Here is a 60,948-nt window from a genome sequence, read left to right as displayed (position 1 = left end):
TTGTTTTCTAAGTGAGAGTGTTCCCCTCCCCAGCACTCTGCTTCTGATAGAGAAGTTAACTGAAGATCGACCCCTGCTGGCTGTTAACTGTAAATTTGGCAGCGCTCATTTGAGACTATTTAAACAGATACCTTCAGCCCCTTGAAATACTTTTTAATCCCAAATTTGATTCCAACTAAAGGTTGAGTCCGTACAAAAAAAAATAGATCTGAGGGAGCCAAAGCCAGGCAACGGGCACAATGTAAATCTCAGAACCAATTTCTGCCAGGATTACAGGTGTGTGCCATTGCACCCGGCCTCCCTGTTTTTCAAAATGAGCAACTAGCTAGCTTCACCACCCCTAGCTTATATTTCTCTGAGTGTATCCTGAACCATTACAACTGCCTTGAACCTTAGAATCTGGAGAAAAAATGTCTCATAGCCTTCTGCACACATATTTGACCAAATTGTGGCTTACAACAAAGACTGATTTGGCCTTAGGAATGAACCATTCATTTTGATATTATTCAGCAATAATGTAAACATTAGAACAAGTCGTCTGAGGCCCCACGTGTGCAGGGTTTCTATACTTTTCAGGACAATCCCAACTTTTGCCAATGGCAGGATTGATCCAGCCCTCCTGTATGTCATCTCAGGAGAGGCTACCAGGGAACTGAAGAAACAAACCACACATGTTTCCCCAGCACAGAAGCCAGCTCCCTCTAGCCCTGCTCACCCAGGTCCACCCTGAACTCCCTATCCAGCTTCAGCCTCTCATTTGCCCCTTCCTAGAAATTCTCACCCTAGAGAAGCCCCAGTCTCACTCTTGCTCCTCCAACTGATGCCTGGTAAATCTGGCCCCAGTGAGGTCCAGATCCCCTTCTCTCTACCATACTAAAGCATATTAAGGGGATCCTTGCAACTTTTCAGAAGACCGTGAAAGACCTATGAAGGCTTTCCAGAATTTCATCCAAATTTTTGAACTCTTCTGGAGAGACGTTATGTTACTTTTGAATTAGAACCTCCCTGTTGGACACAGAAGCAAGTCCCTCTGCAGGCAGTAGAGAGATTTGGAGATGAGCTTTGTGTTACCCATAGCATGAGAAAAGGGGGCAAATGTTATTCAACTGGAAGAGGAGCAGTACCAGTATATGACCCTGGATGGGATTCCAACCATGAAATGGGTGACTGAAAGAGGAGACAGTTTCAGGTGTTCATAATAGAGGGCTTACGTAGGCCCAGGATCAAACATCTCAATTATACTAAGTTATCCATGATTGACCAGGGATTTGATGAAAATCTCACTGTCTTCTTGGAAAGGCTAAGAGAGGCCTTGGTAAAGCATACCTCTCTATCTCCTGATTCAACCAAGAGGCAACTAATCCTAAAGAATTATAACTTGAGACTTCAGAGGGCACACACACAAGTGGCTGAATGTCAAGTGGAGCAGAGGAATGGAGTGGTGGAGAGTGGTAGAGAGTGACAGAGTGCAGCAGGGCGGCACGGCAGAGAAGGCACTAAATTCTTTTTTGTGTCTTAACATCCAGAGGAGTTCAGACAAGAATGGCCTTGCTTGGGCCTGGGAGGCAGAGGTTGCAGTGAGCCAAGATTGCACCATTGCACTCCAGCCTGAGTGACAGAGTTAGAGTCTATCTCAAAAAAAAGAAAGAAAGAAAAGACAAAGAAAAAGACTAACCTGAAAGAGAAGAAGCTTGCCAGTCGCCACCTTAAGCATATGATCAAAGTAAGTATCATCGGAAATAGAATAAATCAAAATCTGCCCCATGTAATGGAACGCAATGAGTAGAAAATGACATCGCTTCTGTTATTCCTGCCAATGATGCATATCTGAATCTAATGGAAATGGACAAATGCAGATTAAGACACACACTACAAAACAGCTGGCCTGTGACCTCCAAACATAACATGGGTGTAAGTCACAAAAGCACCAAGGAACTCTTCTAGACTGGAGACAGCAGACACATGGCAACTAAATGCAATACATGATTCTCAGCTGGGTTCTTTTGCTCAAAGAAACAATATTGAGACTACTGGTGAAACTTGAATGGAACTTGAAGATTGTATGGCAGTAACACAACAATGACCCCCTGATTTAGTGGCTGCATTGTGGCTATGCAGGAGAATGTCCTGTTTGTAAGAAATGTACACCCCATGAGGAGAAAGGGAGGGGCAAGACTAGAGCAGGGAGCTGGAGAGTGGAGGTCAGGCTGCTGTGCTGCAACCCCAGGAGGTGGCCTCTGGACCATGGTTTATGTCAATGGAGGCCCCTGGAGTTGTGCAGTGCAGGGCCTGGGCAGCTGGGTGTGGCAACCTTAGAGACAGGGAATGGTGCTAAGCTTTGGAGTCAGGATGAAGCAAACTCTGGGCCACTGGGAAACCTAGAATTGAACAGGATGGGTGGGCAAGGTCCTGGCCTTGTCCTGGTTTGGGTCAGCTCCTTAGGAGAATTCAAGGCTTGGACAAAAATGACACTGGGAGAGGGCAGGAAGGCTCAGTATGGCCAAGGAGCAGGGCAGGATCTGAACTCGGCAGAGGTCTTGTATGGAGCAGAGGCTTAATCTCTCATACTCCTGGCCATACCAATGGAGCCCAGGGGATGTTTGGCAGCACATGGGAGGTGCTGACCTCGGGTGGTGGTAGGGAGGGCTGGTTTCATGCTCACACTGGCTTCTGTTCCGTGTTGGTGTCTCTCTCTTCTCTTCCATGGCTGTGCCATCCTCTTTACCCCTGGATTCCTGTCCCTGCTCGGCTGTCAGCCCCCTTTTCTCCACTGGCAGCTGCTCCTCCTCCTGTCCCCACCTCCTCATCAGGTGCAGGATGGGCCTCTTCACATCTGACCTTGCTTTTGAAGCCACAGTGAAAAAGTAGGTGCAGAAGCTCAAAGAGTCCAGTATCAAGTGTGTGGATATGGGAGTCAGTGAGCTCACAGCCACCATCAGAAAGTATAGCAAAAAGATATGATGGTCGCCTGGGTAGGGCTGGACCTGGCCATCCAGTCTCATGGCCATGGCCTCCCATGGGTGGAACAATCTGCTGAGCAGGCCTCTTGGCCACCCACAGGGACCCAGCCCTAGTGTTTCCTGCCAATTTCTAACCCTGAATCTACTTGCACTTGTGACCCTTCAGGCCCCTATCCCTGCCCGTGGACTTTACTCCAACCCAAGCTTCCTTGGTGGCACAACTGCATCAATAAAAATACCAGTGATGAAAATCACGTTAAGGAGATGGCAGCTGTTTACTGAGCACCTACTATCTGCCGAGCACTGGGCTAAGCACTTCCCCTTACTATCTGACTCATTCTGCTCAACCATCCTAAGACGTGAGTAGTGCTGTTATTCCCATCTTACAGACAGCAAAACAGTCTCAGAAGGGAAAAGCAGAGTGTGATTCAGATTTAGGAAGGTCAGAGGTAGGGGTTTGAGGTCAGGGCCTCCTGACCAGGGGGAGCTGTCCTAGTTCCTCAAAACCAATTTGCCTAAAGGCATATTAAATTACTTGCTTTACGATAATCCACATGTGTTAGACAGGGGCCACCTCTTTTGAGTTGTCTGTCACTTTTTAGATGCCTTTTTCTAATTTGTCTGCTTTTGAGCATTTTGAGGATTTTTAGTCAGGTTTTCTAAAGCAGTGCTTCCCAGGGGTGCAAAAGAATCAGTTGCCAGTTAAGAGCTTTTCCAGCAGGCTGAATCAGAGCTTTGAGGGGACAGCTCGGCCTCACCTGTACCTGAAGGAGTTCCCTAGGCTGGGGGGTGGAGGCACATCCTCCTTAGCTTTGAGTTTCAAGTAAGCATCAATCATCTCCATTTTTTTTGTTTTTTTAAAGACGGGGTTTCACCATGTTGGTCAGGCTGGTCTTGAACTCCTGACCTCAGGTGATCCACCAGCCTTGGCCTCCAAAGTGCTTGGATTACAGGTGTGAGCCACCACGCCCGGCCTCCATTTTTTTTTTTTTAACCGAGCAGTGTGTTTCAGAATCTTTGTATGTTGCTACATAAAGATTGGCCTCATGCCCCCCACTTTTGTTTTTGAGACAGAGTCCCATTCTATTGTCCAGGCTGGAGTGCAGTGGCATGATCTCAGCTCACTGCAACCTCCACCTCCCAGGTTCAAGCGATTCTCCTGCCTCTTGAGTAGCTGGGATTACAGGTGGGCACCACCACACACATGCGGCTAATTATTGTATTTTTAGTAGAGATCGGGTTTTACCATGTTGGCCAGGCCGGTCTCAAACTCCTGGCCTCAGGTGATCCACCCACCTTGGCCTCCCAAAGTGCGGGGATTACAGGCATGAGCCACGGCACCTGGCCAAAGTAAGTGTTATCATGACTCTGCTGACTAGGAAATAGAGGCTCAGAAAGATGATGTCATATGCTTAAGATCACACAGCAGGACAGTGATGGGACAGAATCGGAATTCAGGACTCTCAGCTTCAGGCCACAGTCCCCCAGACAAGCACCCAAGTCAGACTATGCCCAGCCAACCCTGGACATCCAGGGTTTACCCCATGGGGTCTGCCACATCTCTGGGAAAGCAGCATGATGGGCTGCCTGGAGGCAGTGGCCAGGCCACAATATCCCTTGCCAGCGTTCTTTCATCTCACTCTTCCCTAGACCAGCCTCCAGCACTGACCCCGGGGTACCCTGCTGCGTTAGCCCTTTCCCATCCTGGAATCAGCACCTCTAACCCAAGAGGCAATGTGTTGCTTCCAGAGCAGACAGATGCGCCAATGAAGAGACAGACAGCTGCAAGGACTCTCCTACCTCCCACTGGTGTGGAAGGAGGGGCAGGAACCAGGGGAAAGCAGAGAGGCAGGGGATTACACAACAGAGCCTTTGCAGGGGTGAGGGTCACACATCTGGTCCAGGAGCTCCCCAGAGCCCACTGTCTGTCCCATCCACTCAGGCCCTGGTGCTCCCGAGTTGTTAGTGCCATCTCCTGGCCATGGGACTGCAAAACGTCAGACAACACCTACCAAAACCTCATCCCTCACCAACCCATGTCACCTCTCACCTGGGCCAGCCCAATCTCTTCTACAGCCTCCTGCCTCATCTCCTTCCCTCACACCCTGCCCTTCAGCTAACTTCCTAAAACAAAGGTGGCAAATTGTGCCGCCCCCTTCCTCCCAACTTGCTGTGCCTCCCCAACACCTGGCTGGGCAAACCCTTCCACTTTCTCCACCCACATACCCACTACCCACACCTCCCCTGTCACCACATGTCTCTAGGCTCCTGCTCTCGCAGTTTTCTTAGTGACCCTTCCCAACAGAGCAGAATTCCACTTACATGAGAAGGCCCAGCTGAAATCTACCACTTCACTCAATCACCCCAGCAGACTCACGACAGCGTCCCTGAACCACAGCTCAAAGTTCTGAGGACATCAAGCACCGTGTCTTGTTGGAGAACCACTTGTGTGAGGTTGATGTGCCAGCCTCACAGAGCTTCCTGAGGGCAGGACCTGGTCTGATTCATCTTCAGAGTGTAGGTGTAGAGCAGAACCTGGCACAGAGAAGGAACCAGCATACCCTGTTTCAACTGAATGCCCAGTGAGTCTGGTCAGTGAGACACTGGGTAGGCCATAGGGCTTGTCCACTTGAGCTTTCCAGGCAAAAAACGTCAGAGCTGGGGATTCCAAATGCTTGGCTTGGCACAATTCAGTATTAAAGGCTGAAGAACCCTTGGCAGAGCTGCCAGCCCATCCAGGTGTGGCAGTGCCACCCTACAGCATAGCAGGAGGCTACATTGGCAAGCCCTGACTCACCATAGGTTGTAAGAACAGCCAGACACCCCTGGGGTACTAGTGATGCTGGGTTCATCTATGACTCCAGTATTCTGGACATTCTAAGCTGCTCATCTGGCTCCACTAGACCCCCAGACCCTCTCCCAGCTAGGTGCCTTGAGGTCTAAGGAAATGCCATTTCCCCTCTGTGTGGGGCTTGGAATCTTACCTTTTCAGCCATTCTGGTGCCCCCAACCCTGCCCTCTTAGCCCTCAAAGGCCTACCGCAGAAGAGCTGAGGCGTAGAAAGCACAGAAACAGCATGACATCACCCCAGAGAGTGGCCAGAATCTGAATGGCTTGGCATGACAGTACTGGCCACAAATGGATATGGAAAAAGGAGGGACAAGAAGAGGAGGCAGGGGACCAAAGTCCTAGCAGAAGCTAGGGACTCACAGTGGCATAGTCCACTTGAAAATCCATGAGTAGCCGTGGGCAAAGGGAACCAGACCCCAAGTAGAAAGCCCTCAAATGGATTTCTGGAGCAGAAGTCCAGGCTAAATCTGGAAGGCGCTTCAAGCTCACAGAGGAGGGGTCTGCAGGGCCAGCTGGAGGATTTTCCCACCCCTTCCTCAGTAACCAAAACTACCCTCCCCTAAGAAGCCCTGGCCCACTTAGGGAGTGGTTCTGCCCATAGAGGCTCCTTACCATGCGGGGGTTGTCCTAGTGGACAGCGATGGAGCAGAGATTGGGGAGATGCTGCAGCTCTGGTGAAAAGCCACCCAGTCTCACCACAGGGCTCCACGTGGAACTTATAGGGATGGGGATGAGCTGGCACTCACTGCCACCTCAGCCAGCAGCCCTGAGCACCCGGCAAAGGTCAGCAGCTTCAGCAGCAGTAAGAGTCAGGCCACCAGTGAGGCCCAGCAGTAACATCTGACATGGCTCTGTACCCCCACACTGCACCCAAAGGCAGCTGCAATGGAGAAAGAAGGGAGAGAAGACTGGTAGCCTGCTCTGACAATGTGCCCACCTGTCTGCCAACCAGTTCTGACCCAACCTCCTCAGCCCTGCCTTGGGTGTTCTGACCCAGGAGGTGAAGGGGCCAGAGGTATTAGCACATTGTGACCTAGAAGAGATCTACAAAGGATGACTGAAGCCACAAGCCTCTTTATTTCTTAATCACAGTTGGTGAGGGTCTCAGAGCAGCTGGATCAGCTGGCAGCCCTGGTCACACCTGGGGAAACTGAGTCACAGAGAGGCACAAGAGTGAGTCAGCCCAGGACATACTCCTGGCCTGGGCAAGTCTCCCCCAAGATGTGCCAGACGCCAGCCAGCCTGCCTTTTCTCCACAATATCTCTTTCTTCCCGGAGCAGAGCCACACTGCCAGCCCAGCCTCCCGAAGCCTCAGGAACTACTGCCAGAGGGAGGACAGACGAATGCCAGGGTCCAAACACCTATCAACATGCAGGAAAACCATAAGGAATAACCCCGCCCCCCCCACGGGGAAATGTGCGTTGGGAAGAGAATTGCATAGGAAACTCTCCTTTGCTAAGCACATCTGGCCATCAGGGACCTCGCGATCCAGCAAGCTCACCCATCCAAAACCAGAAGGAGAACCATAGCACAATGGCCTGAGCAGCTAGAACAAAGTCCAGCATTAAGCTTCCCAGACTGGAACCACCCATGTTAACAAGTGTCATTCCAATTTTCCAGCCCACAGAAGAAACAGTGAGGAGTAAGAGGAAAAGGCTGCCAGAAGGGGAGTCACACAACAGGAAAAAGTAGCAGTTACCCATAGGGGAGGAGAACCTGCTCAAGAGCAGGCCCAGGAACACAACACGGAACCACGTGGGAGCTATTCAGGGCAGGCTGCTTAGGTCTCCAGGCAGCTCCAGGCCAGAGGCCTAACCCGCTTACACAGAGGCCTTGACCTGACTTGCCTGGGGAGGGAGGAATTATAGCCCAGAGAAGACTGTTTAAAAAGAAAGGGAAGCCCGTGACCCACTGGAGGAACATTCCCACCCCAATTATTTAAAACTAATATATATATATATATTTTTTGAGACGGAGTTTTCACTCGTTACCCAGGCTGGAGTACAATGGTGCGATCTTGGCTCACCGCAACCTCCGCCTCCTGGGTTCAGGCAATTCTCCTCCTGCCTCAGCCTCCTGAGTAGCTGGGATTACAGGCATGTGCCACCATGCCCAGCTAATTTTTTGTATTTTTAGTAGAGACAGGGTTTCACCATGTTGACCAGGATGGTCTCGATCTCTTGACCTCATGATCCACCCACCTCGGCCTCCCAAAGTGCTGGGATTACAGGCGTGAGCCACCGCACCCGGCCCTAAACTAATATTTAACATTTAAAAGGTTTTGAAGTTGAAGAGGCCACACTGCAGGTTTGTGGAAAACTTAGCTCTGTGGAATTATTTGTTCCCTGTGGGTTCTAGGTTTGATTTTACACTAAAAAATTATTTCTGGAGTCAATGAGCACACAGTATTTGCTCACAAAGACGGAAAGTAAATTTCTTTCTTTCTTTTTCTCTTTTTTTTGAGATAGAGTTTTGCTCTTTTTGCCCAGGCTGGAGGGCAGTGGCACCATCTTTGTTCACTGCAACCTCCACCTCCTAGTTTCAAGCGATTCTCCTGCCTCAGCCTCCTGAGTAGCTGCGACTATAGGCACCCGCCACCATGCCTGGCTAATTTTTGTATTTTTAGTAGAGATGGGTTTCACTGTGTTGGCCAAGCTGGTCTCGAACTCTTGACCTCAGGTGATATGACTGCCTTGGCCTCCCAAAGTGCTGGGATCACAGGCATGAGCCTCCAGACCTGGCAGAGGCAAAGTAAATTTCTAAACCTTTGGTGTCAGGACATAAAGGTGCTGCCCACTGGTCTCAGCCATCTGTGCTCCTACCCATCAGTATCTCTTTTCTGCGCATCCTACTCATCTTGTCTCCAGTTAGTTTCGTTCCTGTTGTCTTTGATGATAATGATGAGAAATCTTCCACTGAGCACTTACTATACACCAGGCACTAAGTGTTGAAACTCAGCTACTTGATTCAACCTCAAAGCAATCTAACAAGACAGGGATGGCTAAGGGCACAAGTGGTTAGAGGTTGAGAGGCTGGCATAAGGTCACACAGGTATTAAACAGAGCCACATGGACCAAAATGCAGGCAATATGAACCCAGACACTTGGACTCCAGGTCTCCATTTCCACTTCCTCTCTCCTCTCTGGTAACTGGCTTTCAGAAAGGCTCAAGCATTTAATCCTTGTTGGATACCTCTGAGCCCAAAGCTGCAAAATTCATAGCATCTAGGCCCCCACTTGCCTTGGGAATGGCAAGCCCTCACTCTGATCTACCATCTCAGCTGAACACTTCCTGTCCCCCGAAGGGAACTTAGTATCCACCTTTCTCTTCCTCTCACCTCCCAAACTGCTCAGAAAGGGGAAAAAAAATGCACCTGTGGGCCCCAGGGCTTTGCTCAGCACCGGGCGGGGTAAAGTGCATTTCCTCTAAATTCAAGAGAAAAGAGGCCGGGTGCAGTGGCTCATGCCTGTAATCCCAGCACTTTGGGAGGCCAAGGTGGACAGATCACCTGAGGTCAGGAGTTCAGAACTAGCCTGGCCAACATGGTGAAACCGCGTCTGTACTGAAAATACAAAAATTAGCCGGGCATGGTGGCACGCCTGTAATCCCAGTTACTCAGGAGGCTGAGGCAGGAGAATCGCTTGAACCCAGAAGGCAGAGGTTGCAGTGAGCCGAGATAGCGCCACTGTACTCCAGCCAGCCTGGGCGACAAAGTGAGACTCCATTAAAAAAAACAACAACAGGCGGCCGGGCGCGGTGGCTCAAGCCTGTAATCCCAGCACTTTGGGAGGCCGAGGCGGGTGGATCACGAGGTCAAGAGATCGAGACCGTCCTGGTCAACAAGGTGAAACCCCGTCTCTACTAAAAATACAAAAAATTAGCTGGGCATGGTGGTGCGTGCCTGTAATCCCAGCTACTCAGGAGGCTGAGGCAGGAGAATTGCCTGAACCCCGGAGGCGGAGGTTGCGGTGAGCCGAGATCGCGCCATTGCACTCCAGCCTGGGTAACAAGAGCGAAACTCTGTCTCAAAAAAACAAAAAAAAACAAAAAAAAAAACAAAAAAAAAAAGAAGGGCTGAGAGCTCGCCTGAATTGCGAGTAACTCATGGCCTCCAGTGTGGCCGGGGACGAGTGAGTGCTCCAACGCCGGGAGCTGAAAGGAACAGCCCTGGACCAGGAAATAACCTCTGAGCCGAGCACCAAGCCGTGACTTCCCTCTTCAGATTAGGCTCCACCCAAACGCCGTCCCCGGGCCTCTGAAGCACCTTCCTCCCAACCTCAATCCCCTTGGGGAACAGAAGCCAAACCTAGGTTCATAGGTTCACAGTGTCAGGGATCTTCCCTGCGCTCTAGCAGGTCATGCTCCTCTTCCTGGAAGAGGGCGCCCAGGAACTACAGCCGACCGGGCTGCATCCTCAGTCGAACCTGGGTGTCCCCTCCGCTCAAAGGTCGGTGTAGGGGAGCGTCAGAGGAGGCTGCCCAGCGGGCTTCCTGCTGCCTCCCCAGTGGTCGGGGCCAGGAGGCCGGGTCCTTTAGGGTCCCCGCCGCAGGCTGAACTTCAGTGGTGGGGATGCCAGAGCCGCCGCCTCGCGCTGTCGGATTCCACCCCCTATTCACCCCGGTCTCACCTGTTTCCTCACAGCCCTTCCCGTCGCCCACCTCCTTGCGGAGCGCCGCACATTTGTAACCTCAACCACACAGAAGTTCGCAGTCCGCGTGCGAGGCGCGGTCCTGGGGGACTGGGCGGAGTCAAAACGCGTCTCGTGCCGCCTTCCTCAGCTCCACCCCCGGGGCGTGCCCTGCCCCGGCGGCCTCGCAGTGGATGTTTTTAGAGGTAAGAGTTGACGGGCTAACGTGGGTGAGAAGTTTTAATGAGACATTTGTGGCCTTATAATATCAGAAACAGAATATTGATCCACTGCTTTTAACCTACTTTGTAAGTCATAAAAAATCTTACTTAGGCCGGGCATGGTGGCTCATGCCTGTAATCCTGGCACTTTGGAAGGCCAAGGTGGGAGGATCATTTGAGGTCAGGAGTTTGAGACCAGCCTGACCAATATGGTGAAACCTCGTCTCTACTAAAAATATGAAAATTAGCCAGGCATGGCTGCGGGCGCCTGTAGTCCTAGCTACTCTGGAGGCTGAGACAGGAGAATTGCTTGAACCTGGGAGGTAGAGGTTGCAGTGAGCTGACATCATGCCACTGCACTCCAGGCTGGACAACAGAGTGAGACTCCCATCTAAAACAAAAAAAAATCTTACTCAGAATAGGTTACAGAGCATTGCCAGGAGGCCGATACTCTTTTGAATGGGCATCATTTGTTAGGTCTTTTCTATAATTTAGAGTAAATAAGGCAATGGTTAGAAATTTGTTTTCCATAATAGGCTCTATAGCGGATTATATTGTAAAGGCTATGGTTACGTAGTAGAGTTTAAATTTTTTTTTGAGACAGGGTCCCGCTCTGTCACCCAAGACTGGAGTGCAGTGCAGGTGCGCACCACCACGCCCGGCTAATTTTTGTATTTGTAGTAGAGATGGGGTTTCACCATGTTGGCCAGTATGGTCTGGAACTCCTGACCTCAGGCGATCCGCCTGCCTCTGCTTCCCAAAGTGCTGGGATTACAGGCTGAGCCACCGCGCCCAACGTGTTTCTTGTTTTTAAAGTTTGGCTAGTAGGAAATTTAAAATTCACATGTGGCTCACATTTTATTTCGAAGGATTGTGTCCTTTTAAAAATCTCAGGTTGGCTGGGCGCAGTGGTTTATGCTTGTAATCCCAGCACTTTGGGAGGCCGAGGTGGGCGTATTACCTGAGGTCAGGAGTTCGACACCAGCCTGGTCAACATTATCAAACCCCGACTCTACTGAAACGCACAAAAATTAGCCGGCCGTGGTGGCGTGTGCCTGTAATTCCAGCTACTCGGCAGGAGAATCACTGGAACCCGGGAGGCGGAGGTTGCAGTGAGCCAAGATCGCGCCATTGCACTCCAGCCTGGGCCACAGAGCAAAACTCCGTCTCAACAGAAAACAAAACAAATCTCAGGCTGCCTGCTCAAAGGACCAGAAGCCAGAAAGGTTATAAAAGCGGAAATTTAAAAATAATTGTTATTCTATTCTTTTAATGTGTGAGCAGCCATATAGTATATTATTTACAAATATGGGAGATCTTATACAGTAAACTAAAGGCAAACATCCTCTGGGGTGGGCCGGGCTCAGCTCAGGGAGGAAGCCCTGCCTAAAAAGGCTGCACCTTCGGCTGTCACTCTGTCTTCATTCAGCCCAGCATTTGGCCATACCTTCTGTCACTCAGGGCCTGAGGGGGCGGGGTCTTAAACCTTGACCAATCAGCGACGCTACCCTGGGAACTGTCCAATCAGGCACGCAGCTGGAGCAGAAAGGGCGGCTTCCGGGATATGGCGGCGGGTTTGTTTCTTGCTGCAGCCGGAGCTCCGGTTTCATCTTCGCTGTTCTGTGTCCACTGCTCCTGGAGGCTTAGTCTCTGTGGTCCTGCGACCTGCTGGTACTGGAGATCCACAACTAAGATGCCAGGCCCCCCTGAAAGCCTAGAAATGGTGAGAGTGCCGGGTCCCACATCCCGAGAGAGTGAAAGGGAGTGGTTGGAACCAGTGGGAAGTGACTGTGGCGGACTCAGGCCTCCCCGCAGTTCTTGCGCCGCGGGTTCTTCTTGCCCAGATCGGGCTCACTCCCCTTCAGCAATAATATGGCGGCTGCGCTGACAATGGGACCCCGGGCTTCGCGTCTCTTCCCGGTGCAGTGACTGTGCCCTGGCCTGGCCCCTCTCTGGGCAGATCTGCACACGCACACCGCGTCTTTCTCAGATTGTCTCTCCTAGCGACCCTGGGAAGGAAGTCAGGGGAGAATCCTGACCCGGAGTGCAAGTTCATGAATAGGAAGAGCTTTGGTTTGGTTTATGGGGGTCTCAGTTTCTCTTTTCTCCTATTAAAAATTTATGGAGTTATCGTGAAAATACTTAAGAATTTAAACAGAGAGTGGTTCAAAAATTGTTTGTGGTCCATGGAAGGATCTTGAACGAAAGATTAATGATGAAAAGAATCAAATTCAATAATCGGTTAGGTACATTTATTTTATTTATTTATTTTTTAGACGGAATCTCGCTCTGTCGCCAGGCTGTAGTGCAGTGGCGCAATCTCGGCTCATTGCAACCTCCGACTCCCTGGTTCAAGCGATTCTCCTGCCTCAGCCTCCTGAGTAGCTGGGATTACAGGCACGTGCCATCACGCCCAGCTAATTTTTGTATTGTTAGTAGAGACAAGATTTCACCATGTTGGTCAGGATGGTCTTGATCTCCTGACCTCGTTGATCTACCTGCCTTGACCTCCCAAAATGCTGTGATTAAAGGCGAGAGCCACTGCTCCCGGCCTATGTAGTTTCTTAATTTTCACCTTGAGGGTACAAATTTCCTAGTGATGTAATCAGAGCTTATTTGGCAGTTTATCGTTGGTTAAACCTGAATTTTGTTTCCCCCAATGTAGTAATTTCTTTAAAAAAATGCATTCGAGTTAGATTTTTTAAAATTAGGAATCCAGGGACTAGAGCCACCTCAGGGAATAGAGTCTATTAGCCTCCACATGGCACTGATTTTCTCTTGCATTTTTCACATGGGTCCCAAGCAGCGTCTCAAGTCAACCCCTCTCACCTCATTTCTCCAGCCTAACTCTGGCTTGCAGTAAAATACTGAATTTCAGTTGCTTCTGAAAATCTCAAATGCCAACTTCCTCTCCCTAATTTACATTATTTATTATTTGTCCTTTAGTGTACATTTTAGATACTGTATTTTTGTCATTTTTTGACAAAGCATTAGATGGCGTATTTAAAAAGATATGTTTTCTGTTTGTATTTCCTATCACTAGAAAGCATCGTCACCTCACAGTGAATTGTAAAAAAAATCTCTACGTGTCTTTTTCTTTTGTCTTCCCTGGGCACAAAGCTTTTATGAGAATGCTTTAGTGTCAAGATGTTTTTATTTTGGAAACGTTATGGGGTGATTTGTCCTCAGTAATAACCCTGTCATTTTTCTCTTGGTCTTGGGTTTCAGTACTGTCTGTGAATAAACCAAGATAACTGCTATGGCTATGTCTGCTAGAGTATCTAGTAAATATATCAGCTCCTAAGTTATTTTCTTTCATGGGACAACCTGAGGTATGGAGTGTAGCCTTTCAAGGGAGCAAGTGGATACCCTGGGGAAAAGATGAATCTCTTGGTGTACTCTGCCTTTGAAAAGCTAACCCCTTGAGACATTAAAATTGTCTTTGCCTAACCCAGCTTGCAGTTCTTGGAGACAGATTGCTGGTCCACCAGTCACATGCTGGTATTGAGGGGAAAACAGAAATAATTTATGCTAACTAAATGCTCTGAGATTTGTGAAAAGAAAAATAGTATCCCAAAAGACAAAACCTGACTTCAGTGAGATGGTGCAAAAACTTGCAAAGTAAAATACACTTGGGGCACTCACCTGAGCATAGTGCAGTGTCTCCTGAGAGGGTGGCCATCGAGCGCTTTAGTGAGTATGTTGGAGTGGGAGAATCTCTCAAGTGATTGGATAATCTGAATTGACACATGAATCAGACACATCTCTTTTCTTCTTTCTTTTATTCTCTTTTCTTTTTCTTTCTTTTCTTTCTTCTTCACTCTTATTGCCCAGGCTGGAGTACAATGGCATGATCTCAGCTCACTACAGCCTCTGCTTCCCAGGTTCAAGCAATTCTCCTGCCTTAGCCTCCTGAGCAGCTGGCGTTACAGGCATGTGCCACTACACCTGGCTAATGATTTTTTTTTTTTTTTTTTTTTGAGGCAGAGTCTTGCTCTGTTGCCCAGGCTGGAGTGTAGTGGTGTGATCTCAGCTCACTACAATCTCTGCCTTCTGGGTTCAAGCGATTCTCCTGCCTCTGCCTCCCGAGTAGCTGGAACAACAGGCACACACCACCACGCCCGGCTAATTTTTTGTACTTTTAGTAGAGATGGGGTTTCACCATGTTGGCCAGGATGGTCTCAATCTCTTGACCTCGTGATCCACCCACCTCGGCCTCCCAAAGTGCTGGGATTACAGGCGTGAGCCACCACGCCCAGCCGACTTTAGTTTTTTAACTGTAAATTGCATTTTATTAGTAGAGTTTAAAAGGTAAGAAAATACTTATAATATCTACAAAGGGCATAAAAGTTATGCATTTCTGAAAAAAAATTAGTTATGTATTTCATTTGTTAAAAATTATTGCTGGATGCAGTGGCTCACACCTGTAATCCCAGCACTATGGGAGGCCGAGGTGGGTGGATCACCTGAGGTCAGGAGTTTGAAACCAACCTGGCCAACATGGTGAAAGCCCATCTCTACTAAAAATATAAAATTAGGTGTGGTGCAATGCGCTTGTAGCTAGAACTTGGGAGGTGGAGGTTGCAATAAGCCAAGATAGTGCCACTGCACTCCAGCATGGGCAACAGAGCGAGACTCTGTCTCAGAAAAAAAAGAAAAAAGAAAAAGATTATGATTTACCTTTTTCTTTCCCAAAGTGAGTTTAGAAATATTTTAGGTGTGTTTTTCATGACTAGGTGATTTCAAGCAGAATTTCAAGGCTTCACTTTTAAAATGCTACCAAGAAAAACAATAGAAAATATCTCTCCTGCATTTTGGCTGTAGAAATGAATGATTTACGATCAGGTGAGGTAGCTCACACCTGTAATCCTAGCACTTTGGGAGGCTGAGGCCAGTGGGTCACCTGAGGTCAGGAGTTTGAGACGAGCCTGGCCAACATGGTGAAACTCCGTCTCTACTAAAAATACAAACATTAGCTGGGTATGGTGGTGGGCATCTATAAGTCCAGCTACTCAGGAGGCTGAGGCAGGAGAACTGCTTGAACCCAGGGGATGGAGGTTGCAGTGAGCCGAGATCATGCTATTTCACCCCAACCTGGGTGAAAGAGCTAAACTTCGTTTAAAAAATCAAAGAAGAAGAATACATTTCCACATGAAAATGTGGTAGATAATTGGTGAGTTATGTAGAGTCATAAAAATTTCACTTCCTCTTTTTGCAGGGTAAATTTGTGACAGTGAATGTCTCTGTTCTGTATCCCGTTATCTTGACTTCTGAGTTGCATGCTAAATTTTATGAGATAAAACTTGGTACCTCCTAGACATGTTTCCTTATGACTAATTGTTTACTACACGATTTTTAATGAAAAAATACAATAAGACATATAGTGTCTGAAAGGAATACTTTTGCTTTTCTCATTGAGGTGTAAAATTTAAGCACCTTTTAATTTTATCCCATTAAATGAACATTGTGTTTGAGTAATGTTGCTGAATTTTTCATACATGTAGTTTTGAAAACCAAATTAATAACTCTGACATGGAAATCAAAGCTTGAGCCTAATGCCTCCAAGGTAAGGCTAATATTGAGCCTGCAAAAAAAGGTTATTAATGGCCCAATTAGTTTTTTTCTGAAGAGCCTTGCTTTCAGATGTCCCAGCCTGCTCACCCCAGCCATGGAAGAAACCTTTATAGTGAAAGAAGCTACAGAGCCCTGGAAAGCTGGGGACCCACAGGCAAATGCAGTTAAAGTTAAGAAGGAAAACAAACGGCAGGATTTAAAGATGAAGTTGTTAATGATTTGAAACAGTTTCTAGACTATTTAAAATAAAGCAAAGTTAGATTAATGTAAAAAAAATAAATCCCAAAGGAGTATTGCAACAGAAAGAAATATCTACTATAAGATCTGTAAAAATTGCAAAGTTCAGGCAGACAAGGGCTTTCTTCCTAGAAACAAACATGATTAAGAAGGAAGGTGGGAAGGAAAGGGCAAATGGTGGTTGAAAAAGTCAGATTCTAGATTAATATTTTACCGTGAAGTCAGCATGTCCTTAGGAAGGACATAACATGGGGTGGTATTTTGACTCAGATTGAGTGTAGCTGAATGTTCGTGAGCCTGTGGACAGGAGATAAACAAGTGAAGTTTGATTAAAAAATATTTTATTTTGACCACTGAAGAAAAATTTAGCTGATTTTCTTTCTTTCTTTTTTTTTTTTAAAATGAGAACACAAAGGAAATGTGCAGAGTCTATGTCTGGCTATGTGATAAGTAAGAAAAAAAAAGCACCAACTAAGTCATAATGGAAACCATGGTTTTCTTTCCATAAACTGTTTCTGGAGAATTCAAAGGATAGAGAATTTTATTAATCACAGCTATTTACCAGGATTTTCTGTGTGCTTCATCTTTCCCCAATTTTTTTTCTTTGTCCTGTACATTTCTTGTATTTGACATTTTCTGTTTTTTTTTTTTTTTGTTTTTTTTTTTTGAGATGAAGTCCTGCTGTGTCCCCCAGGCTGGAATGCAATGGTGTGATCTCAGCTCACTGCAGCCTCCGCCTCCTGGGTTCAAGCCATTCTCCTGCTTCAGCCTTCTGAGTAGCTGGGACTACAGGTGTGTGCCGCCACACCCAGCTAATTTTTTGTATTTTTAGTAGAGACGCGATTTCACCAAGTTAGCCAGGATGGTCTCGATCGCTGGCCTCATGATCCGCCCACCTTGGCCTCCCTAAGTGCTGGGATTACAGGCATGAGACACCGTGCCCAGTGTATTTTTTATAATAAGCTGGTAAATGTAACTACAGTGTTTTGCTGAATTCTGTGAGTAGCTCTATGAAATTATGAAACTTGAGGGAGTTTACAGGAGTTCACAGTTTTTAAACAGTAGCTCAGAAGTATAGTTGGGCCCATGGGGTTTGTGACTGGCATCTGCCATTAGGACAGTGTTGTGAGACTGAGCCCTCAATCAGGATCTGTGCTGACTCTAGATAGTATCAGAATTCAAATTCAAATGTTAGTCAGTGAGTTAGTGTTGGAGAAAGCCTTGGTGTTCAGCAACTCTACAGATTTGGCACAAGAAAAAAGATATCACAGAGGCCTGGCCTGGAATAAAACTCTGGTTGTCTGGGAATGGAAAGCTCTGTTCTCCTGTACACAGCTTAGAGGAAAGAACTCTGATAGGAGACCCCCTTTCCCACAGCTGTCACCACAGGATTCCCACTCACAGACTTACCCACTAGATATTAACATGTCTATGCCTCTCCCACGACTAGGCATCACCCTGAGAAATTTGAAAACAGCATTTTTTTAAAAAAATATTTTATTGCATTTTAGGTTTTGGGGTACATGAGAAGAACATGCAGGATTGTTACATAGGTACATATGTGGCAATGTGGTTTGCTGCCTTCCTCTCCATCACCTATATCTGGCATTTCTCCTCATGTTATCCATTCCCAACTCCCCACCCCCTGCTGTCCCTCCCCTAGTTCCCCGCCATAGACCTCAGTGTGTGATGCTCCCCTCTCTCTGTCCATGTGTTCTCATTGTTCAACACCTGCCTATAAGTGAGAACGTTTGGTATTTGATTTTCTGTTCTTGTATCAGTTTGCTGAGAATGATAGTTTCCAGGTTCATCCATGTCCCTACAAAGACACAAGCTCATCGTTTTTTATGGCTGCATAGTATTCCATGGTGTATATGTGCCACATTTTCCCTGTCCAGTCTATCATCGATGGGCATTTGGGTTGGTTCCAGGTCTTTGCTATTGTAAACAGTGCTGCAATGAACATTCGTGTGCATGTGTCCTCATAGTAGAATGATTTATAATCCTTTGGGTATATACTCAGTAATGGGATTGCTGGGTCAAATGGAGTTTCTATTTCTAGGTCCCTGAGGAATCACCACACTGTCTTCCACAATGGTTAAACTAATTTACACTCCCACCAACAATGTAAAAGCGTTCCTATTTCTCCACATCCTCTCCAGCATTTGTTGTCTCCAGATTTTTTAATGATTGCCATTCTAACTGGCGTGAGATGGTATCTCAATGTAGTTTTGATTTGCATTTCTCTAATGACCAGTGATGATGAGCATTTTTTCATGTTTGTTGGCCTCATGTATGTCTTCTTTTGAAAGTGTCTGTTCATATCCTTCGCCACTTTTGAATGGGTTTTTTCCTTGTAAATCTGTTTTAGTTCTTTGTAGATTCTGGATATTAGCCATTTGTCAGATGAGTAGATTGCAAAAATTTTTTCCCATTCTATTGGTTGCCGGTTCACTCTAATGATTGTTTCTTTTGCTGTGCAGAAGCTCTGGAGTTTAATTAGATCCCATTTGTCTATTTTGGCTTTTGTTGCCAGTGCTTTTGGTGTTTTAGTCATGAAGTCCTTGCCTATGCCTATGTCCTGAATGGTTTTGCCTAGGTTTTCTTCTAGGGTTTTTATGGTGTTAGGTCTTATGTTTAAGTCTTTAATCCATCTGGAGTTAATTTTAGTGTAAGGTGTCAGGAAGGGGTCCAGTTTCTGCTTTCTGCACATGGCTAGACAATTTTCTCAACACCATTTATTAAACAGGGAATCCTTTCCCCATTGCTTGTTTTGTGAGGTTTGTCAAAGATCAGATGGTTGTAGATGTGTGGCGTTGCCTCCGATGCCTCTGTTCTGTTCCATTGGTCTATATCTCTGTTTTGGTACCAGTACCATGCTGTTTTGATTACTGTAGCCTTGGACAACAGCATTTTTGATTCTAGTGTTTCTTGGCAAAAACCTACAAAAGTGTCTTCAAGTCTTCTGGTATATCCTCACCCCCAGACACTTGAGTCTACAACAGCAACCTGTTTTTCCCACCCACTGAGGGTTCTGGACCACCTGTTCTTAATCTCATCTGCCAAACACCAAACACGTCCTTTTTCTGATCCTCTTTGTCTTCCCATTTTCCAGCCTCAACTAGGCCTCAGTGTCTGTTGTTCCCCTCTGTGTTCATGTGTTTTTATTATTCAGCTCTTAATTAGAAATAGCATGCCTTTGGTTTTCTGCTGCTGCATTGGTTTTCTAAGAATAATGGTCTCCAGCTTCATTCACGCCACTTCAAAGGACATCATATTTGTGTGTGTGTGTGTTTGTGTGTGTGTGTTTTAACCACCACACAGTATTCTCAAATATTTATGTACTGAGTAGCGGGGATGGCGGTGGTTCCAGCTGCGGGACTGGCCTCGGCCATAGTGACTTGTTGGATAAGGGAAGATAGACAATGAGCCTGTAAAAATTAACAAGTAGGATGGATCAGCTGTGAAAACTCTTTGGATGACTCTGCCAAAAATGTACTTCTGGAAAAATACAAATATGTGGAGAATTTTGGTCTAATTGATGGTTGCCTCACCATCTGTACAATCTCCTGTTTCTTTGCCATACTAGCTTTGATTTGGGATTATATGCATCCTTTTCCAGAGTCCAAACCCATTTTGGCCTTGTGTGTCATGTCCTATTTTGTGATAATGGGGATTCTGACTATTTATACCTCATATAAGGAGAAGAACATCTTTCTTGTGGCCCACAGGAAAGATCCTACAGGAATGGATCCTGATGATACTTGGCAGCTGTCCTCCAGTCTTAAAAGGTTTGATGACAAATACACCTTGAAGGTGACCTTCATCAGTGGGAGAACAAAGCAGCAGTGGGAAGCCAAGTTCACCAAGTCCATTGCTAAGTTTTTTGACCACAGTGGAACACTGGCCATGGATGCGTATGAGCCTGAAATAATGAGGCTCCATGACAGTCTCGCCATAGAAAAGAAAAATAAAACAGCCAATTCTAAAAGTAAAATGTGTGTATGTGTATGTATATATATATGTACCATATTTTATTTTTATTAAACATTTTATTTTATTTTTGAAGATAGGGTCTCACTCTTTTGCCCAGACTGGAGTGCAGTGGCATGAGCTCAGCTCACTGCAGCCTCAACCTCCTGGGCTCAAGCAATCCGCTCCCCAAATAGCTGGGACTACAGGCACACACCAGCAGGCCTGGCTAATTTTTTTTTTTTTTTAGAAATGGGAGTCTTGCTATGTTGCCCTGGCTGATCTCAAACTTTTGACCTCAGGCAGTTTACTTGTCTTGCCCTCCCAAAGTGCTGAGATGACAGATATGAACCACCATGCCCAACCATATCATATTTTCTTTATCCAATATACAAACAATTGATAAGCATTTAGGTTGATTCCATGACTTTGCTATTGTGAATAGTGCTGTAATAAAGATGCATATGTCTTTATAATTGAATAATTTGTATTTTACTGGGTATATGCTCAATTATGAGGTTGCTGGGTCAAAAGGTAATTCTGTTTTTAGTTCTGTGAGGAATCGTCATACTGCTTTTCACAATGGTTGAACTAATTTACACTCCCACCGGCAGTGTATAAGCATTCTTGTTTCTCTGTAAACTTGGCCACATCTGTTATCTTTTGACTTTCTAATACTAGTCATTCTCACTGGTGTGAGAGATTTCACTGTGGTTTTTCCTGGAATTTCTCTAATGATTCGTGCTGAGCATTTTTTATATGCTTGTTAGCCACATGTATGTCTTCTTTTAAAAAACATCTTTTTCCTGTTTTTTATCTACTTTTTAGTTAGGTCTTTTTTCCTGTAAACTTGTTTAAGTTTCTTATAAATTATGGGTATTGGACCTTTGTCAAGAGCATAGTTTGCTTTTATTTATTTATAAATATTTATTTTTAAATTTATAAATAAATAATTTATTTTTATAAATATTATAAATATTTATAAATATTTATTTTATTTATTTATAAAAGAAAAATATTTTCTTTTATTCTGTGTGTTGTTTGTTTACTGTGTTGATGGTTTCCTTTGCTGTGAAGAAGCTTTTTAGCTTAATTCGGTTCCATTTGTCAATTACTGCATTTTTTGCAATTGCTTTTAGCATTTTTATTTTAAAATATTTGCCAGTTTCTATGTCTAGAATAGTATTTCCTAAGTTACTTCACTTTTTTCTTCTTCCATAATTTGAAGTTTTACAATTAACTCTTTATCTTGAGTTGATTTTTGTATATTGTGTTTTGAAAGCGTCCAGTTTCAATCTTCTACGTAGTGCTAGCTAGTTATTCCAGTACCATTTATTAAATAGGGAATTCTTTTCACATTCCTCTTGTCAGCTTTGTCAAAGACTAGATGGTTGTAGGTGTGTGGCATTATTTCTGGGCTCTCTAGTCTATTGCATTGATCTATGAGTTTGTTTTTGTACCCGTATCATGTTGCTTTGTTTACTGTAGCCATAGATTATAGTTTAGGTAATATAATGACTTAAGCTTGGTTCTTTTTGCTTATGATTGCCTTGACTATTTGGGTTCTTTTTTGGTTCTATATCAATTATAAAATAGTTTTTAATTTCTGTTAAGAAATATTTTTGGTAGTTTGATAAAAACAGATTAAGTCTGTAATATTTTTCGGCAGTGTGACCATTTTAATAATATTGAACTTTTCTATCCATGAGCATAAAATGGTTTTCCATTTGTTTCATCTCTCTCTTTTTTTTTTTTTACTGTTAAAACTTTAATTTTTAAAAATAGAGATGTGGTTTCTCGATGGTGGTCAGGCTAGTCTCGAACTCCTGACCTCAGGTGATCTGCCCACCTCGGCCTCCCAAAGTGCTGGGATTACAGGTGTGAGTCACCACGCCCGGCCCATCTCTGACTTCTTTTTTTTTTTTTTTTGAGACGGAGTTTCGCTCTTGTTACCCAGGCTGGAGTGCAATGGCACGATCTCGGCTCACCGCAACCTCCGCCTCCTGGGTTCAGGCAATTCTCCTGCCTCAGCCTCCTGAGTAGCTGGGATTACAGGCACGCGCCACCATGCCCAGCTAATTTTTTGTATTTTTAGTAGAGACGGGGTTTCACCATGTTGACCAGGATGGTCTCGATCTCTTGACCTCGTGATCCACCCGCCTCGGCCTCCCGAAGTGCTGGGATTACAGGCATGAGCCACTGTGCCCGATCCAGAGCTGTTTTTATCTCCAATGCTTCAGGTATCTTTTTCAGAAGACCTATTAGTTTCCCTTTGTGTCTGTTAATGAGGAGGGCTGTCGCAGTGAGAACTCTTTGAGTTATCTCTATCTGGACTACTGCTTGAAATCCAGCAGTATTTTTTTCATTACCATTATAAATAGAAACTGAGACTGAAACACTGGTCCCATTTCCACTGTTGTGAAGGTACATTTATACCCAGGAGGTCTGCAGGGTCTCCTCCTGCAGCTCAGATTTTACTGTCTGGCAATTGGGGTTCACTTAAGTTGTGAGTTGCCGGCTGTGAGCCCTGGAATGTGCTGTGGAATGTGCCTCAGTTGCAGATGGTAGGGGTCTAGAGAGTACACTAACCCCCAGGGGAGGGCAAGCAGGAGTGCTAGACTCCAGTGCTTAGGGAATAGAGAGCCATGCCAGCCTCTTTTTGTTTTGTTTTGTTTTGAGATGGAGTCTTGCTCTGTAGCCCAGGCTGGAGTTCAGTGGCGTGATCTCAGCTCACTGCAACCTCTGCTACCCAGAGAAGCGAAGGCCTCCCAAAGTGCTGGAATTATAGGCATGAGCCACTGCACCTGGCCTACAGTTTTGTTTTCTTTCTTTTCCTTCTCCCCTCCCCTCCCCTCTCCTCCCCTTTTTGAGATTGAGTTTCGCTTTTGTTGGCCAGGCTGGAGTGCAAGCTTTTGTTGGCCAGGCTAGAGTGCAATGGCGTGACATCGGCTAACTGCAACCTCTGACTCTCAGGTTCAACCGATTCTTCTGCCTCAGCCTGCCAAGTAGCTATGATTACAGGCATGCACCACTGGGCCTGGCTAATTTTGTATTTTCAGTAGGGACGGGGTTTCACCATGTTGGCCAGGCTGGTCTTTTTTTTTTTTTTTTTTTTAATTGCATTTTAGGTTTTGGGGTACATGTGAAAAACATGCAAAGTTGTTGCGTAGGTGCATTCATGGCAGTGTGATTTGCTGCCTCCCTCCCCCTCACCCATATCTGGCATTTCTCCCCATGCTATCCCTCCCCAACTCCCCCCCAACTCCCCCGCAACAGACCCCCGTGTATAGTGCTCCCCTCCCCGTGTCCATGTGTTCTCCTTGTTCAACACCCTCCTATGAGTGAGAACATGTGGTGTTTCGTTTTGTGTTCTTGTGTCAGTTTGCTGAGAATGATGGTTTCCAGGTTCATCCATGTCCCTACAAAGGACGCGAACTCCTCATTTTTAATGGCTGCATAATATTAAATGGTGTATATGTGCCACATTTTTCCTGTCCAGTCTATCATCGATGGGCATTTGGGTTGGTTCCAGGTCTTTGCTATTGTAAACTATGCTGCTATGAACATTCGTGTGCATGCGTCCTTATAGTAGAACGATTTATAATCCTTTGGATATATGCCCAGTAATGGGATTGCTGGGTCAAATGGAATTTCTATTTCTAGGTCCTTGAGGAATCGCCACACTGTTTTCCACAGTGGTTGAACTAATTTACACTCCCACCAACAGTGTAAAAGTGTTCCTATTTCTCCACATCCTCTCCAGCATCTATTTTCTCCAGATTTTTTAATGATTGCCATTCTAACTGGCGTGAGATGGTATCTCAATGTAGTTTTGATTTGCATTTCTCTAATGACCAGTGATGATGAGCATTTTTTCATATGTTTGTTGGCCTCTTGTATGTCTTCTTTTGTAAAGTATCTGTTCATATCCTAGGCTGGTCTTGAACTCCTGACCTTGTGATCTGCCTGCCTCAACCTCACAAAGTACAGGGATTACAGGTGTGAGCCACTGTGCCTGGCCTACAGTTTTGTTTTCTTTCTCTTTTTTGAGACGGATTTTTGCTCTTGTTGCCCAGGCTGGAGTGCAATGTTGTGATCTTGGCTTATTGCAACCTCCACCTCCTAAGTTCAAGAGATCCTCTTTCCTTAGCCTCCCAAGTAGCTGGGATTACAGGCATGTGCCACTACACCCAGCTAATTCTGTATTTTTAGTAGAGACAGAGTTTCTCCATGTTAGTCAGGCTGGTCTCGAGCTCCTGACCTCAGGTGATCTGCCCGCCTCAGCCTCCCGAAGTTGTGGGATTACAGGTGTTAGCCACTGCGCCTGGCCTTAGAGTTTTGTTTTTTAACAGTCATGTTATTGTGGAGTTTTCCTGGAGTTGGAGAAAATTTTTATTTTAATTATATTTCTCAAACACTGTCTAGAATTAGAAGACATGATATAAATGCATAAGGTTCCAACCAAACTTTACTCTAGAGGAGACTTTTTCTCTCAGGGTTTTTGGTTTTTTTTTTTTTTGAGACAGAGTCTTGTTTTGTCACCCAGGCTGGAGTGCAGTGGCCTGATCTCAACTCACTGCAACCTGCGCCTCCCGGGTTCAAACAATTCTCCTTCCTCAGCCTTCTCAGTAGGTGAGATTACAGGCACATACCATCACACCCAGCTAATTTTTGTATTTTCAGTACAGATAGAGTTTCACAATGTTGGTGAGGCTGGTCTTGAACTCCTGATCTCGTGATTCACCCGCCTCAGGCTCCCAAAGTGCTGGTTTAACAGGTATGAGTCACCACGCCCGGCTCCTCTCAGGCTTTTAGTCAACTTACAGTTATGCTGTAAAGTGCATGCTGTCTCCTAAATATGCAGGCCGAAGTGTGTCTCTGCCTGTTTGGTATCTATAGTCCTCTACAGTCATTTCTAGAGAGGCTAGATGAGATGACTACAAACTTTACAGGGGAGCAGTCAGTCATTTTACCTCTTTCAGTGACTCATGTCTTAATACCTAAAACTGATTGAGAGATCATGGGACCTAGAAACCCAACTACAGTAACATGAGTGCATTGAATAGACATGTAGACATGAAAATCTCTACTCCTTTTTTTTCCTTTTGCTAAAATGCTTAAATGTGCAAGTAACATGTGCTGCTACTTCCACCCATTTTGAACCTAAATCTGCAGCCTCAAATTGTAACTCAAGGTCTTGAGATTTTGGGAAATACACTTTTATCTGACGAATGCAAGTCCTTTTAGTTATCAAACTCAGAGAGACATTAAAATGAGAGCACAATTATATCTTTCTCCCCCTTTCAACTGTCTCTTGAATGTTCACTATTGCCACAAGTAGGTATAAATTAAACTAATGCCACATAAGACACTATATCCTGTACCCTAAACCTTAATGATGTATAATCAAAAATCAATAATCAAAGTTATTTCTTTAAATAAAGAAGACTTTCTGAGAAACCACTTTTTATCAGCTCACTCTGTTCTCTCTCTTTTTGCTTTTACAATTTTTTTTTAAATACAGAGTCTTGCTCTGTCACCCAGGGACATGATGTGAGGGGATCTCTCTTTTGATTGTACTTTACTTACTGTAACACCCAAAAATGCAGAGTGAGGTTCATTCCACGTAGAATCTTCATGTAAGTTTTGGCCTCTACCTGGGATTTATAAGACAAGGCAGACTTTGGATAGAAAATGTATAGAAAACTAAGAGGAGGCATTTTCTGCACCACAAGATGTCATCACAGACATCTTAAAGTCCTACTTTGAGAATGTGGCTTTTTAAGATTTTCAGGTCTTGTTCAGTAACCTGCTACAGTTCTGTGAGAGGCTCCAAGGGTAAATAGAATCTGGTGGCAGAATTTAAAAGTGTAAACAAGCATCTTAGGAGTAAAAAATCAAGACTGTGAAGTATACAGAGCCATAACCACAACTATATCTACGCATACAAATGTGATACTGGAGTATTCTTGTCCTTTCTCTCACCCAGGTAATCTAGGTTCTGGAACTCCGTAAGGGAAGGTCCATTTTTTCTTTAGAATCAGCCTGAATCGGCTGGACATGGTGGCTTATGCCTGTAATCCCAGCACTTTGGGACACTGAGGCAGGTGGATCACCTGAGGTCAGGAGTTTGAGACCAGCCTGGCCAACATGGCAAAAACCCATTTCTACTAAAAGTAGAAAAATTAGCCAGGTGTGGTGGTGCACACCTGTAATCTCAGCTACTGGGAGGCTGAGGCAGGAAAATAGCTTGAATCTGGGAAGTAGAGGTTGCAGTGAGCCGATATTGCACCATTGCATTCTAGCTTGGGCAACAGAGTGAGACCTCGTCTCAAAAAATAAATAAATAAAAAGAATCAGCCTTAATCTCTCCTGCCTGGTTTATTATTGGCCCACCAGCACAGGGTCACTGGGAACCCTATCACAGTCACCTAGGCATTTTTGAATTGAGAATGTCCAGAGCAGAGTTTTATTAGGCTGAGAAGAGTGGTTAATTCTATTTCTGTCTCAATGTAAGAGAAATGACTCATTCTGTGTTTGTTTCTCCCCTCTTACAGAAGATGGTTTTGGTTAGTACCCAAATGAGAGTTTATCCAGTTTCCTCGTACTTGAGTGAAAACCAAGGAGGTCTGGAGACTCAAACAGATAACTAATTGCTTTCATTTCATATAGCCATTAGAAAAATAGATAAAGCAGTCATGTTCTCTGCAATCCAGAAACTTTTAGTCTAGACTAGAAACTGTGTAAAATGTTGAATTAGGCTGGGTGCGGTGGTTCATACCTGTAATCCTAGCTCTTTGGGAGGCTGAGGTGGGTGGATCACCTGAGGTTGAGAGTTCAAGACCAGCCTGACCAACATGGAGAAACCCCATCTCTACTAAAAATACAAAATTAGCCAGGTGTGGTGGCACATGCCTGTAATCCCAGCTACTTGGGAGGCTAAGGCAGGAGAATCACTTAAACCCGGGAGGCAGAGGTTGCAGTGAGCCAAGATCAAGCCATTGCACTCCAGCCTGGACAACAAGAGTGAAACTCCATCTCCAAAAAAAAAAAAAAAAAAAAAGAGAGAGAGGCCAGGCGCAGTGGCTCACGCCTGTAATCCCAGCAATTTGGGAGGCCGAGGTGGCCGGAGTTAAAGACCAGACTGGCCACATGGTGAAACCCTGTCTCTACTAAAAAATATAAAAAGTAGCTGCACATGGTGACTTGTGCCTGTAATCCCAGCTACTTGGTAGGCTGAGGTAGGAGAATTGCTTGAACCGGGACCAGGGAGCCAGAGGTTTCAGGGAGCCAAGATTGTGCCACTACACTCCAGCCTGGGCTTCAGAGCTAGACTCCATCTCAAACAATAAAAGGAAAAGGAAAGAAAAAAAGGTTAAATTTCACATTATATGGTGAGTACAATAAATAGATGTGTTAAAAAAAACTTGGGCTTTCTTTGGACCACTTTCTTTATATTGTTGTGAGTTCTGGTATTTTCACCTGAAGGGATACTTATGAACAGAAGAGTTGTTTTTATTATTTGTATTTCTTTCCAATTTTGCAGGATGGGTTTTGTAGGGGCAGGGCAGTGTGGCTCATATTTTCATTATTGTAGCAGAAATTGCTGGCAGGGGAGGGCATCTGAGGATAGGAAAGGAGAAACATATTTTTATTTCTGTGGAGCAGCTCATTGTTTCTGAATCTCTTCTGTTATAAAGTACAGAAATGGGTGGAGTTTTTCTGTCTTGGTTCTTCCGCCTGTGGGTGTGGTGGTAACAGGTAAACTTGTGGTGCTGACACCTCTCAAAGCATATTCTCAAGGTGTGGGTGTAATTTGTCCAGATAATCTTATCTGAGACAGAATCCTACAGAAGAAAGAAAAAGAGAAAAAATGGTTTTCTTAATGATGTTTTTATTTATTTATTTTTGAGACCAAGTTTTGCTCTTGTTGCCCAGGCTGGAGTGCAGTGGTGCGATCTCAGCTCACCACAACCTCCACCTCCTGGCTTCAAGCAATACTCCTGCTTCAACCTCCCAAGTAGCTGGGATTATAAGAATGCACCACCACACCTGGCTAACTTATTGTATTTTTAGTAGAGACGGGGTTTCTCCATGTTGGTGAGGCTGGTCTCAAACTCCCGACCTCAGGTAATTCACCTGCTTCAGCTTCCCAAAGTGCTGGGATTACAGGTGTGAGCCACCATGCCCAGCAATGATGAAATATTGAATACTTCTTTTATTTTTATTTTACTTTAAGTTTCAGAATACATGTGCATTATGGGCAGTTTCATTACATAGGTATATGTGTGCCATGGTGGTTTGCTGCACATATTGACTCATCCTCTAGGTGTCCTCCCCTTTCCCCTCACTCCACAACAGGTCCTGATGTGTTGTTCCCCTCCCTGTGTCCATGTGTTCTCATTGTTCAACTCCCACTTATGAGTGAGAACGTGCAGTGTTTGGTTTTCTTTCCCTGTGTTAGTTTGCTGAGGATGATAACTTCCAGCTTAATCAATGTTTCTGCAAAGGACATGATCTTATTTATTTTTATGGCTGTATAGTATTCCATGGTGTATATGTACCACATCTTATTTATCCAGAGTGTCATCGTTGAGCATTTGGGTTGTTTCCATGTCTTTGCTATTGTAAATAGTGCTGTAGTAAACCTATGTGTGCATGTGTCTTTATAGCAGAATGATTTGTATTCCTTTGAGTATATTCCCAGTAATAGGATTGCTGGTCAAATGACATTTCTGGTTCTAGATCCTTCAGGAATCACCACACTCTTCCACAATGGTTGAACTGATCTACATTTTCACCAACAGTGTAAAAGCATTCCTATTTCTCCACAGCCTCACCAGCATCTATTGTTTCTGACTTATTAATAATCACCATTCTGACTGGTGTGAGGTGGTATCTCATTGTGGTTTTAATTAGTATTTGTCTAATGAGCAATGATGTTGAGTTACTTTTTAGGTTTGCTGCATGGATGTCTTCTTCTGAGAAGTGTCTGTTCATCTTTTGCCCACTTTTTTATGGAATTATATTTTAAAGTTTCTTGTAAATTCTGGATATTAGGCCTTTGTCAGATGGGTAGATTGCAAAAATTTCCTCCCATTCTGTAGGTTGCCTGTTCACTTTGATGGTAGTTTCTTTTTCTGTGCAGAAACTCTTTAGTTTAATCAGATCTTATTTGTCAAATTTGGGTTTTGTTGCAATTGCTTTTGGCGTTTTCATCATGAAGTCTTTGCCCATGCCTATGTCCTGAATGGTATTGCCTAGGTTTTCTTCTAGGGTTTTTATGGTTTTGGGTTTTACATTTAAGTCTTTAATTCATAATGAATAAATTTTTATGTAAGATGTAAGGAAGAGATTCAGTTTCAGTTTACTGCATATGGCTAGTCAGTTTTCTCAGCACCATTTATTAAATAGAAAATCCTTTTCCCATTGCTTGTTTTTGTCAGGTTTGTTGAATATCAGATGGTTGTAGATGTGTGGTTTTATTTCTGAGGTCTCTTCTCTGTTCCATTGGTCTGTATGTCTGTTTTGGGACCAGTACCATGCTGTTTTGGTTTCTGTAGACTTGCTGAAGTCAGGTAGTGTGACGCCTTCATCTTTGTTCTTTTTGCTTAGGATTGTCTTGGCTATACGGGCTCTTTTTTGGTTCCATATAAAATTTAAAGTAGTTTTTTTTTCTAATTCTGTGAAGAATGTCAATGGTAGTTTGATGGGAATAGCACTGAATCCATAAATTACTTTGGGCAGTATGGCCATTTTCATGATGTTGATTTTTCTATCCATAAGGATGGAATGTTTTTCCATTTGATTGTGTGCTCTCTTACTTCCTTGAGCAGTGGTTTGTAGTTATCCTTGAAGAAGTCCTTCACATTCCTTGTTAGCTGTATTTCTAGATATTTTATTCTTTTTGTAGCAATTGTGAAGTTCATTTATAATTTGGTTCTCAGTTGTTTGTTGTTGGCTTATACAAATGCTTGTGGATTTTTTTGCGTATTGACTTTGTATCCTGAGACTTTGCTGAAGTTACTTATCAGCTTTAGGAGTTTTGGGGCTGAGATGATAGAATTTTCTAAATATAGAAAATTGTCTGCAAACAGACAATTTGACTTCCTCTTTTTCTATGTGAATATTCTTTATTTCTTTTTCTTGCCTGATTGCCTTGGACATAACTTCCAATACTGTGTTGAATAGGAGTGGTGAGAGAGGGCATCCTTGTCTTGTACTGGTTTTCAAAGAGAATGCTTCCAGCTTTTTCTCATTCAATATGATACTGACTGTGGGTTTGTCATAAACAGCTCTTAATATTTTGAGATATGTTCCATTAACACTTAGTTTATTGAGAGTTTTTTTTTTTTTTTTTTGGCAGACTTTTCAGCTTTTATTACAAAAAAGGACATGATTCCAGCCCAATTTTTCAACAAAAGTCACCACCTCAGTTTGATTTGGTCAAGCCCTCTCTGACTGGGGAGTGGGCTGGCAGACAGGAGCAAGGTCCTGTCCCGGCCATCCCACACTCCATCCTCCCCTGCCCCAGGTTGGACACCAACACATGGAGAAGTTGCCCTTGAAGCTGCTCACTGGGCCTCATTGAAGCAGGTCACCATTGTCTTGTGCAGTGTCTCCTTGTAGGACTCAGTTGAGGTGACCCAGTAGGAGCTGCCCCAGGCACCCAGGCCAGAGCCCCACACCCGTGTTTGGGCCTCGATAGGCGTTACAATGCCCTGCTTCTTGTGGCCCAGGCCATTGCCCTCTTTCCATCCCATGGCCTGGAGCATGCGACTGCCAATGTTGTCACTGCCCAGCCCATTCCGAGTAGGCTGCTCGAAGTCTACGGAAGCTGTGAATATGCCACCGTACTTTCTCCTCTTGGGCTCTGGCGGCTTGGGGATGCCATACTTCTCTCTGCCTTCAGCTGCACGGTCCCAGTACTTCATTTGCTCCATGTTGTTCTTCTCTAGTGCTTCTAGCTCATTTTCTGACAAGTGGGCTCGCCGGTGAATCTCAAGGTTTTGCTTGTGGAGCCCTGAGAGCTGCTGGTGCCGGATGAGTGCCTCTGTGCTGGGGAACTGGCGTCGGCAAAGCAGACATGCCAGCTTCTGCCAGTCGGTGAGCTTCTCTTCCCGCTCGGGGCCCCCACGCTCCTGCTTTTCCTCACTGTCACTCTCCCCGCCGTAGGCTACTACCAGCCCCCTCGGAGGGCTTGGGCAGTCGTTGCTGGCCAATTTTGGGAGATCCATGCTGGTGTGCTGTCTCTCGGCTAGTGCCCCCTTCTTCTCGAGGATGGCATAGCCGGCATCTGCAGTGGCTGACTCCTGCCTCTCGTCATCTTGCAGGGAGCTGATAGGCTGGCAGCTATTTTTGAAGTTTTCTTTTTGTTTGTTGAGACTGCGTGCCCATCGTTCCATGTCCTTGGCAATCTGTTGGGCTGTCTTGGTCTTGTGCTTCTCCTTCTTCTCTTTGCCCTCCTTCAAGGGTGCCCCTGTCTCCTTATGCCCATCGGCCGACTGCTCCAGGGTGGGAACATAAGTCCGCCTCTCCCCATCCCAGTACAGGTACTGCTGGCTCTGAGCATTATAGTAATACTGGGAGTTGGGGTCATAGTAGAGGCCGGTCTAGGGGTCATAGTAGTAGCCAGAGGTCTCATCGTACTGGTAGGTGGAGACATCGGGAACAGGGTACTGGCTGTAGGATTCCTGGGCAGTGGGGCTGGTGGCTGGTGGGAGAGCAGAGCTGGGATGGGTGGGGCTCTGGAGCTCAGATTTGAGCACGGCGGGTGACATGATGGTATACGACTGGCTGTTGGCAGCAGTGCCCTGGCTGCTGCTCGCCTCGGCTGATTGTTGGTAGGTGCCAGGGGCAGCACCAGGCTGGGCTCAAGAGAAAGCTCGCAGTGACAGGGAGTCATCCCCAGGCTCTAGGGAGGCCTCGGGACCTGCTCCAGTGGGGTCCCCTTTGGTTCCAGTGATGCCAGGGCCCTTGGTGCCCTTAAGGTAGCCATAGGCATAGAGGGAAGACTCTGTGCCCTGGCTGTTGCCATAACCCTTGTCCTGTTGATAGTAGCTGTAGTTGACCAGTGGCTCCTCAGAGGTGGCCCAGGCACCCTCCCCACCTTGGGAGGCCTGTGAGATGGCCCACTGGGCCGCAGCAATGGCAGCGCTGGCCGCAGAGGCAGCACTGATGTGACTGCCTTCATTAGAGGCCGTGTCCCTGTTAGAACCTTGGCAAACTCAACATTGATGGTCTTGCCGTCGATGGTGAGTGGTGGGTGCAGGGCCTGCAGGATCTGCAGCAGCTGAAGGCAAAGCCGCGGTTCAGTTGGGTCTGCTTGTCCTTGATGATGCGCACATTGGAGGAGGACAGCACCGCATAGGGTGCCAGGGCCCCGAGGATGGAATCCATGGTGCTGTGTGGGTTCAGGTTGCGCAAAATGATGGTGTCGTTGGCGTTCTCTGAGCTTGGCTCTGAGCCCTGTGACAGGGATTGGGAGGCCAGGACTCCCTGGGCCTGGTAGGGCTGCGGCAGGGGAAGCAGGCCCTGGCTCAGCTCCCGGCCACCCAGCGGCAGTGTCTGCTGATCCAACCTCATGCCAAGGGGCAGCTTCTGCTCTGCTTCTGACTTGGGCATACCACATTTGAAGCACTTTTCTCGGCGTTTGAAGTTCTGGACGCCACACTTATTGCACAGCCAGTTCTCATTGGTCTTGGGTTTGGGGTCGCTGTAGTTCATGGACACCTTCTGGCTCAGGATGCTGAGGGAGTGCTGATTGGCTTCCATCCATCGTGTAGCATCCTGCAAGTGACTAAACTCGATGAAGGCGAAGCCCCGGCTCTGACCTGAGGATTTGTTCCACATCAGCCGAACTCCCATGCTTGCACGCCATGGGACTGCAGCTGGCCACGGATGTCATCCTCAGTGGCTGCCTGTGGCAGCATCCGCAGCATGACGATGTTACTGGCCTTCTCCTCCTCCTCCTCCTCCTCCTCATCCTCCTCTTCCTCATCCTCCTCCCCTTGCTCGGTCCGATAGTCCTGGTCCCGATAGTCACCGTCTCGGGGGAAACCTGGCAGGCCAGTGGTTTCCTGGTGCCGCCGCCACCGCCTACGCGTCTTGGAGCCCGAGAAGGCCTCGTAGGAATCCTCTGCACTCTGCTCCTCGGATGAGTCGTCATAGTCATGCTTGCCCTCCTGGCTGCCGTACTCGCGGGGATATGAACGGTAGTCCATGTCCCGGTAGTTGTGGTCTCGGCTGCGGTTCTCCCCGTCATCCTGAGAGCGGTCGGTGGCTCCATGGCAGCCAGTCTTGTCACCACGACCACCTCGTCTTTCATACTCCATGTCCTAATAGGACCTTGGGGGGCTGCTGGGGCCCCTTCTCAGCCGCTGGCTCCGTTTCACTTCCCAGCCACCCCTGCTGCTGCTACCATGATCTGCCAGCCTGGGTGATTCTTCCTGCAGGGACTCTTCTCGGCCCAGGCTGTCAAGGGAGGGCTCCAAGACATCACCTCGGCCCGCTGCCCCCTCCTCCAACTCTTCCAGCTCAGGCAGAGCCGGAGCACGCAACAACCAAGTCAGAGGCTGCAGGCAGATCGCAGGAAGGGGAGAAGGGCCAAGCGCGCTGCCCTCCCAGGGAAATTCACTGCCGCCTACTGCCAGCCGGCCACAGTCATCAGCTCAAAATGGCAACAACGAGAAGGGAGGGACGAGAGTTCTTAACATGAAAGAAAGTTGAATTTTATCAAATAACTTTTCTGTATCTATTTAGATAGTAATGTGGTTTTTGTCTTTGATTCTGTTTACTTCATGAATTATGTTTATTTATGTGCATATGTTGAACCAGCCCTGCATTCCAGGGATGAAGCTGACTTGATCGCGGCGGATGAGTTTGCTGATATGATGCTGGATTCAGTTTGCCAGTTTTTTTTTTTGTTTCAGACAGTTTTTTTCTTGTTTCCCTGACTGGAGAGTGCAATGGTGTGGTCCTGGCTCACTGCAACCTCCGCCTCCCAGATTTAGGTGATTCTCCTGCCCCAGCCTTCCAGGTAGCCAAGATTACAGGTGCCCACCACCACACCCAGCTAATTTTTCTGTACTTTTAGTAGATATGGTGTTTTACCATGTTGGCCAGGCTGGTCTGGAACTCCTGACCTCAGGTGATTGGCCTGCCTCAGCCTCCTGGGATTACAAGTGAGAGCCACTGTGCCCAGCCTTGGTTTGCCAGTATTTTATTGAGAATCTTTACATCAATGTTCATCAGGGATATTGACCTGAAGTGTTCTTTTTGTTGTTCTGTCTCTTCCAGGTTTTAGTATTAAGATGATGTTGGTGTCATAAAATGAGTTAGAAAGGAGTCCCTCATTTTCAGTTGTTTGAAATAGTTTCAGAAGAAATGGTACCAGCTCCTCTTTGTACCTGTGGTAGAATTTGGCTGTGAATCCATCTGGTTCTGAGCTGTTTTTGGTTGGTAGACAGTTAATTACTGCTTCAATTTCAGAACTTGTTATTGATCTATTCAGGAATTTGACTTCTTCCTGGTTTAGTCTTGAGTGGGTATATGTGTCCAGGAATTTATCCATTTCATCTAAATTTTCTAGCTTATTTTCATAGAGATGTTTATAGTATTCTTGATAATAGTTTGTATTTCTGTGGTGTCAGTGGTGATGTCTCCTTTATTTATTACTTTTTAAATGTTTGTATTTGATTATTCACTCTTTACTAGTCTATAGGTTTTTTTGTCTTTTTTTGTTTTGTTTTTGAGACAGAGTCTTGCTCTGTTGCCCAGGCTGAAGTGCAGTGGCATGATCTCAGCTCACTGCAACCTCCACCACCTGGGTTCAATCAGTTCCCTGCCTCAGCCTCCTGAGTAGCTGAGATTACAGGCATGTACCACCACACCCGGCTAATTTTTGTATTTTTAGTAGAGATGGGGTTTCACCTCTTGGCCAGGCTAGTCTTGAACTCCCTCGTGATCCACCTGCCTCGGCCTCCCAAAGTGCTGGGATTACAGGCATGAGCCACCACGCCTGGCCTTTTTTTTTTTTTTTTTTTTTTTTTTTTTCAGACAGTGTCTTACTCTGTTGCCCAGGGTGGAGTGCAATGATGTGATCTTGGCTCACTGCAACCTCTGCCTCATGAGTTAGCAATTCTCCCTGCCTCAGCCTCTTGAGTAGCTGGGATTACAGGCACCCACCCAACACCCAGCTAATTTTTCTATTTTTTTAGTAGAGATGGGGTTTTGACATGTTGACCAGGCTGATTTTAAACTCCTGATCTCAGGTGATCTGCCTGCCTTGGCCTCCCAAAGTGCTGGGATTACAGGCATGAGCCACAGCACCCAGGCTTAGCTCTTTTTTTTTTTTTTTTTTTTTTTTTTTTGAGACGGAGTTTCGCTCTTGTTACCCAGGCTGGAGTGCAATGGCACAATCTCGGCTCACCGCAACCTCCGCCTTCTGGGTTCAGGTAATTCTTCTGCCTCAGCCTCTTGAGTAGCTGGGATTACAGGCACACACCACCACGCCCAGCTAATTTTTTGTATTTTTAGTAGAGACGGGGTTTCACCATGTTGACCAGGATGGTCTCGATCTCTTGACCTCGTGATCCACCCACCTCGGCCTCCCAAAGTGCTGGGATTACAGGCGTGAGCCACCGGGCTTAGCTTTTTTAATTGTGATGTTAAGGTGTCAATTTGAGATTGTTCTAGCTTTCTGATGTGGGCATTTGGTGCTATAAATTTCCTTCTTAACACTGCTTCATTTGTGTCCCAGAGATTGTGGTATGTTATGTCTTTGTTCTCGTTGGTCTCAAAGAACTTCTTGATTTCTGTTATTAATTTCATTATTTACCCAGGAGTCATTCAGGAGCAGGTTGTTCATTTTTTATGTAAATGTGTGGTTTTGAGTAAGTTTCTTAAACCTGAGTTCTAATTTGATTGTGCTGTGGTCTAAGAGACTGTTTGTTACAATTTCAGTTCTGTTGCATTGGCTGAGGAGTGTTTTACTACCAATTCTGAGAAGAGTGTATATTCTGTTGATTTGGGTGGTGAGTTTTGTAGATGCCTATTTAGGTCCACTTGATCCAGAGCTGAGTTCAAGTTCTGAATATCCTGGTTAATTTTCTGTCTTGTTGATCTAATATTGTCATTGGGATGTTAGAGTCTCCCACTATTATTGTGTGGGTGTCCAAGTCTCTTTGTAGGTCTCTAAGAAGTTGTTTTATGAATCTGGGTGCTCCTATATCTGGTGCATATGTATTTAGGATAGTTAGCTCTTCTTGTTGAATTGATTCCTTTACCATTATGTAATGTTCTTCTTTGCCTTTTTAAAATCATTGTTGGTTTAAAGTCTGTTTTGTCAGAGACAAGGATTCCATCCTTTGCTTATTTCTGCTTTCCATTTGCTTGGTAAATTTTGTTTCATCCCTATGTGTGTCTTTGCACATGAGATGGGTCTCCTGAATACAGCACACTGATTGATGGGTGTTGACTCTATCCAATTTGCCAGTCTGTGTCTTTTAATTGCGGCATTTAGTTCATTTACATTTAAGGTTAGTATTGTTCTGTGTGAAGTTCATTCTGTCATCATGATGCTGTCTGGTTATTTTGCACACTAGTTTTTTCATAGTGTTTTTTCATAGTGTCATTGGTCTTTATGTTGTGTTTTTGCAGTAGCTGGTACCAGTTTTTCTTTTCCATATTTAGTGCTTTTTTCAGGAGCTTTTGCAAGCCAGGCCTGGTGGAGGCAAACTCCCTCAACATTTACTTGTCTGGAAAGGATTTTATTTCTTTTTATTTATGTTTTTAGGCTTAGTTTGGCTGGATATGAAATTCTGGGTTAAACTATTTTCTTTAAGAAGGTTGAATATTGACTTCTACTGTCTTCTGGCTTGTAGACAGTGGACTTCTCAGCAGAAGTCTTAATTTGTTAGTTTGATGGACTTACTTTTGTAAGTGAGCTGGCCTTTCTCTTTAGCTGCCTTTAACATTTTTTTTTTTTTTTGGTTCATTTTAACCTCGGAGAATCCGATAATTATGTTTCTTGGGGTTGATCTTGTCATGGAGTATCTTAGTGGTGTTCTGTGTATTTCCTGAATTTGAATGTTAGCTTGTCTTGCTAGGTTGGGGAAGTTCTCATGAAGAATATCCTGAAGTGTGTTTCCCAGCTTGTTTCCATTCTCCCCATTTTCTTCAGGTATTCTGGTCAATTATAGGTTTAGTCTTTCTTTGTAGTCCCATATTTCTTGGAGGCTTTGTTTATTTTTATTCTTTTTTCTCTAATCTTGTCTGCATGCCTTATTTCATCAAGGTGGTCTTCAAACTCTGATATATTTTCTTTTTTTTATTATTTATTATTATTTTTAAAGGTGGGGTTTCACCGTATTGGTCAGGCTGGTCTCGAACTCCTGACCTCAGGTGATCCGCCCACCTCAGCCTCCCAAAGTGCTGGGATTACAGGCGTGAGCCACCGTGCCCGGCTCAACTCTGATATTTTTTCTTCCACTCTGTCAATTTGGCTATTGATACTTGTGTATGTGTCATGAAGTTCTCATGCTGTGATTTTTACTTCGTAAGGTCATTTATGTTCCTCTTAAAACTGGTTATACTAGTTAGCAGCTCCTGCCTCTAACTTTTTATTAAGGTTCTTAGCTTCTTTGCATTAGAACATGCTCCTTTAGCTCAGTGGAGTTTGTTATCACCCACCTTCTAAAGCCTACTTCTGTCAATTTGTCTATCTCATCCTCCATCCAGTTCTCACCCTTGCTGGAGAGTCATTGTGACCATTAGGAGAAGAAGAGGCACTCTTGCTTTTTGGGTTTTCAGTGTTTTTTCATTGATTCTTTCTCATCTTCTTGAGTTTGTCTAGTTTTGATTTTTGAGGCTACTGACTCTTGGATGGGGTTCTTGTGGGGACTTTTTTGTTGCTGTTGTTCATTTCTGTTTGTTTTTCTTTCAATGGTCAGGTTCCTTTTCTTTATGGTTGCTGTCTGCTCTGCCTCCTGGAATGCCATGTGTTTAGTGCTTGCAAAGCTTTACTTTTCTACTTGTGCTTTTTCTTTCTTATGAGTTTGTTTTAACTGCTTTTTAGTTCTTATAATAGTCAAGGGTCTCTGAAAAAATTTTTTTCCTATGTACGAAAGTCTTCACTACATTCTCAACATCATGGCTTCCTATATGTCATTAAGAATTCTCACTATGAATTTATGAACTGCAATATTAAGAATGTTTCGAGGCCGAGGCAGGCGGGTCACCTGAGATTGAGAGTTCAAGACCAGCCTGACCAATATGGAGAAACCCCATCTCTACTAAAAACACAAAATTAGCTGGGTGTGGTGGTGTATGGCTGTAATCCCAGCTACTCAGGAGACTGAGCCAGGAGAGTCGCTTGAACCCGGGAGGCGGAGATTGCAATGAGCCGAGATCACGCCACTACACTCCAGCCTGGGCAACAAGAGTGAAACACTTGTCTCAAAAATATATATATATATATATTTTTCTTTGTGGCTATGGAACACGGGAAGGTGTGGATACTCAAGATTCCTATTGGGGAAAAGCTGGGGTTCTTAGTAAAGATGGAGAACATGTAATGTTGGGGTTCCATCTCTGTTCCCCATTGGCTCTATCTATGCAGAACAGGATTAAGAAAATATTTAAATGAGATGTCATTATTACCCAGAAAGTTAAAAAAAAAATACTAATAATAAGTAGGAGATACTTGCTCTTTAGGATATGAAAGAAAGACTACTTAAAATTACTATTAAAATTTATAGAACGTGGGGTTACCTGTATCTGGAAATTCACATAAAACCAATGTTTCTTTATTATTAAATTCAGACTATAATTTAGGGGAGTGATATCACAGCAGTGACACTGTGTTCTTCTGTGTACATCCGCATATTATTTAAAATTTCTCAGGTCAGGCGCGGTGGCTCACGCCTGGAATTCCAGCACTTTGGGAGGCCGAGGCAGGTGGATCATCTGAGGCCAGGAGTTTAAACCACCAGCCTGGTCAACATGGTGAAACCCTGTCTCTACTAAAATACAAACATTAGCTGGGCATGGTGGCACATACCTGTAATTTCTGCTACACGGGAGGCTGAGGCAGGAAAATTGCTTGAACCTGGGAGGTAAAGTCAGCAGGGAGGCAAAGTCAGCAGTGAGCCAAAATGGTGCGACTGTCCTCCAGTCTGGGAGAGAGAGCGAGACTCCGTCTCAAAAAAAAAAAAAAAATTGTCTTTATGACTGGGTGCAGTGGTTCACGCCTGTAATTCCAGCACTTTGGGAAGCTGAATCGAGGGGATCACCTGAGGTCAAGAGATCAAGACCAGCCTGGCCAACATGGTGAAATCCTATCTCTACTAAAAGCACAAAAATTAGCTGGCGTGGTGGCAGGCACCTGTAATCCCAGCTGTTCGGGAGGCTGAGGCAGGAGAATTGCTTGAACTCAGGAGGCAGAGGTTGCAGTGACCCCAGATTGTGCCATTACACTCCAGCCTGGGGGACAAGAGTGAGATTTTTATCTAAAAAAAAAAAAAAAATTGTCTTTATGCAGTTCATGTTAATAATCACTTGTTAATGAGCTCTGTGACATATGTTGTTTTCTATAGAGTTAATTATTTTTCTCTTCATTATTAAGTATCTTTATGTAGCTGATGTGGATAAACAATCACTTTTAATCTGGCAGCTGCCCTTTCTTAGGTTTTCTTTGCATTTATCTGTCTTTGGAAAATGAAAGCTCTCATCTTTGTTTACAAGTCAGAAAAAAATGAAAAACACACAGGCTCTTTCACTTACTGGATGTTTGATAAAATAGTTTTCCTGGGCTTAAAACATCGGCATTAGTGGTGATCTTGTTAGAGATTCAGAAACTCAGATTTTATTCCAGATTTTCTGAAAAAATAATCTGCATTATCAAGATCTCCAGTTTATCGTACATAGTAAAATTTGAGCAGTACTTTCTTACTCAATATGACTTTTCCATCTGAAAATTTCACACAGCTCATTCTGTGTGATGTAAATAGACCACTCAGAAATGTTAGCGTTTATGCCCTCAGTTTTATTCTTCATCATCCAGAAAAGTACCATCTATACGTTGATGTTGTGGATCTTATGCCACTGTCTTTTCTCAGAGTTAGAGAATACATTAGAGAATAGTCCTGTGTCGAAAGTTATTTATTAGATATTGTCAGTCACTTTTATAAGTAAGAACCAGTTAGTTCTCTTTACTCTTGTTTTACCTTGAATCAAATTTAAAATTCTGCTTATGGCCACTTGGTAAATATGTGTGTGTGTATGTTTTTTCAGGGAGTGTTGACACTTAGGGATGTGGCCATAGAATCCATAGAATTCTCTCTGGAGGAGTGGCAATGCCTGGACATTGCTTAGCAGAATTTATATACGGATGTGATGTTAGAGAACTACAGAAACCTGGTCTTCCTGGGTAAGCATAACTTCAATATACAATTTTCTAATATACCCTATAAATTTTATTTTTATTTTTTTGTAGAATGGTTTTTGGTAATTTATGCTTTCAGATCTCATTTTCTTTGTTTAAAAAAAAAATCAAGATTTGTCTATGTAAAAAACAATTTCAAGATGTTTCATTTTCACGTGAACTTTCCATATTCCTGAGCTAATCTGTGTCTTTCACTCTAGATTCCTGTGAATTTTAGAAATTTAGTGGGATGATGTACTGTTGCCCAAATCTTAAAAATCTAATCGCACTGTCAATTTTTGATTTAGTAGTACCAGCTAGTGAAATTAAGAACTTACAAAATTAAAATATTTTCTAAATATCTAAAATTATTTGTTATTAATTTACTAGAATATTCTATTACATCCCTTTTACTAAGCACACTACTAAGTTGGTAATTGAAAACTATGAGCAAGATCCATGGTATTTTTAATAAAACAGGTATTGCTGCCTCTAAACCAGACATGATCACCTGTCTGGAGCAAGGAAAAGAACCCTGGAATGTGAAGAGACATGAGATGGTAACCGAAGCCCCAGGTAGGTGAGAGTGAAAGTGAGTACAACAGACGACACAGATGAGAGGTCCAAAGTAAGAAAAAAGCCAGTCCTTAAAATGATTTGGAAATCTGTGTTTGAAAGGAAATAGTTTCTGGAAAGACTGAATCTTTTTTATTTAGCTCTCACATAGAAGCATCTTGTCTTATGTTTTTAAAATCTCTAAAGATTTTACTTTCCCTTCCGTGATCTTCCTTCAAGTTTACACAGTGACAGCCAAAGTTGTCTTTGTGGCATGTGAGAGACTGCAAAATCTGACTGCTTTTTCATTGTTTTTGAAAACACACAGATATCTGAATAATTTTGAGAAACTTGATGTTAAACATTTTTTTTTTTTTTTTTTTTTTTTTTGAGAGAGTTTTCCTCTTGTTGCCCATGCTAGAGTGCAATGACATGTCTCGGCTCACCCACAACCTCTGCCTCCCAGGTTCAAGTGATTCTGTCACAGCCTCCCTACTAGCTGGGATTATAGCCATGTGCCACCACACCCAGCTAATTCTGTATTTTTAGTAGAGACAGCGTTTCTCTACGTTGATCAGACTGGTCTCAAACTCCAGACCTCAGGTGATCCACCCGTCTCGGCCTCCCAAAGTGCTGGGATTACAGACGTGAGCCATACTGTGTCCGGCTGTTAAGCTGTTATTTAAGTTGTCTTTTTACATCATGTCTAAAATGTGTGAGAGTAGTGGTTTCTGTTCTATTGTTTTTTTGTTGCTAATTTTTCTGCACATTACATTCTGTTTTATTATAGTCTTGTAGTTTGAAATTAGGAAGTATGATGTTCTACTGTCTTATCTTTTGTTTTTCAAGGTTGCTTTGACTATTCAAGCTTATTGTAGTTCTCTGTTAATTTCTGAACTGTTTCCCATTACTGTAAAAAATACTGGAATTTTGATAGGGAGTTTTTTGACTCTAGAGATCACTGTAGATAATATGGCTACTTTAACAATATTCTTTCAATCAATAGAAATGAAATGTTTTAAAATTTATTCTCGGCCGGGCGCGGTGGCTCAAGCCTGTAATCCCAGCACTTTGGGAGGCCGAGGCGGGTGGATCACGAGGTCAAGAGATCGAGACCATCCTGGTCAACATGGTGAAACCCCGTCTCTACTAATACAAAAAATTAGCTGGGCACGGTGGCGCGTGCCTGTAATCCCAGCTACTCAGGAGGCTGAGGCAGGAGAATTGCCTGAACCCAGGAGGCGGAGGTTGCGGTGAGCCGAGATCGCGCCATTGCACTCCAGCCTGGGTAACAAGAGCGAAACTCCGTCTCAAAAAAAAAAAAAAAAAAAAAAATTTATTCTCCAATTTTTTTATTGATGTATCTTTTATTTGAAAGATATTTAAGCTTCTTGGTTAAATTTTCTTAGAAACTTATTATTTTAGTGCTATTGTAAATAAGATAGCTTTCTTTATTTTAGCAGCTAGTTTGTTATAATTTATACTTGTATGTTAATTTTCTTTTTTTCTTTTTTTTTTGAGATGGAGTCTTGCTCTGTTGCCAGGCTGGAGTGCAGTGGCGCAATCTTGGGTCACTGCAACCTCCACCTCCCAGGTTTAAGCAGTTCTGCCTCAGCCTCCTGCGTAGCTGAGATTACAGGTGTGGGCCATCACGTCTGGATAATTTTTTTTTTTTTTGTATTTTGGTAGAGATGGGGTTTCACCATGTTGGCCAGGATGGTCTTGATCTCGTGATCCACCCACCTCAGCCTCCCAAAGTCCTGGGATTACAGGCATGAGCCATTGTGTTTTAATTTTCTAGTTTGCTAATTTATTAACTGTAATTATTACTTTAATTAGTTTTTAATGTACTGTTTATGGTTTTTTATATATAAGATCAAATGATCTACAAAAGGCAACATTTTACTTGTCTTCAATTTCAATGACTTAAAAACTTTTTTTGACTAATTTTTATTTCACATACTTCCAGTGCTGTTAAAATAGAAGATTAAGAATGGACTCAAAATACTTTTGCATTGGTGTCTGTGAATTTGAAGTAGCAAATACCTCTTTGGGTTTTTATAAACTGCTTTCAAAAAGTAAAGATCTTTTGTTGAGCCCCCAGGGTGATGGGATGTCCTATGGGTTGGTAGTGTAGAGAGGTTGTAGCTTGATCACAAAGGCTGCTGGGTCTGCATTAGGGTCCACTTTTAGTTGGCTTGTCACAATGGATTGGGTAGTTGTAATTCCCATTCTATTTTTGGAGAGAGGGAATATTCTTCAGGAGTTTGCTTTGTAGGGCAGACTCTAGGTCGGGTTTCTGCACTTGGGTCTGCATATAGTAGGCTTTATATTAGGATGTAGATGAGTTTGGCTTTCACTATGTACCAGAGAGGATTTCCCAAGGTCACTGTGTGGCTTTCTATATAGGCAGAATGTGCTCAGGGAGCTAAAACTGGGTCATGGAACTTCTTCAGGGACCACAGTAAGGGCCAAGGTCTGCAGGCCTGCCAACATACATAGCTATAAATGGATGTCTTCCTCTAGGCCTCTGGAAAGGCGGAATTTCTCCCAGACTGTGGCTGGGAGGAGTTTGGGATGATTACAGAGTAAGTTCAGAATTCTCAGTAGGACCAAGTTTGGTGGGCCATGTTCTGGTCTGTAGCCAAGAACAGGGGTCCTGTAGTTTGCCACCAGAATGAAAGCCTGTCTTCTGACAAAAATGTTTCTCCATCTTGAGCATTAGCAGAGTTTCACAACTTTCTTCCTGGATCTCAAAGCTCTTTTAAGGACTCTTATTTTGGAGATAGGGTCTTGCTACATAACCCAGGCTGGTCTTGAAATTCTGGCCTGAAGCAGTTCTCTGACTTATAAGCCCGCCTCAGCCTCCCAAAGTGCTGGGATTACAGGTGTGAGCCACCTTGCCTGGCTAGCATTTCTTTTATTATTATTTTATATTAGTGTGTTTTTTCAGTGTAGGTTTCTTTTTTTTCTTTCTTTCTTTCTTTTTCTTTTTTGAGACAGAGTCTCACTCTGTTGCCAGGCTGGAGTGCAGTGGCACGACCTCAGCTCACTGCAACCTCCAGGTTTAAGCAATTCTCCTGCCTCAGCCTCCTGAGTAGCTGGGACTACAGGTGTGCACGACCATGCCCAGCTAATTTTTGTAGTTTTAGTAGAGACGGCATTTCACCATGATGGTCTCGATCTCTTGACCTCATGATCCACCTTGGCGTCCCAAAGAGCTGAGATTACAGGTGTGAGCCACTGTGCCCAGCCCAGTGTAGGTTTCTCAACATAAGTTTATTGTGTTTTTTGGTTTTACAATTTTAGAGAATTTGCAATTCTGTTTGTACACATATGTAAGTGTGGGGTTTAATTGAGAGATAAATCAGCTGTATGTCTATTACAATCTGATTATATATGTGTGTGTGTCTTTATCTATAAATATGACCCCAATTTAGGTTATGGCTAATCTTGTATATATTTTTTTCTTAGCTGATTTTTAAAGGTGGCTTTATCTTGTCTAAGTAAGTAGTCATGGAAATAGTCTTATTTTAATCTTGTGTTTTATAATAAATATTTTCTTTGTGTGAGAGAAACACTTTTGTGACATGAGGTAATTTTTGAAAAGATTTGTAATTATGTATCTTCTTCAGTTACTACAAACATATAACCTAAAATATACTATCTTAAATCTATTTAAGTGTACATTTCATGGCCAGTCATGGCAGTGGTTCATATCTATAATCCCCAGATTTTGGGAGGCCAAAGCAGGAAAACTGCTTGGGCCCAAAAGCTTGAGAACAGCCTGGGAGACATATGGAGACCTCATCTCTATAAAACATTTTTAAGAATAGCCAGACATGGTGGTGTGGTCCTACCTACTTAGGAGATTGAGGAGGGAGGATTACTGAAACCTGGAAGTTTGAGGCTGCAGTGAGCCATAATTGTGTCATGCACTCCAGCTTGGGTGACAGAGTAAGACCCCGACTCTAAAACACTGTACATTTCAGGCATGTTAAGTATATTTACATTGTTTTATTAAAGACTTCCAGAAATTTTACAATACACATTAAACAACTACCAATTTTTCCTATTTTCTGGCACTTTTCAAACACAATTCTGTTTTCTAAGAGTATAACTGCTTTATATATCATAACACCTCTGTGGCTGGCTCATTTTATTTTGCATAATATCATCAAGATTTACCTTTACAGTTAGAATATTTTCTGCTTTTTTGCAAACTCAGTAATATTTTGGTATTTTTATATTTTAAATTGTATCTACTGAACAATTTGGTGACAGAAGTTTGCATTGCTTTTACCTATTGGCTTTCAGTAACAATGCTAAAATAATTATGGATATGCAATTAACTCCTAATATGACCGTATATGTGAGAGTTTATATATGTGCTGCATTCCATTTTATTAGTCTACTTTTTCACCTTTATACTCACAGCAAATTATTTTAATTCTATAGCTTTGTAATGTGTTTTGAAATCAGGAATTGAAATGCCTCTAACACTGCTTCATTTTGTTTTTAATATTTGTGGGTACTTTATTGTCTGTAGAGATTCTGTATACTGAAGGGATTGCTGTTTCTATTTCTTCACAAATGCAGTGAAAAATTGAAAAAACAATTCATTAAATCTGAAGATTTCATCGAGCAGGATGCACATATTTACATTACCTTTTTTTAAGCTTTCACAAGAGCATGCTCAAGAGTGTCTTGTTTAATTTCTTTATATTTGAATTTTTCAGTTTGTTTTCCAATTATTGTTGTATACTCATTTCATTTTGGTGATAGAAATTAATTTATAAAATTTGTTTTTAAAAATTTGGTTAGACTTCGTTTGGCATAAGAGGTGGTCTATCAAGGAAAATGTCATATTAGCTATTGAGAACCATGTGTGTCCTGATGTTGATGAGTGTTTTCTGTGCCTCTGTTAGGAATAATTGTCTCATACTGCCTGCAAGTCCTCTATTCCCTTACTAATATTCTCTTTTTATTTTTATTGCAGAAAGTACGGTATTAAAATATCCTGCTATAATTATGTTGCTCTCTCTGTGTCTGTTATTCTGTCAAGATTTGCTTTATATGTTTGGAGCCCTAATGTGAGATACATACACACACCCTACACACACGTATATACAAATTTGTCATAGGTTCCCAGGGAATAAATCTGGAATTTTTTGTTTGTTTGTTTTGAGACAGTCTCACTCTGTTGCCCAGGCTGAGTGAAGTGGCGTGATCTCGGCTCATTGCAACCACTGCCTCCTGGGTTCAAGCGATTCTCCTGCCTCAGCCTCCCAAATAGCTAGAATTACAGGCGCCTGCCATCATGCCTGGCTAATTTTTGTATTTTTAGTAGAAATGGGGTTTTACCATATTGGCCAGGCCAGTCTTGAACTCCTGACCTCAAGTGATCCACCTGCCCCGGCCTCCCAAAGTGCTGGGATTACAGGCGTGAGCCACCATGCCCAGCCTAAATCTAAGTTTTACTGTCCCTTTTTTTTTTTTTTTTTTTGGTTTCTTTGGAGTTTTGACTTCAAGCACATTTTATAAAATATGACAGTTTTTTACTTAAGATGTAGCTTGCATAATATTATTTTGATTTCTTCTGCTCTCATCTGATTAATATTTGCATGAAATGTGTACTTCCATCTTGCCCCTTTCAGTGTCTTTTTATCATTAGATCTCAACCGACTTGTAGAAAAAAAAAAGTTGGATCTTGGTTTTTAAATTTTTAATGAGTCTATTTATTGAAAGTATGTTCACCCTAGGTAACACAGTGAAACCCCATCTCTACTAAAAATACAAAAAATTAGCTGGGCATGGTGACACATGCCTGTAGGCCCAGCTACTTGGGAGGCTGAGGGAGGAGAATTGCTTGAACCCAGGAGGCGAAGGTTGCAATGAGCTGAGATTGCACCACTGCACTCCAGCTTGGACAACAGGGTGAGACTCCATCTCAAAAACAAAGAAAGTATGTCTCCTGAGTTGAAAGTTATTTTTATATATTATATTAATATATATAATATATAATTTTACATATTATATAAAATTATATAAATTATATAAAATTATATATTTATATAATATATAATTTTATATATTTTATATATAAATAATTTTCTGAAAGAGACTTACTGTTACTTTTTAATTATTTTATTTGATTCTTGGGTCTTATTTTCTCTGTGTCTTTTTGATTTTTGTATTGATATGCTTTTACTTATTTCTAATTCACTTTTTTTTTTCTTTTTCTTTTTTTTTTTTTTTAAAGATAGGGTTTCACCATGTTGGCCAGGCTGGTCTTAAACTCCTGACCTCAGGTGATCCACCCACCTCAGCCTCCCAGAGTGCTAGGATTACAGGCGTGAGCCACTGCATCCAGCCTTCTAATTCACTTTTGTGTATCTATACAGATTTTTTATTTTGTGGTATCTTGAGGTTACATAAAACTTCTATAAGAAACAACAGTATATATTTAATTTGGTACAAAATAAACTTCAGTTGAATAAAAAAATTCTTGCTCATTACATCTGCCCTGAAGTTTGTCATTGATGTTGCTAATTATGTTTTTATTATTTACAGATATTTATAATTTCTGTGCTTTTTTCAGAATTTTAGAGAATAATTTAAAATGTTTTCTGTACTATTATGATAATGCCACAATATTCTATTTTTGTGTTGTGCATATCTTTCCAAAAAAATATGTATTTTTATTTGATTATGTGTTGTTTTCCTGAATCCTTTTAAGAAACTGCTTTCAGCATCTTTTATATGTAGGGCATATGCAGTGCCAATATACTTTCAGAATTTGGTGGTTTTGAAAGGTTTTTTTCTTTTTCTTTGGAAGGACAGCTTTGTTGACGGTATTATTCTCACTTGATAGCTATTGTTTATTTTTTTCAGGATTTTGTGTCACACAGATTCTTTCTGGCCTGCAGAATTTTTGTTGATAATTCATTGGTTGTATCATAAGAGTATGTTTGTAAATGACACATTACTATTATCTCGCAACTCCCAAGACTTTCTTCTTGTCTGTGATTTTTGAAAATGTGCTTATATATGTATTTGTTATAAATATTTTTGCATGTATCTAATTTAACTTTTTTTTTTACATAATTTTTTGTTACTTTTAGGATTTAGTTATTACTTCTTTTTCTATCTTTTTACCTGCAAAATTTTAAAAAATATTTTAGACATTTTTGTTTTTATTCTCATTTTTCTGATTTTCTCTAGTGGTCTGTGTTTCTGTTTCACTCATTGCATATTACTCAATTTATTATCAGTGTTTAAAGTTAATGTGTACATCTTTTCAGTGGTTTCTTTCTGAAAAAATTACATATTTTTGATGAGATTTTATTGCCCTGTTTTATTTAATCTTTGATTGAGGTTTGGACATTAAAAGAAGTTACCTAGGCTGGGCACGGTGGATCACGAGGTCAAGAGATCGAGACCATCCTGGTCAACATGGTGAAAGCCCGTCTCTACTAAAAATACAAAAAAAATAGCTGGGCACGGTGGCGCGTGCCTGTAATCCCAGTTACTCAGGAGGCTGAGGCAGGAGAATTGCCTGAACCCAGGAGGCGGAGGTTGCGGTGAGCCGAGATCGCGCCATTGCACTCCAGCCTGGGTAACAAGAGCGAAACTCCGTCTCATAAAAAAAAAAAAAGAAGTTACCTGTCACAGTCTTTAAAATTTTTTTTTTTTTTTTTTTTCTAACAAAGTCTGAAAATTATGTTGGCTAGAGATTCTGGGAGTCTCTCAAACATGTTCTTAGGATGTCCCTTGTCTAACTTTGTTTAGTTTTTAGTTAAAGGAGTTTATATGTTTCTTCTTCTTCTTCTTTTTTTTTTTTTTTTTTTTGATACAGAGTTTTGCTCCTGTCACCCAGGCTGGAGTGCAGTGGCATGAAATTGTGTTGGTGAGAAATCATAGGAATAGAAATAATGTGACAAAGCCTTTAAATGGTTGTCACACTCAATTGTAGGTAAAGTAATTCATACTGGAGAAAACTTCTGCAAGTGTGAACAATATGCCAAAACTTTTAAACAATGTTCACACCTTATTGCACAGGAAAGCATTTATACTTGAGAACAAATATACAAATATAAAGAAAGTAAAAAACAGTGATTAATATCTGCTCTCATCTCAACATCAGAGAGTTTATACTTAATAAAAGCATTAAAAATGCAACCACTGTCAAAAGATTCTTTAGAAAATGTAAGCCTTTAATGTGTTGAAGAGAATTTATTTCAAAGACCAACATTACAAATACAGAGTTGTAGTGACTTTACTTGTAACACAGATCTTGTTGTACTCATTTTGTATTAGAGGCAAACCCTGAAGCAATTGTACAATTTTTGTTCAACATCAGAGAACTTACATCAAAGACAAACCCTGGAAATATAATAAATTTGGGGAAAAAAATTTATTTAGACACTACAGCTTAGAAAACTCCAGAGAATTTATACTAAAATATATTTTTTGCAGATACAGTAAATAAGAAAAAAAAATCTAAAATCAAGTTTATATAAATAGCAGAAATTTACATTAGAAATGTATACAGCACTGACACTTTAGACTTTACACTATACCAGAATTCTGAGTTTAGAAAATAATCCAAAACTAAAGTTGTTAGAAAAATTATTTGTATGTAACTTTAAAAGTAGAAGATTTTTTGGAGAGTCATAATTACAAGTATACTTTTTTTGGAAAGGTTACAGATTTTTTTTTTTTTTTTTTTTTTTTAATGAATGACAACTTTATTTTTCTTACACTTTTAAGGCTGAACCTTCATTTAAATTGAAAAATATGGTAATTGTATTTACTCGTTAAATATTATTAAAGTTTTCTAAAATACAACTTGAAAACATCCAGCATGCATGTTTAATATCAGTACAATAAATTCAAGATCAAGTACACGTTACATGCAGCAAAGCTAGATTACAAATTATCATAGTCGTCGTCGTCATCATCATCATCTTCTTCATGTTTTCTTTTCAATGCATTTGATGATTCATTGGCAGTACTTTGCGATGACACCATATTAGTGGTAATAAGAATGTTTTTGGACCCGATTAATGATGGATTAATGAGAACATTCTGAACTGCAGATGTTGCAGGAATTGAAGCTTTTACAGCTGGAGACTGCGAAGTGGGCATCTGTACTGTAAACCTTTGTCCCGTGAGGGACATGGGAGTCCCCACTTTAGTTGAAACAGACATGGTCTGTGGGGTTGGTGTGCCTAGTGTGGGAGTACTTGGTCTGCTAGAAACTGAACCAACACTTAACCCCGGGACTGTTATTCTTCCTGCAGAAGTTGATGCCTTTTTCTGTAAAGATTTCAGCCTATAGTTTGGAGCTGTTAAGCAATACCTATCAGGTGGCAACCTAGGACCTGAATATGGCTTGATTAATGGCAAAGGCGTTTGATTTCTTTGCCTTGCGATATCTAATAAAAAAATCTCTTTGGGGGAGGAGAGGTAAAAGACTGATCAGCGTGGCACTGGATTGCCAATCGCACATCATCTGCATCAACGGTAGCTTTCTTAGCATGGCTTGAATAAATTTTTGCATCATCTAGAATTGTGGTCACATATCGGAAGGCAAACTCCAACATCTGATTTATAACTCTTGGCTCATATTCTGTAATCCCCATATCCTTCGGGATTTGTGCCATCATCTGTGCATCTTTCGGCATGCTCTTGGGAGAAGCCATCTTGCCAGACTCCATGATATCCGATGATCAGACTTCTCGAGCTAAATCACCCACATTAATGTATTTCAGTCCTGATTTTGATGCAAGTTCTTTGCTTAGTGTGGTTTTTCCAACCCCTGGTGTACCGGTGAGCAGGATGTTCGGAAGCAACATGGTCCTCGCTGCGACTCAGGTTACAGATTTTTTTTAAAAGTAAATTAACTCTCAAATTACTTCATGCTAAAGAAATTAGTTTCTTTTTTTTTTTTTTTTTTTTTTTTTTTTAAAGACGGAGTTTCACTATGTTGCCCAGGCTGGAGTGCAATGGCGCAATCTCTGCTCACTGCAACCTCCACCTCGGGTTCAAGTGATTCTCCTGCCTCAGCCTCCCAAGTAGCTGGGATTACAGGTGCACCTAACCATGGCTGGCTAATTTTTTCATTTTAGTAGAGCTGGGGTTTTGCCATGTTGACCAGGCTGGTCTTGAACTCATGACCTCAGGTGATCTACCCAGCTTGGCCTCCCAAAGTGCTGGGATTACAGGTGTTAACCACTGTGCCTGGCCCATGCTGTTTTTTTATTCCTATTTTATTCATATATAAAAGTATGTGACCAATTGTTGCTGCATCAAAGATAGGAGAGATTATTTTTTATTAAGTGAACATTTATGATCTCTTCTATGAAAGAGTAAGGGACACTAAAATACAAGATGCATGATAAGAATCTAAGAGGTTGATTGTGGTTAACTTACAGTATTGAATGATACATGAGGTAAGTGTCCAGAGTAATATTCTTCTGCATTATATTGAGATATTTTCAGTTTTAGTTAAAATTTAATTAAAATAAATTAGTAGTATATTTTACTAATTGTACTTTTATGAAACAAAATGCAGTATATGTTAAAAATTTTAGCTAACATGTGAACTTAATTTCTTTTTTTCTTTTTTTTTGAGACAGGGTCTTACTCTGTTGCCCCAGCTGGAGTGCAGTGGTGCAGTCTCTACATCAATGAGATTTAAGTTTTTTAGAATCGATGTGTAGGGGGGTGGGGAGTTGGGGAGAGATAGCATGGGGAGAAATGCCAGATATAGGTGAAGGGAAGGAAGGCAGCAAATCACACTGCCACGTATGCACCTATGCAACAATCTTGCATGTTCTTCACGTGTACCCCAAAACCTACAATGCGATAAAAATAAAAAATAAAAATAAAAGAATTGATGTGTAAGTGAAATCATGAGATACTAATCTTTCTGTGACTGGCTTGTTATAACTAATGCCCTTCAGGTTAATCCATGTGATTGAAAATAATAGAATTTTCTTTTAAATATACATAGAATTCTATTGTGCATATGTATCATATTGCCTTTATTTGCTCATTAGGTGTTGAACTGTTGATTTTATAATTTGGCTGTTCTGAAGAGTGCTGTAAACAACATAAAAGTATAAATATTTCATCATTCTGATTGATTTTGTTTTAGATATATATCCAATAGTGCAACTGCTAGATTATATAGTAGTTTGATTTTAAGTTTTTTTTTTTTGAGATGGAGTCTCCTTCTTGTCCAGGCTGGAGTGCAATGGCGTATCTCCAACTTTCAGGTTCAAGCGATTCTCTTGCCTCAGCCTCCAGAGTAGCTGGGATTACAGGAATGTGCCACCACGCCAGGTAATTTTGTATTTTTTTTTTTTTTTTTTTTTTGAGACTGAGTTTCGCTCTTGATACCCAGGCTGGAGTGCAATGGCGCGATCTCGGCTCACCGCAACCTCCGCCTCCTGGGTTCAGGCAATTCTCCTGCCTCAGCCTCCTGAGTAGCTGGGATTACAGGCACGCGCCACCGTGCCCAGCTAATTTTTTGTATTAGTAGAGACGGGGTTTCACCATGTTGACCAGGATGGTCTCGATCTCTTGACCTCGTGATCCACCCGCCTCGGCCTCCCAAAGTGCTGGGATTACAGGCGTGAGCCACCGCGCCCGGCCCAATTTTGTATTTTTAGTAGAGGTGGGATTTCTTCATGTTCATTAGGCTGATCTCCAACTCCCGACCTCAGGTGATCCGCCCGCCTCGGCCTCCCAAAGTGCTGGGGTTACATGCGTGAGCCACCACGCCCAGCCGATTTTAAGTTTTTTTGAGTAATCTAAATTTTGTTATTCATAATTGCTGTCATTTACATTCATATCAACAGTGTGCGAGCATTTTTTTATTCACATCTTTACCAACTAAGGCTTTTTTCATTTATTTATTATTATTTTTTTTAATGGACGGAGTCTTGCTCTGTCATCCAGGCTGGAGTGCAATGGTGCAGTCTCAGCTCACTGCAACCTCCACCTCCTGGGTTCCAGCAGTTCTCCTGCCTCAGCCTCCTAAGTAGTTGGGATTACAGGTCTCTGCCACCACGCCTGGCTAATTTTTTGTATTTTTAGTAGAGATGAGTTTTGGCCATGTTGGCTAGGCTGGTCTTGAACTCCTGACCTCAGGTGATCCACCAGCCTTGGCCTCCCAAAGTGCTGGGATTACAGGCAAGAGCCACTGAACCTGGCCCTTTTTTTTTTTTTTTGTAAAAGTCATTCTAATAAGTGTGTTGATATCATAGATATTTTTTTGTGGGGGGTGGGCTTGCTTTCCCTAATAAGAATTGACATTCAACATTTTTAAATATATGTTTGTCATATAGATGTATTTTCTTGAAAAAATGTGTATGCTTTTAGCTCATTTTTAAGTGTCTTCTTTTTTATTGCATTTAAGTTTCTTCTTATATATTTTTGATATTAACCCCTTGTCTCACTTTTTAGTTATCCTGTTGATTGTATCATATTCTCTGCAGCAGCATTTTAATTTGGAGTATTCTGACTCTTATTTTTCCTTTTGTTCCCTGGGATTTTGAGTTTAAATACAAAAAGTCACTGCCCAACCAGTGTTATGGGGCTTTTTTTTTTTTTTTTGTAGTAATAGTTTCAAGAGTTTCAAGCCTTACATTTAAGTGTATAATTTATTTTGAGTGGATTTATTTTTCTTTTTTCAGATGGAGTCTCCCTCTTCTGCCAGGCTGGAGTGGAGTGGTGAGATCTTGGCTTGCTGCAACCTCCCCCTCCAGGGTTCAAGAGATTTTCCTGCCTCAGCGAGAGTACAGGCATGCACCACCACACCCAGATAATTTTTTGTTCTTTTTAGTAGAGACGGGTTTCACCGTTTTAGTCAGGATGGTCTTGATCTCCTGACCTCGTGATCTACCCACCTTTTCTTTGAGAAAAGAGAGTATTGACCTGGTGCAGTGGCTCACACCTGTAATCCCAGCACTTTGGGAGGCTGAGGTGGGTGGATCATGAGTTCAGGAATTCGAGACCAGTCTGGTCAACATAGTGAAACCCCACCTCTACTAAAAATACAAAAATTAGCCAGGTGTGGTGACACTTGCCTGTAGTCACAGCTACTTGGGACGCTGAGACAGAATTGCTTGAAACTGGGAGGTGGAGGTGGCTGTGGTGAGCTGAGATTGCACCACTGCACTCCAGGCTGGGCAATAGAGCAAGAGTCTGTCTCAAAAAAAAAAAAAAAAGAAAGAAACAATGGAAGAAAGCATTTTTCTCTACTCTCAGGAAACTTTTAATCTGACTTCATAAAATTCTCACACACTCTTATAAATATACCTCTAAAGTCTTCTACAAGCCTATTACCACAAAGTGACCATAATCTGAATTTTGTGTAATCATTTATGCAATTTTATCTATGAACAAAACACATTTTAATGTTGTCTTTTTTTTTGGCATATATATATATGCTAGCATAAGTTGTTATCTATGCCTTGCTTTTTTATTATATATATTTTTTCCTATTTTTCCACGTTGCTTTGCATAGCTATGGTGATTTTATATGCCTTTAGAAGTAGCATTGTATTTATTTGTGTTTCCTGGGTTACTTTATGTTTCCTGGGTTAGACTAGTGTAACAGTTAGAAGAGGAGGCTTAGAGTACCTGTGTAACCTTGGGCAAGTTACTTAACTTCTCTCATTCCTCTGTTACTTAGAGATAATAACATGGCAGTGAAATCCATGTTGTCGTTTGAATGTAATAACAAAGTAGATACAGTTATATTAAGAACAATAAAAAACATCTATGCCCAGGCCTGCTCCCACACTGTGGAGTGTACCTTCATTTTCAGTAAATCTCTTCATTCCTTCCTTGCTTTGTGCATTTTTTCAATTCTTTGTTCAAGATGCCAAGACCCTAGACATCCTCCACTGGTAAAATATTTAGTCAAGCCAGTCAGGAGAAATTGCAGGAGAAGGTGAATTCAGAAGCTGTTGTTAGCCATATTTTCTGCATGGCAATTCAAGAAGCAGAGGATGGGCTGGGCGCAGTGGCTCACGCCTGTAATCCCAGCACTTTGGGAGGCCGAGGCGGGTGGATCACGAGGTCAAGAGATCAAGACCATCCTGGTCAACAAGGTGAAACCCCGTCTCTACTAAAAATACAAAAAATTAGCTGGGCATGGTGGCGCGTGCCTGTAATCCCAGCTACTCAGGAGGCTGAGGCAGGAGAATTGCCTGAACCCAGGAGGCGGAGGTTGCGGTGAGCCGAGATCGCGCCATTGCACTCCAGCCTGGGTAACAAGAGCGAAACTCCGTCTCAAAAAAAAAAAAAAAAAAAAGAAGCAGAGGATGTCAATCTGCAAAGAGAGATGAATGAGGCAGTCATGAAGGGAACAATGAGATAATAATTATGGGCAGAGTCATCCCACAAAGTCTCATAGGATCTGCATGACCCGTAACTTGCTCTTAAATTATGTCTTATGGAGAAAAATGGAAATATATAAAAGCCACTGCCAAGGAAATGACAAAATATCACAGTGATGAGTATATCAAATTTCTATGGTCAGTAAGACCAGATAACATGTCTGAGTATAGTAAGGAGATGGAGAGATTTAATGTAGGAGAAGACTGTGCAGTGTTATTGGACTCTTGAGTTTTGTCAGCTCTCAACTGGTAGTTAAGTTGCTGGGGCCGTGAAGTTAAAGGGACAACAGACTGACATGGCTGTTAATTGGGCTGGAGGATTACATCATACTAAGAAATCAGAAGCATTAGGATTCTGTTAATTGTGGGGGTCTGTCCTGCAGACCTGATTCTGCAACAGATGAATAAATACACAGAGAGTACAGTGAATGAGTGCACTAGGGGGTCATGTGCTTCCCACAGAGTGAGATAGTAGCTACAGGACATCCACTGGTTCTTTTCCCTTGCATTTATTCAGTAAAGATTTGACAACAAAGGCTTTGAGTAAACACACTTGTGGATAATTAACATGGTTAAGAGAGTAGTTCTTCAAAAGATTAAAGTTCATTTACTGATGCCTAGAGCAAACACCATTAAAGGATAATCTCCCTGGTCGACCTCCAAGAGGGCTATCTAGCTCAAAGGTTACATGAGTAAACAAGCTAGTTAGAATGTGGTAGTTTAATTATTTGACTAAAGGGACAAGGCTGCCTTCAGCCAAGTAATAAAAAATGCTTAGGCCTTCCAAAAGTGTAACTATATTCTATAACTTTAATATGTCTGCCACCATTCTGAGTGAACCCCAACAGTTAATATTGTGCTTGCCATCCTTGAATTATTAAAGTATCATCAGAGAGTCTTATATATTGATAGAGATATTCATCATGGTGATGGTGTTAAAGAAGCTTTTTATACAACAGAACATGTAATGAAGGTATCATTCCATAAATATGGGGAATTCTTTCCTGGCTCAGGGGACTTGAGGGATATTTGTGGTAGGAAAAGGCAAATACTATGCTGTCAATTTTCCAATGAGAGATGGTATAGATGAGTTATATGGGCAGATATTTAAGCCTATTATCTCAAGGGTGATGGAGATGTATCAACTTAGTGCTGTGGTATTACAGTGTGGTACAGACTCTGTCTGGTGACAGACTGGGTTGTTTTGATCTAACAGTCAAAGGTCATGCTAAATGTGTAGAAGTTGTAAACATTTTGAACTTACCATTACTGATGCTTGAAGAAGTTGGATACACAATTCATAATGTTGCTCTATGTTGGACATATGAAACTGCTGTTGCCCTTGATTGTGAAATTTTCAGTGAGTTGCCATATAATGATTACTTTGAGTATTTTGGACCAGACTTCAAACTGCATATTAATCCTTCAAACATGACAAACCAGAATACTCCAGAATATATGGAAAAGATAAAACAGCATTTTTCTGAAAATTTGCACATTACCTCATGCACCTGCTGTCTAGATGCAAGCTATTCCAGAACATGTTGTTCATGAAGACAGTGGAGATAAAAATGGAGAAGATCCAGACAAGAGAACTTCTATTTGCACATCAGATGAGCATCACAAGCTTGTGATGAAGAGTTCTCAGATTCTGAGGATGGAGAAGGAAGTCAAAAAAAATGTGGCTGATTTTAAGAAAGGAGCAAAGGAGGCTAGAATTGAAGATGATAAGAAACAGAGGACAAAAAAGCAGACGTTAAAGAAGAAGATAAATCTAAGGACAACAGTGGTGAAAAAACAGATATCAAAGGCACCAAATCAGAACAGCTCATTAACCCCTGAATTTGACAGTCTCACTAATTTCATAAAATCATTAAAAAGAGAAAATACTGATTTTGTTTTATTTTTGAAGACTTCTGGCTTCATTTTATACTACTTTGACATGGACTTAATTTATTTTCAAATGGCTTTTTAATTTTTGTTTTTCTTGGCAAGTTTTATTGTGAGTTTTTCTAATTATGAAGCAAAATTTCTTTTCTCCACTATGCTTTATGTGATAGTATTTAAAATTTATTTGAGTTATGTCAAAAAAACTGATCTATTACAGAAGTAATTGACTTTTCTGAGCTGATTTATCTTTTGTAATTAGCTTTATTAAAAAGTTGTACTAAAAGAATAAAAACATTACGAAAGACAAAAGAGAACATTTATAGATACATTCAAGACTTAAACATAAGATGTTTTTTAAAATTTTATATTACTAAATTTGAAAATTTAGATAAAATTACCTTTGTTTTTCCAGAAAAGTATGTGACAAAAACTGATTGAGGAAAAAATTAAAAATAGAAATAGAAAAATAACAAATTTTGTTTTTAATTTTACACACCTAAAAAGCACATATATTATAAAAGAACAGCTTGGTGAATTTTTACAAAATGCGTGTACCATGAACCCAGCACCCAGCAGTGGAAGAGTGTGAACAACCTGACACTCTCCCTCCTTTATTCTCCTTTCCAATCACTGTTTAACCAAGAGAAACTTATATTCTGGCTTTTTATATGATAAATAATATTTGCCTGTTTTTAACTCTAAATAAATAGATTAATATAATAAGTAAGTTCTCATTTTTGGCCAGCTTCTTTAGTTCAACATTGTTTGTGAGGCTGATCTCTGTTGCTGCCTGTGGTTCACATATTTATCCATCTACAATGTGACATCATATAAATAAACAACAATTTATTCAGCTGTTCATGAACATTTTGGTCATTTTCCAGATTTTTCAGTGCTTCTGTAGATCATCTTATGCATTTTTAAAGATAAATTTGTGCAATTATGTAGATATTTTACCACAAATATAATTAACATATATTTATATCTTCAGCTTGTGTAGGCACAGGCAAGCCCTCTTCCAGAATGTAGTACCAACTTATACAACCAGCACTGTATGAGGGATTATTTATTACCTAATTGTCTTTATTTTCCAAACTCTACAATATAAATTTTGTAAAGTCAGAGGCCTTTAATTTCATTCACCATAGCATTTGCAATTTTTAATTAAATAAATAAATTTTATTTGACTTTGAAGCATTTATTTTCTTAAAAATAACTGTGGTAAAATTGATATATTTATCCTTCTCTGAGCATTTTTTTTTTCTACAGCTCTGTCTTTACACATAAGATTTGTGTGACAAAATTTTTTTTTAATTATTTTGACCATTCTCAGTAAGGGTCATTTCACCCCAGGAGATACTGTAACCAGGCAGGTGCAATTTCAGCACGATCTTGAAGAAAATAGGCCTTGGCTAATCAGGTGAGCATTAAGCAATTGTAAATAACTACCTTCTAAATATGTATAATTTATATTTTAATTTATATGCCATTTATGTACATAACATTTATTAAGCTGTAATTACATCAGTTTCTCAAAGCTCAAGAAACACACACACACATACTCACAACATCCCATTACAAGATTCAATATTTCTTCTTTGCTGGGTCCAGGTATGAGAGTCATCACTGTGCCTATGAGCTGGGTCCAGGAATAAGACATCCCACCTGTGGTAAGATCCACATATTATAGTCACAATACAAACTCTGAGCTGTATCCACAAGTGAGACTCATACCCTCAGCAGTGGGTTCTGTCCATGTGTGAGGGTGATAATCCTGTCAGCTGAGTGTGCATAGAAGAGTCACAATGTCAACTTTGTACGGGTCATGTTATGAAACTCTGTGAAACCTAAGGGCTTTATATTATATGCATAAGGGTGGTAATCTCAGAACTTTCTGCAAGCAGAAGACTCAGGATCTTACCCAATGCCGTAAGCCCAGCTACAAGAATCAACACCTTTTCTATTGGCTAAATTCAAGTATGAGAGTCATTATAGCACCTGTGAGCTTGGTCCAGCAATGAGTCATCATCACATTGCTGAATTTACACACGACATTCACAACTCTTAACTGTGGACCATGTCCATGTGTAAGAGTGACAATTCTAATTGTTAGGTGTTGTGCCTGTGGGATGCACAATCTCACCGATGTGCTGGGTCTTGTGTGTGTCACCCAAAAGTGTTATAGGATGTGCATGAGTATCATCACCTTCTGTGACATTACAACAAGTAGGAAACAGAAGACCTTATCCATTCCCCTCATTTTAGCCATGAGAGTAACAATCTTTTCTATCAGTTGGGTCCGATCATACCTGTGAGCTAGGCCTAGGTTTGTCACAATCCCATCTGTGGGAAGAGACCAGACAGGAGAGTTACATTGCTTGAATGTTGGTCTAGGAATATTTCAGTAACCCCCTGCATTCAGGGTCCTGGCAAGAAGTCACATTACTTGAGTGCTGAGCTTGGCAATATATCACAATTCCTCTGTGGGCAGGGCCACATTACCTGGGTCCTGTGCAAAGCAGTATTTCACAATTAACTCTATTTACAGGGCTCAGGAAGAAGAAAGTCACATCATGTAGGTTCTAGCCTATTGGATAGGTCACAATGCCTTTTTTGGCAGAACTCGGGCAGCAGAGTCACATGATTTAGGTGTAGGGCCCAGCAATATGCTAAAATCCTCACTGATGTCAGGGCCCATGCAGGAAGAAAGAATCGTGTCACCTAGGTGCTGGGCAAGGAGTATGTCACAATCCACCTGTGGACTCAGCTCTGGCCCAGGGTCATGTCTCCTGAGCACTAAGTTCAGCAATATGTCACAGTGTTCTCTGTGGTACAGGCCAAAGCAGAAATACCACATCACCTAGGTGCTAGGCCTAGCAATATGTCACTATTTATTCTGTGTGCAAGGCCCAAGCTAAAGAATTACATCATCTAGGTGATGAGCCCCATGATATGTCACAATGCCCACTTTGTGTAGGGCCCAAGCAGAAGTGAAAAGTCACATCATTGTGTCTTAGGCCTAGGAATATATCACAATGGCTCATGTAAGCAGTGCTTGGGCAAAAGAGTTCCATTACCTAGGTGCTGGGCCCAGAGATACATGGAAATCTTCCTGTGGACAGAGCACAAGCAAGTGAGGAAGGTCACATCAACTAGGTGGTAGGCCCAGAGATATGTCACAATTCCCCCCTTAGGCCAGGCCAATGCAGAAGATTCACATAA

At 42.4% G+C, this 60,948-nt stretch overlaps 1 long non-coding RNA gene and 4 pseudogenes across 1 annotated transcript; 3 read left to right on the top strand and 2 right to left on the bottom strand.

Moving 5' to 3' along the window:
* The first annotated feature begins 12,224 nt into the window (after positions 1–12,224).
* On the top strand, positions 12,225–42,465 carry LOC135276763 (uncharacterized). The gene is made up of 3 exons (XR_010344307.1): positions 12,225–12,382; positions 40,735–40,870; positions 41,345–42,465. It is a non-coding gene; the product is annotated as an uncharacterized LOC135276763 (long non-coding RNA).
* On the top strand, positions 16,215–27,095 carry LOC135276678 (signal peptidase complex subunit 2-like; annotated as a pseudogene).
* Positions 31,017–33,791, bottom strand: LOC105726267 (RNA-binding protein 10-like; annotated as a pseudogene).
* Positions 42,466–49,259: 6,794 nt separating the features above from the next.
* On the bottom strand, positions 49,260–52,941 carry LOC135276761 (transcription initiation factor TFIID subunit 9-like; annotated as a pseudogene).
* A 100-nt stretch (positions 52,942–53,041) lies between these two features.
* LOC105726260 (histone deacetylase 2-like) lies at positions 53,042–58,915 on the top strand (annotated as a pseudogene).
* The last annotated feature ends 2,033 nt before the right edge of the window (positions 58,916–60,948 follow it).

The sequence above is a fragment of the Aotus nancymaae genome, unplaced genomic scaffold (genome assembly GCF_030222135.1).
Source record: "Aotus nancymaae isolate 86718 unplaced genomic scaffold, 86718_ANA_hifiasm-v0.15.2.pri h1tg000028l, whole genome shotgun sequence".
NCBI lineage: Eukaryota > Metazoa > Chordata > Mammalia > Primates > Aotidae > Aotus > Aotus nancymaae.
Note: the sequence above shows the minus strand (reverse complement) of the source record. Positions and strands in the feature narration are given on the sequence as shown.